Raw genomic sequence first — 52,648 nt, 5'->3', positions numbered from 1 at the left:
CTTAGTTATGCTGCTATAGGCCTAGACTGCCGGGGGATTTCCCATGATGCACTGAGCTCCTCTCTCCTCTACTTTCTCTCCCTCTGTATGCAACCTCATCCTATTATTGCATGTTACTAACACAACTTCTCCCCTTTCTGGTAGTCTTGTGCTTTCTCGTCCCTCTCCTCTCTCCTCCTATCACTTCCTGCAGGTTTTCTGGCTCTGGAGCTGTGGAGTCTGGATCTGTGGTTGCGGGTCACCTGCTGCCCTTGTGTTCCTGCTCGGCACCCTCTGCTGCAACGACTATTGTTGCTAGTCCTATTGTTATTATTGTTATTATAATCATTAACATTACGATTGTTACCATTAACGCTACTATAAATATCTGTACCATTTTTCATTTAGTCTATAGAAACCTCACCTTAACTGTCTTTTCCTTGCCTCTGTCGCCTAGTGCTTGCTCTTGGTGGGAATTGTTGGGCTATGAAAAGCGCTCAGAGATAACTGTTGTTGTGATTTGGCGCTATATAAATAAAACTGAATTGAAAATTGAACTCATTACATTTACTCATTTAGCTGACAAGCAACTTACAATTGCTGTACATGTCAGGGTCACAGTAGGGGATTGACCCAGGTCTCCCACACCAAAGGCATGCGTCTTAGCCATTGCGCCGCCACCATCTCTCAGTAATCATTACAGTTCAACAGACCACACTGTTAATGCTGTGTCTCCATCACTTCCCAGAACACACTACTGTAAGTGTAGTCAACTTAATCATCAGTAATCATTATGCGTTAATATTTACAGAAAATTGCAGCACATATTACATAATACTTAATCGCTGCTGTAAATGTGTACTACGTTTCGGGAACGGCCCCTTTTCCCTCCAAATTTAAACAAAAAACTGATTAAAGAAAAAATGTTAGATGTATATGCGTGTCAACTCTTTAATCAATGTCCTATTGCATTAATATTTACCGATAATTGCTGCAAATATAGCTGCTGCTGTCTGTCCCGCCTAAAACCATTCAAACTGGTTAAAAGCTCTGATTTGTTTGGAACTATGGAGAGCTACATGAACCACGTGACCGCGTGGCTACTAGATCCAGGAGTGTCGTAACTCTCTTTAAGGGCTCTGGGATGCACACATTGTAAATGGTAAACAATAACCTAAAAGGCACAATAAAGCATGTAAATTGATGAAGAAAAATGTTGCTAGGTAGCAGGTTACACTGAAGAATCTCTATGTCATCTTCTCTGCACAAAATGTAAAAAATGCCAAAACATTAGGAAGTATAATATTCAACATCTTCTGTCTTTTGAGGATGACTCATTCAGTCACTTGTTGTCATTAAAATGCTTACAACAACAGCGCAGTGATGAAAGGCGGGGTACACCCTGGACAGGTCGCCGGTCCATTGCAGAGACCCTGTCATTAAAACATTCAAACACAGCCACGTAGCAACGTTAGCGTTAGCCCTGTAAACAGCTAACAGCTGATCCGGTCCGCCAGAGAACGCAACGTAACTTTTCCTTTCTATTTACCAACAGAGCCGTGCTGTGGTTTCACAGCTCCTGACTGGTGAACAAGCTGCCGTGTTTGTGCTCATGTGTGTTTCTCTGTCTGCAGACTTGAGGTGGCCCATTTATGTGTTTATTTCTCTGTTCCTCTCTCTGTGCTGGAGTTCTTTAAGAACTTGGTGGCTTGATCCAGATTATTATTAAATTGGTTGAATTTTAATAAGAGTGTGTTTATTCATATAGTGTATCAAGCTTATTACTTCAATTTACTGCAAATCTGATAGTAATATTTTACTCATGGATAGGGACGTTAGGCTACTGTATGAATGAGCACTTTAGAGATAATGATAGTAATTATATACATAAGCCTTTATATGGCTGGTCTGATTGTAAACTCGGAAAGATTGTGAAAATGGAAGGATTTAGCCGGAGTAGTGGTGATTACATATTGACAACATATTTCTGTGGTTTTTACATGGTTTGAATTTGGTTGTGGGCCCAGGGGGGTTTATATAATAATGATATACAGTAATCAAGAGGTGAATTTGTGCATTATACTTTGTCAAATAAAGCAAGCCAGGCAGCCTTCTGTGTTTGAGAACAGCGCGGTTTTTTAATCGCCCACTAGAGGGCGGCAGCGCCACAATAACCAGCCTAGTTCAAATGAACCAAATGACTAAAAAAAAGATTAGTTCATTTTAATGAACGAGATTTGAATGAGCGAGTCTGTCAAAAGATTCGAACTTGCCATCACTAGATTACCCCTCTGAGAATGGTGATGCCATAAATGATACTGAGACTGAACTGTGAGAGGCAGCGATATACCGGCCGCGAGGCATCTAGTGTGCCGGAAAGCCAGAAGAAGAAGTCAACTTCCGTCACGTTTGTCTGTAGGCTGCAGTTGGACCCTTAGCAGTCGTTCCGCGTCTTACTCATCCGGATTGGTATCAAATGAAAACACGGTAGCACTGAGGCGTGAAAACCCTTTTAACCGTTACAAAGCCTACAATGGGTAAGTTAACGTTGCGTTGCATCTGATTTGTTAGCTTGTTACGTTAGATTGAGCACCGCGTAGCTTGCTGTGAGCTAACGTTAGCTGCACCGGCTAACGTAACGTTATGCCAGCCCAGATGTTTCAGCAGATGTTTCAAACTGCGACCAGTCTCTTGGACACTGGCTTGTGATGGTCTCTCGCTAACGTCAACGTCATCCTTCTTTCCAGAAAGATCTTAGTTTGAAATATTGCCTTATCTAAATGAAGTAGCTACGTTACCCACCGGAGAGCTGATTGAAGGACCGAGAGACCGACGCTTCCCGGTGTTGGAGCCCTGCTGGCTTTCAAACTAACTGGTCCCCGTGCGCGTAACTGTGTTGTGGGCAGAATATTTCCACTTCTGCTCCTCATGTGGCTCGGTGTTTTAATAAATTCATGTTTTCACAGTATTGTCGGAGTAAGAAAGTCACTGTTTAAAAGCATTCCCGTGTCATAGCGTGTAGGGGGTCAATATTGCCACGAGAAAAACACCTTGATAAACATGTTGTGGTATTTTTAAGATCGCTCAAAGTAACCAGCTGTTGTAGAGCAGCCCAAACAAAGTGTTACCTGGATGATGACGTGCTTAATCAATACGTGACTGGAAGACAGTCATCTGTGATTGCTGGATCAGCTCGCAGGTAACGTGAAGATCTGGGACCAGATGTTACTTTTTGCTCAGGTGACTTCGAATCCAGCTTGACGCGATTTTGTAAAAAGTCTATTTTCTTCCATTTTTTTTTTCGTGTGTGGCTAGATAATGTAGTGCTCACTTATTCAATCATGATCGCCGCAGTAGATTTAAGATGCGACTTGAAACTCGCCGGGAACATGTTTGTAAATGTGTGACGAATCTGGGGATGGATTCAGTCCGCAGCTGCTGCGCACAACACGCGCACGCGTACGGCGACCAGTTAGTTTGCTGTACCGGAGACAGTTGTGTGACATAATGCTGATTCTGACAGGTCAACAATAAACCCACCTCCTGAAACACAGAATGCATGGAAGCGATGGAGGATAGGAGCTTGAAAATATCAGTCAGTAACAGTTGGCTACAAATGAGTTACCAGAAAGTATTTTGATCCGCATAGCTTAACTTACCCGCTAACGTTAACGTTCAGTTAGTAACTTAATTGTTCAGCTCAGCTTCCTCATGGAAATGCCTTATGTTAGGTCATGTGGAACTTGGAGCAACTTAGAGTTTTTATGGTTCAAACCTGTAACAAAGTGATTGTGCTGTCAGAATGTTTACCAGCTGTTACTCTTGCAGCTGTGGCCATGAGCTCAACCTGTCCAGGCCTGTACTGTGGCAGAATGATGGTCAATGGATCAGTGGAGGGGGACTGTGGGGTGAGTACTTAAAACCAGATTTGTCTCTGTGGGAAGGCGGTGCAGCGCCTGTTTAGAGTGACAGGATGGAATGTTATTACATTTGCACACAATTTACGGCCTACATGTGCTAAATGAATATTAGAAATCACTGACCACTTCTTTAGGTACACCTGTTTGATCCAAATACAACCACATTTTCAATCTTTCAAAAAAAACATGATTCTACTTTATATTTATTAGGTACACCGTGCTCGTACTGCGTTGGACCCCCTTTTGCCTTCAGATCTGCCTTAATTCTTAGTGGAATACTTTCAACAAGGTGTTGGAAACATTCCTCAGAGACTTTGGTCCATATTGACGTGATAGCATCACACAGTTGCTGCAGATTTGTTGGCTCCACATCCATGATGCCAATCTCCTGTTCCACCACATCCCAAAGGTGCTCTGTTGGATTGAGATCTGGATTGGAGTACAGTGAACTCATTGTCATGTTCAAGAAGCCAGTTTGAGATGGTTTGAGCTTTGTGACATGGTGCATTATCCTGCTGGAAGTAGCCATCAGAAGATGGGTACATGGTGGTCATAAAGGGATGGATGTGGTCAGGAACAATACTCAGGGAGGCTGTCACGTTTAAACAATGCTCAGTTGGTACTAAGGGGCTCAAAGTGTGCCAAGAAAACATCCCCCGCACCATTACACCACCACCACCAGCCTGAACCGTTGATACAAGGCAGGATGGATCCGTGCTTTCATGTTGTTAATACCAAATTCTGACCCTACCATCTGACAGCTGAAATCGAGACTCATCAGACAGGGCTGGAGACTAACGGCGTCCTGTCGTCCTGGGGACGATAGAAAATGTGTTTGGGACGAAGAGAAATATTCTGTAGGACGCCTCTAGGACGAAAGGGATTGTGTAGACCTATGTGTTTATTTATTACGCTTAGGAAATGACAAACTGAACTGACCGAGCGCTGACTACAACGGAGGCCGTCTTCTCACACTGTTACTAGTCACGCCGGACTCACACAGGAAGCCGGCCGCTCACCTGTTCCCGCGGTACAGGTCCATCTGTCCTCTCAGTCACAAACGGCTTGCTGAGCTCTCAATCGCGCTGTGTAGGCTAGCGTTAAGCGCCACACATCAATCTTGTCACGCAGTGAAAAACAAATCAATATTCTCATAACGTCGACTAGCGGCGACAATCATCTCCACCCGGTTGATGAAACTCGGCATACGGCGTGATCGTAAAGTAACCCGCGCGCCCTGAGACGCTGCCAGCAGACTCGCTGGTAGAGTTCTGCATTATAAACATCTAAAACCTGAAGCACAATCCGGCCCTGTTTGGGACTGTGAGCTGCAGAAGTTAACATGAGGATTTGCGCTGAGATGTCTGCCTGATTGGCAGTGATGGTTTCAGTTTCTACCTGTGATGAAGTGCAGCGCACTGGTCTCATTCAGTACAGTCTGAAGATAGCGGCAGAGTATAGGTCAGGTAGACTTTTAATAAAGATTATGAATTCTCATTATATAATGATGTTAGTCTCATAATATTACGATTTTCTTCTGGACATGTCAGAGAACACGGATATGTGACATTCTGAATGTGCAACATGAGCAGAAAAGCTGCTGAAACTAAGTCCAGGAGTTTATAACAGAATTGAAATTAAATAATTTATCATCGAGGTAAAAAGGTGCCCCAACAGATAACTTTTCAGTTTTGTTTCTAGATCTTTTTGTTTGAATTAAGCAAAATAAATATAGTTTATTTTATCAATTTAAAATCATTTATTATGTCACTAACAACTATAGAGGATAATAAAGTAAAGAAACAACATTTTGATTTTGGGATGCTGTACGTTAACTTCAGGACGGTTCAAATAGTTTTTCAGGACGGTTCTGGGACGGAGGTCAAAAAAGTTAGTCTGGAGCCCTGTCATCAGACCAGGCAACGTTTTTCCAATTTTCTATTGTCCAGTTTTGGTGAGCCTGTGTGAATTGTAGCCTCAGCTTCCTGTTCTTAGCTGACAGGAGTGGCCCCTGGTGTGTTCTTCTGCTGCTGTAACCCATCTGCTTCAAGTTTCGACATGTTGTGCGCTCAGAGATGGAATTCTGCATACCTTGGCTTAGGGATGCATAGAATGTTCGGCCACCGAAATGAATCGGCTTTCAGTTTTCGGTCTAATACGTTAAAAGACCGCTTAAATTTTACCAAACAATTACATTGACATGTCGGCAGTGTGGAAACATTTTAAAGAGTCAGAGAAAGATGCAAAAATCGCTGTTTGTAGACACTGTTCTGCTGAATTGTCCCCAAGCGCATCCACTCCATCTGTGGCTGACTTCTTAGAAAAGGCAACAAATGGTCTGACCCGCTTTGAGTGTTTCTGTCACTCGTTTCTGAGAAGATGATTAAGCTAGACGCACCTACATTTGGAGTGCACACGTATTGAAGCATTTATGGTACCTGAAGCGGCCCAGAGCGAGCTGACAGGCAGGTTAGAGACTTTATCCTGTCAGTTTGTCTCTTTACAAAGACAAGTGTTGCAGTATGAGAGTCCTACCTGAAGAGAGGCTCCCTCATGTTACGCGATACGAGAACCACATACAACATTTATTATATTGGGTCGGACTTGATGAATTTAACGTGAGGATACACACGTGACAACGTCTGGTTTTCAAAATAAGGTGTCTATAAAGTATGGAAATAGGATTAATTGGATATGTTCACAGAAAGTATGAAACATGTTACATGTGTCCATTAAAAGTAAATGGACACATGTAATTTACTTTACCAGACCCTCTCGGGCCCATTTTGACTGTTTAATTTAACGGTAAAAAAAGGCAAAAATGTGAATGTACTTGTTCGGTATTCAGCAAATTTTTTCATTATATGCGATTTCGACTTCGGCCAAGAATTTTCATTTCGGTGCATCTCTACCTTGGTTGTAACGAATGATGATTAGAGTCTTGAACCATTCTGTCCATTCCCCTCTGACCTCTGATATCAACAAGGCATTTTCGTCCACACAACTGCTGCTCACTGGATATTTCCTCTTTTGGACCATTCTCTGTAAACCTTCGAGATGGCTGTGTGTGAAAATCCCAGTAGATCAGCAGTTTCTGAAATACCAACAACAACCATGCCACGTTCAAAGTCACTTAAATCCCCTTTCTTCCCCATTCTGATGCTCATTTTGAACTTCGGCAAGTTGTCTTGACCATGTCTACATGCCTAAATGCATTGAGTTTCTGCCATGTGATTGACCTATTAGCTATTTGTGTTAACAAGCAACTGAACAGGTGTACCTAATAAAGTGGCTGGTGAGTGTATACTGAAAGGTGTTCATGTATGTAAGAGCAGTTGACAAAATATAAGAAACACCTTTCAGCATAATGCAGTTCAGTACAACACCACCTCCCTCTACGACGTCAGTAATAAAACAGCAATGCCTTTTTTGGTTAAATTTGGAAAAGAGCAGTGCGCTGCGTTTTCTCATGTTGCTAGGCAACTACCGAATCAGCAGTCCTGTCAGTCTAATCAAAGATTATAGCGCCAGCGATCTGTAATCTTTGGTTTGCCGCTAAGTAATAACGGTCATATTAGCAGAAACTTGATTACAACTCACAGGTCTGAGTCTTTTGTTGCTAAAAACATCTGCTTTAATAAAATAGACAAACAGTGGAGACGGGGAAAGGGAGATCCGTGTGGGTACATGAGACCCTCAGAAAGGAGAGATTCCTCTGGTAGTACCGCCAGCTGGTCCAGTAGCTTCATTTTCCTGATGGTTGGTTCAAGACTTATTTTAGGATGACTCTGGGACAGTTTGTTGCAGTCTCCGGACAATCCAAGTAGCTTTAAACTCCCATCACAACTGTGGGCCAGTTTCCCCATTCATTTGATTGGACAATGGAAAGAAGATGCAAATGACGTTGGGCGCTTTTCTGCTCAGATTTGATTTTTTTTCAACTCCACTCAGAGCGCTCCTTCTGGAGCTCTGCCGGTAAATGTAAATGCTCCGTACTTGTATAGCACCTTTCTAGTCTTTTCGACCACTCAAAGCGCTTTTACACTACATCTGCATTCACCAGTCCCACACATTCATACACTGGCGGAATAGCCGCCAGGGACAAATCGGGGTTCAGTATCTTGCCCAAGGACACTTCGACACGCAACCAGGGGGAGCCAGGGATTGAACTGCCGACCTTCCGATTAACGGCCAACCCGCTCTACCTCCTGAGCCACAGCCGGTGTGGCTGTGAATTTGCCACACGCTTCGGACGCTGCACAAAGGTGTTAATCACCATTTCCTGTGTCTCCTTTGTGGCGCTACATAGCACTTCGCACTACAACTATAACTGAACATGTAGATATGTTATGTATGTAGAGCATGTACACTGAAGTTGCAACATTTTCCTCTTTCATGGCAAATAATCGATTTTGGATGCCACGACACGAGCATGCCGTTCACGAAAACTTGCCATTTGTAAAACTTTTAATCGTCAATGGCTTGTAGACAGGGAAAATCTGAAATCGGTCGGACATAATCCCTAGGAGGAGTTCAAGTGTGTAAATCATCCAGAAATGAACATAAAATTCTAAATTTCTGACTTCCTGTTGAGTTAAGGGCATCGCTCCATCAGGATTTTTGCTACATCTGGACATGATACATGTGCCACAGAAATTTCATACATGTAGGTGAAAAATAATCCCTTCAGTTTCAATAGGGACCTCGCACGGTTCATTCTTGGGCCCTAAATATAATTCCTACAGTTTCAATAGGGACCTCGCACGGTTCATGCTCGGGCCCTAAAAAGGCACCTCTCACTGCAAAAAATGCGTTGTGTCTGATCCGAACCTAACTACTTCCTGAAAGCAGGTGAGATTTTCTCAGAAACTGATGTGGATACCCACTGGTCCCCAAAAATACATACTGCACATGCACTGTGCCGTTGCAAAAAATGACACCTGTGAATGCAAATTTAAAGAAGGTATAGAAAATTAAATTCTTCTGCATTTCTAATCGAAGTTCTTGCAGTGACATGTACTGTAATGGTATAGGGTAAATTCTGGTTTAGGTTACGGAGGGATATGAAGGGAATGAGGGCAAAGTGGAAAAATTTAAGTGTGGTCTTGCAGTAGGTTTTGTGGGCTACCTCTGGCATTTTGTGGGCTACCTCTAGCATTGTGGCCTCACAGCAAGAAGGTCATGGGTTCAAACCCCGGTCCCCCACCATCAAAAACCTGTTCTCCAGTCAGTGCTATTGACCAGTGACACTGGCTCAGATCTGGAGTTGGCCCCTCGGCGCTGCACAGTGGCTGCCCATTGCTCCCTTGAGGGATGGGTTAAATGCAGAGAATGAATTTCGCTGTGTGTATGTGACAAAAAGTATATCTTACCTTCTAATCACAGCCATCTTTGTCTGCTAGGTTTGTCCTCGTGGAGAGCGGGCCAACATGCAGAAGGTGTGTGAACGCTGCACTGAGTTTCCTGAGCTCTATGACTGGCTCTATCTGGGTTTCATGGCCATGTTGCCACTAGTGCTCCACTGGTTCTTCATCGAGTGGTACTCTGGAAAAAAGAGGTTAGGCTACACACACACTCTCTCTCACTCTCTCTTTCTGCATTCACAGGATTTTTTGTGGAGCAGGACATCCCAAGGCTTTGTTCCTTCAGAAGCAAGAGCAGTGTCGTTATTAATCAGTTTACTTCACAGTAATACCTACGCTGGAGTTATTTAATATTATCTGAGCACATCAGAGTTCTTCATACCAGAGGTGGGACCAAGTCATCGTTTTACAAGTCCGAGTCAAGTCTTAAGTCTTAGCACTCAAGTCCCAAGTCGAGTCCCAAGTCCAGACCGATCATGAGTGGCAAGTCCGAGTCTGGCAAGTCTCAAGTCAAGGACCAACAAGTCCAAGTCTTAAACTTTGAGTTTCAAGTCCTAAACAAGTCATAATGCGCTCTTCACCAAATTTAAAAACCATTTCAAAGTTTTTTTCAAGTTAAAAAACGCAGGTGACAGGTGAACTACTCCAGTTGACAAAGTTACGTTACAGAACGCTGAAATAAAACCGTGGTGTTTTGTCGGGAGATGCAATGACAGAAACCAGCGGTGAGAAAACTATAAATCACTATGATGTTAGAAGATGCAGACAGTGGATATTTTACAAGAACCGATCAGGTAAAGCAACACTGAACACATCTCTTAGGGAGGGACGAGAGCCTCAGCTGTGAAGGAAAGGGGTGCGCTGGATTTATAAAACAAAACGAGTGTCGTAGTGAAACAGCACCCGGCGCTATTATCGTTTTATCTTAATTAACTTGTTTTATAATTGGTGGAAGCAGCTGCATGCAACAGCTGCAGCAGTCTCTCTACACTGTTTCGACCTGACCTTTCTTTTCTCCGTGAGGTGGAGGAATTTAGAAAATTGCGTGGCGTCAGGGCCCCAGCTGTTGTGCATGCCCATGTGTTAAATTCCTCCAGCCAGAGCGAGCGATCATGAACGGTTCACAGCGTGCTGGTAGTAGGCTACTGCACAACCTATTGTAGGTACCAGAGAGGGAGTGGGTCGCTGGGGCGTACAGGGCCAGGAACAGGAGATCGTGGAACGGCCAGGCGCGCTTCGGACTGTCTGTGATTGTTCCCTCTTGCTGGAGGAAGCCACACGCTCCAGTCTAATTGAGCACAGCGCAATGTCGATGTGCTGCGCAGTTTTTCATATCATCATTTATATTCGGGCATGGGGAGTGTCAAGTCAGCTCGAGTCAAAAGGCTCAAGTCCAGGTGAAGCCACGAGTCATTGCTGTTCAAGTCAAAGTTGAGTCGCAAGTCTTCTTTTTTGTGACTCGAGTCCACACCTCTGTTTCATTTATCAAGAATACCAGTTAGTTAGTTAAATAAGTAATACAATCTTTTTATTTTAATTGTGCAATAAAGTGGTAATATTACAGATGGAAAAGATAGGGATAGAAGAGGGGAAAAAAGATAATTACCAAAACGAGAGGGAGAGTGACATATTTATAGCTATTATTATTGACATTACCTCCACACCTCTTGATAAACGATTAATAGTGCCACTGAGAGGCCGATTGACACCAAATTTCACACAGCCCCTCTGGAGGGCGCGCCAGATAAGATCCCCAAGTTTGGAGTAGATCGGCCATTGCAAACCTAAGATATAACATCACATCCTGTTTTAGCGTTTTTCACAAACATTTGTTAGCTTATAATTGGGACATTTTGTGGCGTATGAAAATGTTCTCTTCAAACTTTTATCAGCTTGGTCCAGAGATGACGTTGACACACCCTTGACTGGTGTCAAGCACAACAGCATCACTTCATTTACTTTTGACTTAAAGTATTTTCCTATCTACTGAAACTCTGCTGTCTGAGATTCCTCAGGTCTGACAGTTCTGAGGGGGATTAGCTTAGTTTAGAGAATGACAAATGTCTCTTAGGCAAACAACAGAACAACTGTCTTATTAACAGTTTAATGGGCCATCTTGTTTAATACTTTAGTGATGCTGAAAGAGGAGATCTCTCCAACCTCTCCAGGTTCTCTATAGAGCCTGGAGTGTCCGTCATGCAGGTGCTTTTTTCAGCTGTTTTTTTTTACCACCTTTTGTTAGAACTGCTCTGTACTATTGCTTGCGTAGGGGCTTGCTTGTATCCTCTGCCAGCAATCACAAGTGATGAGTACTTGCCATCCGCAGCACAGTAGGGCGAATGGGCGGAGCGAATGAGATGAGAAGACGGCACTGAGTGAGAGGAGGTGGGGCTATGTGGGCACTGCAGTGTGTCCACTCACTGTTGGGAGAAGAGATTGTGAGGGAGTGCATTTTCAGTACAGATACTGCGGAAAATGAGTTTTAACCCTCTGAGGTCTAAGGGCATTTTTTATTTTTGATTTTACTATCTTCTGAAATTCACCTATTAATGGCAGTTGCATAACATGGTACCATGTGTTTTATATCAAAATGTGCAGAAGAAACCCAGATCTCTTTATAATGAGCCCACCACTTGTCCTAGAGCATTGTGTAAAAAGAGGGAGAGAGATAATGTGGCTCTAAAGTTGATTAGTGTAAGTCCGATTTTTGAAATTCTTCAAATCTCTTATGGAAACATACCATTACTCATGTGGATGAATTCTTTTGGTGCTTGAAATGGGTTCACCAAAGTCTTGGGGACACCAAAGTAGTGACAAATAAAATATAATAATATATATTATAGATAATATATAATAATTGTCTAAAGTGACATTTTGAACAATCGTTTTGTCTGTGACTCTACTTTCACCTAATGTTAGAGGGACTGAGATAAAACAAGACTTTATAATCACATCAAGCTTTATGGGGATGCGTGCAAATAAAAAATTTGCACTACAACAGGTTTTGTTGTTTCGAGCAAAATGTTTACTATGTGTATAAAACGCACTACTGACAATATAAAGTCTTTCTTTCTTTCTTTCTTGAGCAAAGTAACCTCAACTTTGGGGGCCTGCACATACTCGAAAACTCACCAACAGGAAGTCTGCCATTTTGAATTGAGAGTGCAATTTTAACCCATTTTATCACATTTACAAGATGCATACTTTAACAAACTCCTAGAGAATTAATTCGATCAACTTCTCTAAACCCATTTTTGGTGCCATATAGCAGAGTAAGAGTGTCTGTATCTGTAACCTCACTGCACAGTGAGCCGCTAACAGCAGCTTTATGGTCTGAGCAAGCTAGCTGCTGAGTGCTAGTCAACAACATTGCCAAGCAAACTCCTTTTTGTAGTTTGACCGTGTCTTTTTCAGAGGTAACTATATAGGGCACGTCTATCAATTCAATTTACATACTGCAGCAACGCACATGCACGCACGCCGGTGTCCACAACTTTACACAGAAAGCAACATGAAAAACACCTGCAGGCTTCCGACACACTACGTTCCTTAAGGCCCATTTACATACTCCGCCGTAGGCTCCGCACGTTGCCATGCATTTATACTTGTGCATAGGTGTGTCCGTCATTCTGCAATTACACCCCCAAATGCTAGTTGGCAGTAGCGCTACAGCGTCCACTGTGTTGACTTTTGTCGGCCGAGCAGGCTAACTTGCGGTTTAGCGCTCTGCTAACGTAAATGGGGGTAAAATTGTACACGTGCAGCCTTTTCAAATGTTACCGACCGAATGGATCACATTCTGATAGTGAAATGAGTCATTTCACTCGGGTTGCGACGGTCAAATATATTGATTCACTGTGTTAGAGCCGCCGTTTTGGCCGCTAGTAAATGTTACTTCAAAGCGCGGGGTGCTTCCGGTCGGCTCGAGGCTACCCAGCCTACCAGTCACAGAGCTTATGGTCGACTCGACGTGTAGTTACATTATGGAGGAGGTGCACGTCAGGCGACGGTGTAGGCTACGGGGCTACGCAGAGGCTACGCCGTCGCCTGACGTGCACCTTGATTCGATGCATAAGTATAAATTGCACTTAAGTTGGTGAGATTCAAATGAGGCTCACTGTCCACAGTTTCTCTGGACTGTCCCTCAGGATCACGTTAGTCCAACATCGCCGAGTGTGCTAGCTACATTAGTAACCTTTAAAATAAACAGTAAAATGACACAAAACAGAGCAACACTTGCAGCTTCAGAGTTTGAAGTCGGGTCACTTACAGCCCATGGTGATCCATCCTTGAACCGTTACAGAGCTCGCTACGGTTGTGGATCTTTTGAAGCACTCATTTATTAATTTAACACTCCCTGAAGTTTACAGTATGAACATTGCCGTTGTTGCGGTGCTTGCCATCCTCCATGGTAGGCTTGACCCACATGTAAGTAAGAGGAAGATAGCACTACTTCTGGAAACTCAGGAACAAGGCTATCTGATACACAACATCTGAAACTCAAAAGGGACTGGGTAGGCAAAGTTTACTTCTCCTATTCACAGAACAAGAAAGGGAGGTTCTTATTTAATAAGAACCTCCACCTCACGTTTTTCCATTACCAGTACCAGCTCGACTCGACTCTTGGCCGTGCTCTGGTTTCCATTGGAGATAGTACCCAGAGATAACTGCTGCAACGAAATGTTCAATGTGACACACGCCAGCGACCAACAAACAGCTGTCTCTTTATTTAAGTTAAAACGTTTCAACCTTCCTCAGAATGTAAAGACAGATAAGCGGTATGAAAACCTTCCAGCTGTGTTTTCCTCTGCTGCTGTTGCTGCAGCGGTCTGTGTGAGCGGGCGGCTGGCCGGCCTCACATGCTCCTCCCGCGGGTTGGCGCAGGCTTCCCCCGCCGCCACTTGCGGAGCTCCTCAACTTTCAAGCAGATTTTTGTTCCGCCAGTAAAACTGTCATTATTTAAAATCTACACAGCTGATTTCTCACCTCAAAACTTCTCAGAAGTGGATTTAGTGATGAAATGACGTATGAAAATTGTAAAATATAAAACTTCCTGTTGCTGGCCTCTGTCAGGCGCACGCAATGATGATGCAGTGAATAGTGAATATTCTCTCTGACCAATCAGCAGTCTGCTGTGTTTTCACATCACATTTTATTACCGCCTCAGCTCGCTTGATATGAAAAAAAGTATGTGGTAGCAGGTACAGGTACAACTTTTCCATAGCGGAAAACCAAAAAAAGACAAGTAGAGTTGAGGCGAGGCGAGCTGGTACCGTGCAGTGGAAAAGGGGCTTAAGTAGTCCTATAATGAAAAAGTCCAAAAAGCAGTACTATAGCCAAAAAAACCCATTGTTTACCATGTTCACTCAGAGAGCCAACCTCACAAAAATAAATACATCTATCTGTCAATAATTTCTACTAGATACATTTTAATGTTTTCTATAACCTGTGGTGAAAATACATTTGTACCATCAGAGATTCAGTAGCACACAGAACCCGTTGCCATGGTTACTAGTCACAGAGAGCTTGTCTGCCTGTTTGTTCACATGAGGAGCGCAGTGAGACCATATTCGTAGACTGTACTGCGGATCCAAAAAGTAGGCAGGCGGAGGGTTGCTCCCCGTCTGAAAAGGCCTGTAATAATATTACTTTTCCCAGTAACTAGTAGTGTAACTAATTACTAATTTCTAAAATAGTAACGTAACGAGTAACGTAACTAGTTACTTTTATCTCCCAGTAATAAGTAATAATATTATATTAAATATAATATAGTAAATATATTAATATTATAATAAGTAATAATATTACTTTTTTAAGGAGTAATAAGTAACTAGTAATATATTACAGTTTCTGAGTAACTTGGCCAACACTGAACCATTTTTAGAGACTATGGTGGGTGGGCTTCAGACCTTCTTGGGGGGTCAGGGGGCAGGCCCCCCCCAGAAGAATATTTTGTATATTTTAGTTAAAGTTAAAGGCATTAATTTGGTGCAAAATTAAGAGGCTACCTATGAAGAACTTTGCTCTCTTTTAAACAATGTTGTGCTGTAGTAAACTATTTGATCATAAAGCCATTGTAGAGCTATAAATGGTGATGAAACAGCAACAAGTTTGTTTTTCCAGCAACCCTAAATCAAAGAATAGAAAATGGAATAAGTCATTTAGAATAGAATAAATTTAGAAAAAGCAATTTCCATAACATTTTATAGTTATTGTTGTTTTTTTTTTACTTTTAATGGACACATGTAACATGTTTTATACTTTCTGTGAATATAATTCAATTAATCTTATTTCCATACTCTATAGACACCTTATTTTGAAAGTCATGTGTATGTGTCATGTGACATGTGTATCCTCACGCTAAATTCATCCAGTCCAACCTAGTTTGATAAATAATGTTGTATGTGGTTCTCGTATCGCGTAACATGAAGACTTCCCAGCCTCTCTTCAGGTAGGACTCTCATACTGCAACACTTGTCTTTTTAAAGAGAGAAACTGACAGGATGAAGTCTCTAACCTGCCTGTCAGCTCGCTCTGGGCCGTTTCAGTGGATTTACCATAAAGGCTTTAATACGTGTGCACTCCAAATTTAGGTGCGGCTAGCTTAATCGCCTTCTCACAAACGAGTGACAGAAACAGTCGAAGTGGAATCAGAATCGAGTCGGATGCAAAAGTGTGTAAGCGTGCAAGCTTACAGCAGCATGGAGCAGCTCCCACAAAACACAACGTTAGAGGTCTGAAATGTTATTATGAGATGTGTAAAAATATTTTCGGTTCATTTTGAAACTATGACGGAACAAATTAGACATTAATTAACGAGACTGCTGCAGGCCGCCGCAATCTCGTTAATTAATGTCGCCATAATAGTGAAAACCAATATCATAATGCTGGAAGATGTTGCACAGAGGGAGGAGGTAAATAATAGACAGAAGTGGCCTCAACAAGTGACTGGGACACTGGGACTGTGATGCAGTGTGTTTCTGTTGTGTGATCTTGTGTTGTTCTGTCTGTGGTTGTGTGTTCAGTTCCAGTGCTCTGCTGCAGCACATCACAGCCATGGTGGAGTGCAGTGTGTCAGCTGTTATCACCTTGCTGGTCACAGAGCCGGTGGGAATGCTCAGCATCCGATCCTGTCGAGTCCAGATGCTGTCAGACTGGTACACCATGCTGTACAACCCCAGTCCAGACTACATCAACACATTACATTGCACCCAGGAGGCCGTCTACCCACTGTAAGTACTGACAACCTGGCCAGAGTTTGTTTCTTTCTTTGTTTTTAGGCCAAGAACCTGAGCCCATCAGTGGCTTTTTGGTATATTTCTTTTACTTAAAGTCACTACAATAACAACTGTGCTTAGGTTTGATTTCTGAATTATAATTAAAATCTGTTCATTTACTGTAAACTGTCAAGGAGTGCTTAACATTGCCTACAACATCCATAATGAATTCAGACTTAATTAGCAGACAGTTGCATAAGAGCACAGATAAAACTGACATCTGCTACAAAGTGCAGGGCTCAGCTCACACAAACACACACACACAGCAGATAGTGAAGACGGTGCACCTGAAGTGAGACAGTAGAGAAGAGATATTTCGACCCGTCTGTCTGTAGTTAGTAACTGTTGAGCTCAATGTGCCACATACATACCTTAAAATGTGGGAGCTGCTGGCTGAGATAAAGCTGCCTCCTCTCTACCACGGAAAGTTACCTGCAGGCAGTGAATCACAGCAGCAGAGGGAAGAGGAGGAGGAAGACTGATTTACTGCAGTGTTTCCTCTAGGATTTTTTTTCAGCAGCGGGGGCAGGTTTTGTCTGAATATAAAACCCCAACACAACATGTCTCAGCAACATTGCTCTTGTCTCTGTGAACATGTGATGCACCTTAGAGTAGCTTAAAACTGCAGTGTTATCCCAGTTTACTGTGGGCTTTAGATGAATGTTTTGGTGTTGGTAGGGGGTTAGGGGTCCTCCCCCAAGAAAGTTTTATGTTTTCCAATGAAAAATATGTAATTTCACATCATATTGGGCCATTATTTTCATCATATCTCTGAGCAAATAGTTGGAAAAGCCAGAGCAGATAATAAACAAACAACAGCCAAAGATCAGCCTACTGGAGGAACTACAACCTTTAGATCTGGAGAGTAATTTGGTTGGTTCTGTTGATCCACAGTGATTTTACAGTGATGGCACAGCATGTTTTGGGCATCACCCCCTAAAGCCCTGTTAATATGACCTCCAGAATCATTATCGATACGACTGTTCATGTTTGCCTTTTGTGTCTTCATTTTACAGCTTCTGACATTTATCTGTAGACATTAATATAAAAAACAGGCAACATGAGAAACCACCTCCCTTCTGAGGTGCATTTTATTTGCACATTAAAATCCAAAAAGAAACGTCTCCTCATCAGCTTAAAAGGACTAGTTTGCATCAATTATTAGCTTTGCTAACCTCGGCTCCTCCGGTCACCTCCGTCCTTTCTTTTCCAAAACCCCTTTTTCAGACTGAAAACTGAAAAATAATTTAGTCAGTCTGTACAGGACAGAGTCAGTTTAGTCTCAGTTTGTACCTGATGTTCTGAACATTGGACAAGTAGGCAGTAATAAAATACAGCTACCAGTTACTTTCTATAAATTGAGCTAATGTTAAGTTACATAGCAGCTCTGTAGCTGCTGTAGAAGTTTTCCTGCTCAGCTGCGCAGTCTGAAGGGGAGATGTTAGCTAACTTAGCGCTAACCGGCTTCACTTTTCCAGCAGGTGGGAAACAACAGACTTTTCTTGGTCTTGAGAAGCTGGCACTGTAACAGACACCGTATATTTACTGCCAGAATATTTTCCTCCGCTCGCGTTCACCGTCACTTTCTGCTGCTCGGACAATCAAACACTGATTCAGAGTTACGCTGCTCTTATAACACCATCTGTCATGTATGTTCTGCATAGAACGAGGAGAGGAAGCGAGCCGAGCATTGAGTGCTGCCGTGCTCGCACAGCGTGTAAGTGAAAACATTTGGAGCAGATAGTTTAATCCGTACTGTTGTCTGAGCTCCTCATTTTTTTCTAAAAGTCACTCAGCATTTGGATGTCAGAAATATGATTTATTTAATTGACACCATCACAGTTTATATCACTTCACTATAGGCCTATTTAACTAGTGTTATTTTGTTTGTGGACATTGCGCCTTGGCCTGCTTCATCACTGAACATCAGTTTCCCATTTCTGTCTTGCTAATGTCTGAGTGTAAGGTGGAAAATTCCAGTCTGTGTTTTTTATAAATATACATGTTTAGAGTTTCAGCATTTCCCCTACCATTGTTTAAGCACCTACCTGCACCCCCCTGGAAGCTGCAGAAATCACCGTATGGAATCGCGAAAATAAAATGCTATTAACAGTAAAACACAGAATATTATGGAATCTGCCAAAATATTGAGGCAGTTTACAAAACTCAGGAGTTTCCCTAGTGTTCCCTAGCCAAACAAACAGAAAAACTATGCTGCTGTGTTTAGGTGTTTCCAGGCTGCCTCTGTCCTCTCTTGTGTGTTCACTCACATAGACTTCACTCACATATAATGTTACAAGGCGCGTACACGGTGGATATTTTACAAGCACGGACCCGGTAAAGCAACAGTAGAAACTAGAACGCAGATGTTGGTTTCGGTTGTTTGATTGATTGTCGATTTATGCTACCTATCGAGATGTGCTACTTAGCGGTACAGTACACATGGAGTGAGTAGTGGTGCAATATAAAATGATTCTGTAGTGGGAGCATTATTTGATAGGGGATATTAGTCTATCAGAATACGCTACCCCTGAAATGATGTTATAATATAATCAAAAAACAGAAGACGTCACAATACTGTAAGAGTTGTACCTTTATGGGATTGGAAATGGGAACACATCGACAAGGCAGCATAGATCGTCAGAACACCGGCATGTGGCTCACCTGCTGCCGTGATAACCGATCGCAGGAAAACTCCGGGAAAAAGACGAGTTCTGTGTCTTTTGGGTGAGTTTATAAAACATACTGCTGATGGAGAAAGTCAGGGCAGCAGAGAGGAAGAGCAGAGTGAGCGACCAGAGGCGAGTGTGCCTGAGTGTGGGGGGAAGAGAAGTCTGAAGCAGGTGCAAAGCAGGTAGGTTTAAAAAAAATTAAAAATAATAATAATGTTAGTGGGGAATAAAACCTGCTTTCACAGGGCACACACCTGGTTGCAGTCTTATGTGACATTTTGGTCTGTTTTGATGAAATGGTCTATCAGCCCAACCCTACTGTCAAGTAATAACCTATTTGATAGAGGACAATTCACAATACATGTATTGCAACTATGCATTCATTGTGAATTGTCCCTATTAAATAGTATTAAAGTATTTGAATAACTAACTGTTATGATACATTTATTGTGAATTGTCCCCATAAATAATTGCACATATTTAAATATTTCTCTATTGCATGATGCATCAAATTCATTTTATATTGATTCATATGTAATTTTTGAATCTTTGAAATTTTATTCATCCACCACATGAATACGCACTCTTCTGATGACTAAATGTGTTTAAATTGTAAAACACAGAGAGAATAAATTGACATAAACATTTAATGAGCAGTTGCTAACATTATCTGGTGCAGTAAATAATATTAACTTCACCAGTTAACGCGATCCCCATTACCAGTGACCCAGTGTTCCACCAGTATTATGTCTTAAGGGTATATTAAGCCTGCAAGAAAGGATGTAATGCTAGACAGCAAATGTGGAGCAATTTTATTTATACTAGTCTTGATGCAAGGCGGGAGCAGCCAGCTATTTTAGCATGGATCTACCACTGTTTGCTTCGTAATGTTCAATTTCGATTCATTGATGTTTTACCGATACTCCAGTACAGAGCTTCTCCACCGTCTCAGTCGCTATAACTTATGTGACCCTCATAAAATAATAATGCAAAATAACTGTGCAGGACAACAACACAATGAAAGACCCATTCACAACAGTAAAGTTGCTGACTGCGGTCTAACTGTTATAAAGTGTGACACAATCTTGTTACAACATTCAGTCCAGCTCACTTACAGTCTCATTATCATCCAATACTTTTAGCTGTGCTGACATTGCTGAGCCTCCGGTGACAGATTCACAGATGGTAAAGATAGTTACTGAAAAGCAGCAGGCGAGCCAAGGCTGATTTATCACTTTGGCTAAATGCTGCAAATGTAACGTGATCATGTAACGAGCATGGATTAGTTCAAGCTCAAGCTGATAAAACTATTATACAGTATACTATACAGTGGGAGTTTAGCTGAGTTTGCAGCATGTTGTGTGAAGCTGTCTCCCTGTCTGTCTATAGCCGCTATCACACTGCCTTTGTTTCCGGTAGTATTGTGCAGATATGCGGCTCGCTGCGCTGGGTGAACGGTACGGAGCCGGTGTCGATCTGCCTCTGAGACGGGAACGTTGGAGTAACAGAGCCTGAACACTTCTGGAGAAAAGCCACAGCCTGCATGCCCGTGTTTCCGCGTTGATTGTGAGATCTCTGTATGAAAGCTGTTGTGTTTCGGATTATGCTCACTCATGAGCGATCACGCGTACGAGCACACACCTGGTTGTAATCTTAAAACCGCACGATTAGTGGCCGCTGAACTGAAAACTCCATAACACCCCTTTAAGACATGAAATGTATGGTAACGTGAAAAATGTGGAGTAAAAAAAATGAGTTTGAATATCTTTAGCCCAGATGCAAATAAATAAATGGCCTTAACTGTATGCCCCTATTTTCTGATATTTTATCCTTCACCCCCCACCTATTTTGATGTGCTGTTTTTTTGTGTCTTCCTCAGCTACACCATTGTGTTAATTTACTACGCCTTCTGCTTGGTGCTGATGATGCTACTGCGTCCTCTGTTGGTGAAGAAGATAGCATGTGGTCTGGGCAAGTCCGATCGCTTCAAGAGCATCTATGCTGCTCTGTACTTCTTCCCCATCCTCACCGTGCTGCAGGCTGTGGGGGGAGGACTCCTCTGTGGGTATTAATGACGGGCAGCAGAATGGGATTTGCTATCTAATTGACCCTTTGCTAAGCCACGCCCCGAATACAGCGCATTATAGGACTCGTAACATTATATAACCCTACTGTTTTTGCTTTTCAAGGATTGTAATAGTGAATAGACCCACCCAGCTGTACAGGAATACAGTTGATCCTTAATATTGTTGTCCTCTTTCTCATTAGTCAACAATTCACTTTTACTCTTTGTTCGGTAGGGTTCAGCTTCTGTCATTATTTTTTACACGTCAGTTTGACAGCCTGAATACAACCTTCAGATGTATAATGCAACTGCACAACTGTCTGCTTCTTTCTGAGATCACCTTTTCCAGCACAATATTTCTCCAGGGAGTGCAGTAAAAGACAGCGGCAGCGCCGTGAAAGTCCGACAGGTCCAACAGTTTGTCGGACTTAGCGACTGTAACTAAGGAGGCGTGGCTTAGGAAAGGGTCAATTCCAGGGGGATAATGCTTCTTAATTGTGTAGGTTGACCTGTGCGGCTGTGTATGTTTCAGACTATGCCTTTCCCTACATCGTACTGGTCCTCTCTCTGGTCACACTGGCGGTCTACATGTCTGCCTCGGAGATACAGGTACAGCACTTAATTCAAAAGATATTCTTGTCATCTGTCATTTTCAGTAAGTAAAAGTCGGAAGACAAGTAGTTTAATCACAACTAATTAATATATTCATTAATGTAAAAACAATCTGTTTTAAATCATTTTGTTTATTTAATTGTAGAGTACTTAAAAAAACTGAAATATGACCAAAATTTAATTAGGCTTATCATTTCTATTTCTTGTTTTTCAGTTTACTACTATTTGAGTGCATTAAATTCTTGCCCTCAAATCATAAAACCTTTTCACTTTAAATTTCACAATCACTTTCATTTAGAGATGTGGAATCATGTGCTCCCCCAGAATGAAATGCCAGTCCAGCCCACAGGGCAGCAAGGAGCTGTGACCCATCCTTTAAATGCATATTGAATCAATCAATTTATAATATTGTTGTGGTTGCACATTCCAGGTTTTCAGGAATTCAGAAAGAAAGGTTTTTCCCAGCTGAATTGAGGCACAGGTGTTTTAGGACTGAACCAGCGTTCTCCAAAATGGTGCATTCCTTGGTGCTATTTGTCTTGATTGACTGATTTTGCATCACTGCCATTGGATGTATAGACTATGGATATATTTAAAAATAATAAAAAAACAAAGCACGTCTCTCCCAACTTTTAAACTAATAGCATATTCATGAAACACAAACAAAAAGATCCAACTCTGAAATGGCAGTTTATTATTAAGTCAACAAGAATTTACAAACGATCTACCTTGATTGAGAATGGTTGACTACAGTCTTCTGATTGGCTACCCCTTCTCTCTCTCTCTCTCTCCCCCCCCCTCTCTCCCCCCCACCCACCCACCACCAGTCTTTTAAGAACCTGATTGCTAAGAAGAAGCGCCTGGTAGTCCTGTTCAGCCACTGGCTGCTCCATGCATACGGCATCATCTCTATCTCCCGACTAGACAAGCTGGAGCAGGACCTGCCGCTGTTGGCCCTTGTGCCCGGCCCCGCCTTGTTCTACATAGCCACAGCCAAGTTCACCGAGCCCAGCCGAATCCTGTCTGAGGGTGGCAACGGACACTGAGCTGACCAGTCCAACATCCACAACATTTTACAAACTGCTCTTGTCAAATGTTTCAGCTTCTGGTACTGAGCCGTCAGGCGGCTGGCAGCAGTGTTACTGAGGAGTCCAGCGGGGTTGAATGTGATGAAACCAGTTAATGGTCATATAGTGACGACTTTATGGTGTGCAAGTACATTAAGAGTTAAAGTTGGACAGTAAGGGGTAACTACTCTAGGATTTGTTTAAATAACTGTAATGATGCACACGATGCTTTCCCATCAGTTTTACTTGGACTGCTTTATGAAAACTACACTTTCACTCTTTGCACAGTCCAAGTTTAGAACTGCTCACTAATCATTTTCTGCTGGCATGGTTGCGAATAATGTTTCTATTCCAAGCAGATTGATCTTTCAGCTGTCTCCTATAGTCCATAAAAATAATGACAAATACCAATAAGCAGTTACCACGAGAGTCCAAAAGTGATGTCTTTAAATGACTTCTTTAGTTTGATCGACTATCCAAAACCCAAATGTACACTGAAAAGCTGCAGCCAGACACTGTTTTAGTCTGATAAATGAGCTCATCAGTTCTTTTTGTACTACATTTTAGCTAGTTTAAATCCTGTTTTTGGAGAATCAAATCCTAAATGCACTATTCCCATTTTACCTGCCTGTGTTATATGTATTTGAGATCATCTCAAAGTGAGGTGAGAGACTTTTTTGTTGCATTTACGTGCTTCCTGTACATTTTCTTGTAAATACAATAAATGTTGCTCAGACCACGTCAGGTAGTGTTGAAGAGATTCACTGTACATAATAAAAGTACACCTCAGCCTCACCCAGCCAGCTGAGGCCACAGACTGAGGTTGGGTAAGGGGAAATGTGTCAGTAGTGTCACTGCTGTGTATGTATTATACACTGAAATACATGGAAGCACCTGTCTGTTATTTTGGTGCTTATGTGATGGCCTTTGTTGCTTTGGTGTAGCTACCTGTTTTTTCACTGTGAGTGTTGTTGAATCCGAGTAGTGAGCCCTGTCGATATAAACTCAAACCTCCTGAATGAGATTTTGCTGTGTCACTGGACAGAAGACATTTTACTGCCCCATGCAAATCTAATCCAGCCCCACGGACACCATGCTGAGACACAATCCAACCACACCAGAGTCTGTTTCCGGGAAGCCGCTAGTTTTCAGCACTTTCTGTAGTAGAGAAATTGTATGAGCCAAATGTTGAACACACAGGTTTGCTGGTGGTGTAATGATAAATAAATAACTTGCCATATGATAATTCAAAGTGTGTGAATATGTTTGGAGTGTGTATATGTCCTACAGGAAGTGGAGACAACACAAGCAACACTGCTGCAGCTGTTGTGGTGGCACACTGAGCTCTGTCTTTCTGGCTTTTGCCTGTAGAGAAAGCAGTTAATTATTAGTTATTAATTAATAGGTAGATTGAAGTGATATGAGGGGATTGAATTTGGCAGCAAAACAGGTCTAAACCCGATGACATTTGATCTCTGAAGCTGATGTTCATGGGCACTGGTTGGTCAGTATGTTTGAGACTTTGTGAGCACGGCATGAGGGACTGATTTCAGTTGATCGCTCAGAACTGAGACTGTGTCCCCATCCCTGCTATTTTACAGTTTTTACGATCACTATGACAATCCTTTTAACAATTTAAACAAATTTCCATAACTCTCAACACAGTTAGCACAACATCCTTCTGTGTAGGCTATAAAATTAACACATTTCTTGTTACTGTGACAGAAAATGCACAAATTTAAAATACTTGACCTTCTTTTACTGAACCTTTAGAAAAATAAGATATCATCATATGCCATTTAGCATTACATAACAGACTGATATGAATCAATGGTCCTGTCGTACATATTTGATCGACTGACACATGAAATTCGTTATTCGCTTTTGTAAAACAATGCTTTGGTGATCATCTAGCACCATCAACAGGTCGAAATTTGCTTCATCCAATACTTTGGTGTAAGAATTAATACCTGGAAAATATTCCAATCAGCATCAGCTGTACTTTGTGTTGTGCTAATTAGCATATTCAAAACTCCAACTAATCTACAACATTTGACAGCTGTAGACAGATACTAGATTCTGCAGTTCAAGAATTTACAAAACGTATGATCAGTTTATGATGCCTTGTTATAGGTTACCTGATATTATATACAGTAGTTGTAATGAGCTCCACCTAAAAAAGCTACAATACTAAATGCTGCTTACATGCCAGACTTTCACTTGTAACACAAAAGTATTCTTACATTGTGGGGTAAGATTCCTACTTTTACTTACAAAGTGCAAGTCTTCAAAACTGGTTTAAAATGTACCTGGAGCTGTCACAGGGACAAGTTCCCAAACCTGTAAAACTGCATCTGATTCAGTTAGCCGAGTCATCACCAACACTTTTTGGGGTGAATCCAATAGTATATTAAATCTTTTCCCATACCACATAAAGTATGATATTTACCTATCAAAATAATGATGGCAGTTTGTCATCTGAACATTAAAATATACAAAAGCACTTGATTCCTTACTGACTTTATACATTATGAAACACTGTTGGAAATTAACCAGTCAATTAAATATATGCTTTAATGATTTCATAGATAGAACATTTGTGAGGTAAGTGCTGCTGTAGATCCTTGCCAGCAAATTAGAATTACAATCATGTGGTCAGCACTCCAATCATAGTAATCATTACTAATCGTTGTTTCAGCTCTTGATTCATGTTCAAGCTCACTTTCAATCATAGACATTTTTATTCAATATTTCTGTTGTTGTTATGCATAAAACTCTCCATAAAAGCAATAACTGATATTCAAAATAACAGATTACAGTGTCTAAAACAAGGGACAAATGCAGCATGGCTACTGTAAGTCAGTGGTGAACAACATACTGTACAATTCCATCAGTGATGTTTCCCCTGGAAAACCTTTATACTCACCTGGCACCTGCCATCTGAATAATCCGTCATCAAAATAACAACAGAAGAATAAAAATATGTTCCACTATAAAAAAAAGGACCAGACTCAGAATGCCAGAACAGGTCAAATCAAATAAAAATTCACCTTCAGATCCTCCCATACAGCAGCCTTGGTTCAAAAAGTCAAAGTTGTTACACACGCTTATGTCCCTTTACCAAAATGGTATGATCATCCATCCACCCCACTCCATCTAGTGTCACACTAATTCCTGCAGTGGAGGTGAATGGAAATGGCTAACACAAAGAGGATGTGGGTGATTCAGAAGAGACAGGGTTACCTCATCTGTGAACATTCAGCTTTGGATTCACAGTAGGTCTTTATGATTACGGACGTATTTCTTATTTAAAGATTAACATTTCATTATGAGTATGACAACAATCAGATATGATGATTAAAGAGGCCATCTGTTTCATTGCACACAACTAAAACTCTGACAGGCAAAGACTTGTTATGCAGACTAAGGAAATAGAAAATGAAGGTATTTTACACTGTAGCCAAAACCCCACAACAATATCTAGTCTGGTATGATGATGTTGATATTCTCTCGGTATTCTGAACAGAGGCCTGTACTAGGAAGCAGAATGTGTACTTAGTGAGGTACCTTCAGGGTTAACCCTGGGGTTTCAGAACTACTGTACATCGCCCGGGGTAACTGATGCCTGAACGGCTAACTGCTCCGGAGAAGCTCTAAAGCCTTGTACTGGTTGTACTTTAAAATATGACAGTAAGTCTACTCAGCCCTTTGAATTATTATTTTACTTTTAGTTTTTATTTGCTCCCAAGTCTGTTTCTCACAGCCGGTTGCAACCAGTAAAAGACATGCTTTCATTGTTTTTATGTGACGCTAAATATGAACAGATACTTTGGTTCTCAAGGTCAGTTTAATATGAATTAGTTTTTTTTATAACTTTATGTTTGCATTTGATTCTTATATTATATTATAGAGACTGGTCATGAAGCGCCACCTTTTGCTTTGGGGGCAGCTAATGTGGTGGAGGTTTCAGTAACTGTTGAGATCCAGTCTTTCACTGTTTGAGCACTTGTTATGGCATGAGTGGATTTTACATTTTCTCAATTTATAAAGTTAATTTAGAACGATGTTTGGAACACTTGTGAGTGTGAATCTGATAAAATGATCTGACTTTTTTTAGGGTGATTAGGTCATAAAATATGATGACAGACATACAAAGTTTCATTTGAAAACGTTCGTTTGCACAGCTACGGTAAAAAGTCAACATTACCAGCTGAACCACCATTATTTGACCAATAACAAGAACTCCATTCTCTCTTTTATCAGCCATCAATATATTGTGCATCCATAGTATCTATGACAAAAGACACATTACAGCCCTCTGTACAGTAGGTCAGCTTTACATTCAGACACTGTTTCTTATGATTGATTATAAGAGTCATATTAATGCTACATTTGCACACCACATTAGTATGTTAGCAAAGGTCTCAATTAAAACACTCCAGATATGCACAGATATGTGCAGTTCTGGTTCCTCACTGCTGGGACTGTAGCTTCTGATCCAAACAATAACAGAGGCAGCATGACTGCACCAATCCTGTCACTGAGGCAGGCAAAGCTCCAGACAAGCCTGAAGATTGGACCCAGCTTTGGACCTTTGCTGGCTGAACAAACCATTTCTAGAAAAGTGCTAAGCCAAGAGTCCTGCATGTAAGCATTAATTACAGAAAACAGCAGGCTCCACTCTGATTATGAGCTCTCATTACTTCTGGATGTAGATGATGATGATGCACAGAGTTCCCACCAGTCCCAGAGCCTGGATACCCAGGAACCAGAGCAGCAGCCAGAAGAAGGCAATCACTACTGGTTCCACTATCTTCTCCCCAAAGTACATCTGGCTGAAGCCCATCCCCCGCAGACACTTGTTGAGCATCCCAAAGAGAGTCCCCATCCGCTCACAGTCGTCCAGCTGAGGCTCTCTAGTGGTGGGGTCGTCTACGTGGGGCCATCTGGTGCTGGGATCACCTGGAGGTCGAGGTAGGGTCCCGTCGGCATCACCCTGTGGAGACAATGTTCAGGACCTGTTACACATACACATTAACTCATAGTGACAGTGAAGACCATCCTGCACAAGAAAATGCTCATCAGCTGTGAACAGAGCTGCCCCTGCACTGTTCACAGTCTTTCATTAACCATGTTTCAAGCCCAAGGTGCTCCATCGACCAACAGTCCATATCCCCAAGATGTTCTATTTACTATCATGCATGGCAAAGAAAAGTATCACGTTTCCGAAGCTGGAACCAACTAATATTTGGCATTTTTGCTTGAAAAATGACTAAAACCATCATGGTGTGTTCACATACAAAGTCAAGCAAGCTTGATTACATACTAAATCAATGCCTTTGCAAAGATGCAAATTCACTCTGAGCGGTGTAGAAGATGTGTTTGTTGCGAGTTTGCTTGTTCACTTGACTTCAAATTTTTCAACTTGAGCGAGTTGTAAAATGCTTGATTTATACTCCTGCGTAGCTACGCACGTAGCCATGCATTTATACTTGTGCGTAGGTGTGTCCGTCATTCTGCAATTACACCCCCAAACGCTAGTCGGCAGTAGCGCTACAGCGTCCACTGTGTTGACTTTTGTCGACAGAGCAGGCTAACTTCCAGTTTAGCGCTCCACTAATGTGAATGGCGGTAACATTGTATATGTGCAGCTGGTGTAGCCTTTTCAAATGTTATTGACCAAATGGATCACATTCTGATCAGTCATTTCGCTCAGGTTGTGACGCTCAAATATATTGATACACTGTGTTACAGCCGCCGTTTTGGCAGCTAGTAAAAGTTACTTCAAAGCACGGACACTTCCTGACGGCTCGGAGGCATTGCGAGGCTACCTAGCCGACCAATCACACAGCTAATGGTCCGCGTCGCCTCGATGTGTAGTTACATTTTTGAGGACATGCACGTCAGGCTACAGCGTCGGCCCCTACCCTGCGCCGTCAATTCGACAAAGAAGTATAAATTACACTAAAGCCTATCAGCGGTGAGATTGTCCAGACGTCACCAACGGACGAAGTGAGGTACGCGGACATACATGTATCAGAAGAAATCAAAATAGAGGGAGGCCGATTGTAACACGGAGTTCTATGAAAAATCATACATGTACAGAGACTTGAATGAAAAGGGGATCACTTAGAAGGAGGTCGGTAAGAAAGCTGGGCTATCTGGTAAGTAAAAATATCCTAATACAAATCTCTATTGTCACCAGTACGAAACAGATTCGATAAAACATCCCTCAGTTGTATGTTGGTGATAAAACACTTTTACCACCGGGCGTCACAGACAATACTGCAAAACTAGAAGAACATAAAAACACCAGAACTCACTGAATAGGTTCAATTTATGAGTGACAATACAAAAGGGAAATTTAATCAAGTCTAGGGCTGTCGCAATAACCACAAAATTTAAATACCACGCTATTGGTCAAGCCAACCGCGGAGTTCGCAACAACCGCAATGTTCATACTGTAAACTGTTTACTTAAAAGGTTAGCTAACTTGGCGTTAGCATATTGCACGGCTAATGTGGCTAGCACACTCAGCGATGTTGGACTAACGTGATCCTGAGGGACAGTCCAGAGAAACTGGAGAGTAAGCCTCTTTTGAATCTCACTAACTAAGGAGCGTAGTGTGTCGGAAGCCTGCAGCTGTTTTTCATGTTGCTTTCTGTGGAAATTTAGTTAACGTTCCTACAGCGTAGTGGTTAGTTGTGGACAGCCATTCTGCTCCATACCGGCGCTCGTGTGTTTTTGTGTTGTAAATTGACTTAATAGACGTGCCCTAAAGGTAATGATATAGCTATGTTTGAAAAAGACACGGTCAAACTACAAAAAGGAGTTTGCTTGGCAATGTTGTTGACTAGCACGCAGCAGCTAGCTTGCTCAGACCATAAAGCTGCTGTTAGCGGCTCACTGTGCAGTGAGGTGACAGATACAGACACTCTTACTTTGCTATATGGCACCAAATTACTTCATTGATGAAAAATGCGATAATACAGCATACCGCACTGTTGAGCCCCAAAATATTGCCACGGTGGAAATTACTTCACCTGCCTGCATGCTGGTGTTCCTGCGTTTATTGCAGGATTTCTGTATGAAAGCAGTTGTGTTTCGGACACGCGTACGAGCACACGCCTGGTAGCAATCTTAAAACCGCACCGCTAGTGGCTGCTGGAAACTACATAATGCCCCTTTAAAACAAAACATTCTCAACAGACTCAAACATGATGTGCTCTCTCTCCTGCTGACAGCCATTTAATAAAAAAAAAATGTACACAGAGCAGTGGAGTCGCCTCTATACTGATTGACAGATCGCCATGGTAGCTACCTGTCAATCACAAGGTAGTCACGCCCAAAAGCATATGCTGCATTATCATCTATTTCCCCCTAAATAGGACCATAATTTATTCAATGAACATCATGCTGTGTTGAAGAAGACTTGAAACTAGCGACTGAGACCATAAACTTATTATGAAAGTGTTTACTGAGGTAATAAATCAGCTGAGAAGTAGCAACATTTTACAATTATTTCTAACGGAACTGGACTTCTTTTTGCAACAAGTGGACTCGCCCCCTGCTGGCAGTTAGATAGAATGCCGTTTTTAAGTTCCGTCTGCATGGTTTCACTTTCAGACCCAGAGGTTGCTGTTTGATTGAGATTAGGGAAATAACCTTTGACAACCACTCGTCACGTAACTACAAATCTGGATTGTTAAGTTTCTAATGTATTTATTTTAAATACTAATGTTTTTTCCTGATCAGGTCTGTGAGTTCAACTGTCTAGACGTTAATTTTTACTGGTCCATCGAGCCACAGTTTTTGTTGAGCCCTGTTGGACAAAACACGAGTTGTTGTGGGTTGTTTTCAGTCATTAAATTATGGTGCAAAAAATATGCTCTACATGGTGGTTAGTCTCTCATTTGTTTATACAAAGTACTAACTTGTCAACAATAAAAACCCTGCATACAGAACAACGAGTTAAACATTTCTAAAGTTTGCTGTAGCACATCAACCTTTTTAATGTCCCGCCTACTCCAGGCTGTGATCGGTCAGTTCACAAAAAGGGACTTTGGCGATAAACTAGGACTGAGTAGTCTGGATGGCGACTCGAAACCTTGTGATTGTTAGTGTTAAAAGGAGTAGTAGCTAGTGCCTTCAGTTACAATGTGAAGGTCTCCACAGTTTGAACTAAACATAATGTTGAATCCTAATATAACTAGGAAAATGGTTAAATTATGCAATAATTCCACCAAAACAGGGAATTGTCTTGTAAAATAATAGATGAATACGCACAAATACTTGATGTTTGCGGTCTTAACTCCCAGTGTGATTACACTGCCAGCATAATGGTCTCCAAACAGTAGTTCCTCCAAACTCAAAATAACCTGTTATATTGTGACAAAATAAATCTACCTACCTAGTTCAAGCCCAACTACTGTAGGTGGAACGAGGACTGTCAAGTCTCCAATTTCACTCATCAAACTCAATTTCATAATTCATTGTAATTAGATAGACTACCTTCCCACTTTGTAAAACTGAAAAATCATTACTGACCTCAAGAAAAGGCCTAGCCCAGTCACATGATGTTATCTCTTATGAAGAGAACATGGAACTAAACTACAGTGAAAAAGAGTCCCATTTAAAGTTGGTGCGCTGCATACACACCTAATACCACATGGCTTGAGAAGCTGAAAAGCCAAACTTCACTTTTGTGTATAAGCTACTGTATTATGTTATATGCATTGCACCAGACAGCAGTTAACTGTTGTTATTAACCATGGAGAGAATTACGAGCTCATATGTTAACCTTCTATCCCGACTTGAACTCAGGTTAATTTGTAATATTCCAGTCATCTTCGACTTTGGGTCATGAATTTATGAGGGTTAAAAAAAAGCTGTTAAGTTAAACATTAGTAAAGTGATACTGACAAGCTCTTTCACTACCACAGGACCTCACAGAGCTTCCCGAATCTGCTTGCTTCTCCTTCTCCCTACCTACTTCCACTCTTTTTATATACAGTCTATGCTTCCACTCCGTTTGCGCGTTGTGGCGGAGGGTCCGTCCCACTGAGTGCCATCCATAACCAGTGAGGGCGGAGTGGTAGTGGGTTGGTAAACCCTCAGATGCCGAGTCAGCACCGATGCCGGCTTGTTGAAGGATGTGTAACACCCTTTGCTGCACGATGGGGGACCTTTCTTTCAATTTGCGTTCCGTGTGACTTCGCCGTTTAACATGTGTTAACTACACTGACACGTCACCAATCACAGGTTAACAACGTAGCACACGATTTATATTGAAATGTTGTATTTGTGAATGTAACATTTGTAATATAGGCTAAGTTAAAGAGGTTCAAATATAAAGGCTTTTCTTTACAATGAATATCAATCTTTTCATGAAATATAATTATTTTTCGTAAATACATAAAAAGTGTTCTTAAAGAAATATTTGACTCGAACACAAACACAAAATGAATGACAAATGCTTTCAGTTTCATTATTGCAAAACACACACACATCAATCCTGAATCTTAATACCACTGTAGTTCATTTGATACACATATAGCAGTGAGAGCAGCGGTAACGTCAGATCCTATTTACGCTGGGGGGAGAGGGGAGTTCGTCAGAAAGTTGTCGCTGTATTTAAACCCTACACGGGCTCGATTTGGCTGTGAGGGTGACTCCGACCAGAGTTTACTCCGTGTCGGAGAGGCAGCGGCGAGGGTCTAGTTTCGGAACGGCCCTTGGTGAGCAAGAAGTCTGACAACGGCTAACGTTACAGCTAGCTTGTTAATGTAGATGGGCTTTACCCGGTGACGCTGGTGCTGTAGTGCGGTCTGCCTCGCACCGTGGACAGCTTGAGGAGTATGCCATCCTCTCTGGTTGTCTGACGGCAGCTCTTCAAATTCACGGCGACGAAAAATATATCGGTCATTTACAGGTGGGTTTACAGCGGACATTTTACAGCTAGTCCACTGACAGTAACTTAGGGACTCAAAACATGCCAGTGAAATGATTGATAGTACAGTCCCTATATCCGCCCTGACGCGCCGCGCGCTTCCGATAAAGTCTTCTTCCTCATTCTTTCCGGCAGCTTCGGTACTGGTTAGTGACTTGCTGCCTCCCACTGGTGTAGTATCGCCGTTTTATGGCGGGTGGCACCCAGCGTTAAGGTGCATTACCGCCACCTACTATGTTGGAGCGTGGACCAGAGTTTCTATCCCTTGATAAATACATAAATTAAATAAATAAACAAACAAAAAAACAAAACACAGCACAAAAAACAAACAAAAAAGATGAATGAATGAATTATTTCCCTGTTCACTAAACTCTATTGATCAATCCAGTTTCTTTCAAATAATGGAAGAGTTTCCCTACCTCAATGTCAAATACATTTTTTAGACTTAATTCTTCCTGTCCAGGCTTTCTGATTTCCCTCCTTAATGTTTCTCGTTCGAGAGAATTTTTGACAGTGAAGAATTACATGTTCTACTGATTCCTCTATTTGACAGTGTTCACATAATCCTGAAGGGTACTTGTTTATTAAGTGCAGTGTTTTCTTAAGTCTAGTATGCCCTACCCTCAGCCTTGTCAAGATATTCTCCTCTTTATTGTTTCTTCTAGCTGTCCTTCCTGTGCCCACATCCTGCTGTAGAGATGTTGCCCTGTATTTCCTCTATCCCAGCTGTTCTCTCCTTAATGGTGTTCCTCCTCATGTTTCAGAGCCTGTTTTGCTAATGCATCCACACCTTCATTTCCCTTAATCCCTCTGTGAGCTGGGGTCCACATAAATGTTATCAGCATGTTCATATTTTTAATTCTGAACAACGTTTCATAAATCTCATTAACCATGTCTTGCCTGCTGTGAGATGTAAATGACTGCAGTGACATTAATGCAGAGCATGAGTCTGTACAAAGAATAACTTTCTTAATTTGTAATTCTTCTATCCGCTGTAATGCTGTTACAATTGCCAACATCTCAACTGTATATACGGATAAATGATCTGATGTCCTTTTAAACAGAAACATGTAAGACAGGAATACTGAAAACAAAACTGGTTCTGCCTGTATTAGGAACCTTGGATCCATCTGTATATACCTGGACAAATGTTTGATATAGTGTTTGTAACCTATCTTCAACCAATACTGCAATATTTCCACAACCTTTTTGACCCTGCATTTTTCCCAGAAAATATAAGTCAACTGACACTGAAGGAAACATCCAGGGTGGTGTTACAGATAATGGCACAGTAGGGATATATCTTCCTTGACTTAATGTCATGTCTCCAGCAATTTCCTCACATTTCCATGCAAAGCAACCCCGTTTGGCCCTTTCACTCTCCCAACATGGGAGAAGTATCTTTGTTGTAGGATGTTGATCCTCAGGCTGCCCTTGCAGATTTACCCAGTAGTGCATCATTAACTGTTCACATCTAATATTCAGCGGCATTTCCCCACCTCAACCTGAAGAGCAGACACAGGAGTTGTTTTTACAGCCCCACAACAGAGTCTCAAGGCTTGAGCTCTCACCACCTCCAACTTCTTTAATGAAGTTTTTGCTGCCAATCCATTAGCAATACACCCATAGTCTAATACTGATCTAATCAGCGCTATATACACATTTTTAATAGCAGCCCTACTTGCTCCCCATTCTGACCCTGTTAAGCATCTCATCACATTCAGTATCTTTTTACACTTGGTATTTATCTTACTGATATGTTCATTCCATGTTAACTTATCATCAAACCACATACCCAAAAATCTAAAGACTTTTACTTGCTCTATCTTTTGCCCATACATCTTTGACTGAGTATCGACACCTCTCTTTTTAGTGAAGACTACTGTCTTAGTTTTTCCAATTGCAAACTTGAATCCCCATGCAAATGACCAGCTTTCCACCACATTAACTGCCTCTTGTATTTTACCCTAAATATGATTAATGTTCTTTCCCCTTTTCCACAAGGCTCCGTCATCAGCAAACAGTGACTGTCCAATATCACCCTGAACTTGAGAAAAAACATCATTAATCATAATGGAAAAGAGTACAGGGCTAATGACACTGCCCTGAGGAGTACCATTCTCTACCATATATCTTCCTGATACAGCTGTCCCAATTCTGACTTGTGTAATTCTCTCAAACAAGAATTCCTTGATCCAATTATATGTCCTAGCTGCTATTCCGATCATTTTTTATTTTATCATAAATCCCTCCTTCCAAACAATATCATATGCCTTCTCTACGTCAAAGAACACTGCCATTACAGATTCTTTATTAACTTGCGCTTTCCTTATTTTTGTTTCTAAACACATAACAGGATCCATAGTTCCTCTACCCCTCCTAAATCCACTCTGATGAGGTGATAAAATTCCTCTGCTTTCCATGTAAAATGATAATCTTTCTGTAATCATTCTTTCCATTATCTTTCCTATATGTGATGTAAGTGCTATTGGCCTATAGTTCACTGGACTTGACGAATCCTTCCCTGGTTTCCTGATGGAATAATTACTGCTTCTTTCCACCCAGCTGGCAATTTCCCTAATACCCATACTTTATTATAAAAACCTAGCAACTTAGTAGATGCTAAAAGACCTAAATGTTCTAACATTATATAGCAAATATCATCCTTCCCCGGAGATGTTTGTCCAGATCTTGCTATTGCCCTCCTCATTTCCTCCATAGTAATTGGAGCATCCATTGTACTGTTAGTATCAAGCCTTCTTTCAAGTAATCCACCATGTGCTGATCTTATTATTGACCTTCCTCTCTTACCCTCCTCCGTCAAGTTATCGGAACTTCGCTATCATCACCGCTGCTTCCTCCCCCATCTTCAGTACTGGATACTGCCATTCCCTTCTGATTCCTCGCATATTCTTAATCATGTTCCACACATCTCCGACAGGTGTTGCTCTACCAATTTTACCACAAAAAGCCTGCCAGCTTTGCTTTTTTGCTTTTTGTATGATTTTCCTAACCTTTGCTTGTGTTTCTTTATATTTAATTAAATTCTGAAAATTCTGAAAAATATGTGTATGTAACTGATGAGGAGTGTATCCCGTCCCGCCCCAACCGTAAATATCCAACGAAGGTTAAAATCAAGGGCAACTGGACTTGGTTGAAGATACTGGAAGACGTTTCGTCCCTCATCCAAAGGACTTCTTCAGTTCTGACTGACTGGCAGGGAAACTCAGCTATTTAACCTCAGTGGGGTCGTTATCCCGGGTCATCGATACCGCTGGTTCGTTAGTGTTCCTTGTTGCTGTGACGACAGTCGTTACAGTCGTTAAGACTACCTGTGGCCAAGAACGACCATCGTTGGTATCTTCACCTGAGGCCAATAGGTTACGTTTGTTGAGTTTCCTGGGAAGTGATGAAAGGACAGCATTGTAAGTGGGGGATAAGTGGTGGCGTAGACCCCCTCCTCTGTTCAATGACGGCTTCTCAACCCTGGTGTAGATGCTTCCTTGACACCTCTTTCAAACCATCCATCTTCTCTGTCTAAAATGTGCACCTGGTGGTCCTCAAACGAGTGTCCTCTGTCCTTCAGATGTAAGTAGACTGCAGAGTCTTGACCTGAGGAGTTGGCCCTTCTGTGTTGAGCCATGCGTTTGTGTAGTGGTTGTTTAGTCTCCCCAATATACAGGTCTGTGCATTCCTCACTGCATTGGACCGCATACACTAGATTGCTTTTCTTGTGTTTGGGTGTGCGGTCTTTGGGGTGGACCACCATCTGTCTTAGTGTGTTCGTGGGTTTAAAAAACATTGTCACGCGTTTCATCGACTTCCCAACAACAACCCCCGTAATCCGACAGAAGCAGACACAGTTCATGCAAATAGCCGGCAATACAGGAGTAGTAGGTGCAGTTGATGGCACTCATATAAAGATCAACTTTTTTATCTTTTGTAGGCCTATATCAGAATGTATTCTCTTGAAAAGAGAAAAAAGTTATTGTTAAATGTGTGTTAAACATATATATAAACTCCTCTTAGGAATTTCACCATTCAATGTGATTTTATCTCATTGTTATTCTTTTATTATTATTATTATTCTTAAAGAAGGAAATCTCTTCAGTGATTGGTCCTCGGTGACATCGTCATCCAAAATCCTGTTTGCGGCACAGCAAAGTGTTGTGAATCAGCACTAAGACTGACACTTAAGATTTAGTCCTACACTTCACTCAAATTAGTTGCAGTGTTCTTATGAGTATCTGAGAAGCTTGATAAATACGGGCCCAGGACTCCACAGTTTTCACAACTGCCATCTCTTTCGCTCCCCTTTAGTATGAACGGGGAGGTACAGAGACAGCAATCCAGCCGTGTCATAACGTTATCCTCCTGACATGATCAGTCTATTGCCTATTGCAAGCCTAACTGCAGGTTGAAGGTTGTGCAGCTTTCTCCCTCTTGTCTGCATCCTACTCTTGCTGCCATATATGAGTCAGTCTCTCACTGATGATGCTGAGGCACTCCATTCTACCAAATAGCACCTGCACCTCTACACTGTCCCCGCTCAAACAAGACCCATAGCTTGGGTCCGGTGCCACGAGGGGGCAGGAGGGGGCTTTGTTGCATTTTCTGCGCCCCCGCCTCAGTCTAGAACCACCAACGGGCAAAAAAACCCCAGCATTTATGAATAAGCACCAAAAGGGTAAAAATTGATCTCTATAGAGAATGCAGTCATTTTTGTACTATTCATTTCTAACATCCACTTGCACAGAGTAGGCTGAACATGCACAAACCCTGTATTCATTTTCATTTGCCAACAGCAACGCTAGGCTGAATAGAGTGAAAACTTTTAGGAATCGTGATCATCAAAATGAATGCTGCAGCAGATCGACTTTTGTTTCAAACCGCCTTTAGCCCCAAAGTATGGCTTGCAATTATTGTGAGATATAGAACATATGCCAATAGGCCTAACATGAAGGGTTATATATAAACACAGCCTATGAAATAGACTTAGTGCAAAGTCGTCTATTTCATAGGCTGTGTTTATATATAACCCTTCATGTTAGGCCTATTGTTTTATGGTCCCTTGAAGAGAGCGTGTGTCTCCCTCGGGTTTTTTATTTTTTATTTGTGAAGAGTAGTTTTACACCGCCATGTAGGCTATGGTTTTGCAAAAAAACATTTTCCGTTTGGAATTGATTAGAATTGTTTCTCCCCAATAAATACTTGTTGTTGTTGTTTGGACTTTTAAACTTTTGCTGGTCTGCATGCCTGATGAGTCTGTAAAAACCAAACAAGCAGGAGTTATCACAGTTTGACGTGTGTGCTGGCAGGAACAGGTTTTAGGACCCAAACGCCGGACACAGAGGCAGAGCAGGTACAGTTTCTGGGTACTAAACTTACAGCAGAGTCCAAACTAAGGTTGTCCGCAGAGCAGCAAAAACAGTCCATAACAAATGATCCAGGGGAGACAAAACAAAAGGATAATCCAACAAACTTGGTAGCAGAGGCAGGCAAGCAAGACACACAGCAGTGGATGAACATACAACAAAGCAGCAACAGCTGAACAGAAGTCACACACATTTAAACACTGGCTAACGAGGAGGGCGGGAGCACAAACAGGTGATACTAATAAGCAGCAGACAGACACAGACAGGCAGGGTGATGAACTGACAGGAACACAGACAGATACCAAACAGGCCCAAACTAACAGAACTACCAACAAGCCCACAGACAAATGCCAACAGAAAGATGAATAAATATAAACAGACATACAGGGTACAAAAGACCAAGGACATAAGACAAGAATCCAACAGGAACTCAAAACACAGAACCGACTAGCAGGCAGAGGAATACAGCAGGGAAAACAGAGAGACTAGCAGGCAGAGGAATACTGGAGGGAAAACAGAGAGACTAGCAGGCAGAGGAATACAGCAGGGAAAACAGAGAGACTAGCAGGCAGAGGAATACTGGAGGGAACAGACGGAACACCTGACAGGCAGGCACGGGGCAAAACAACCAACACAGACAGAACATATGTAACAAAATACCAGACAAGAAACTAACTTAGACAATAACTGAAACCCATGTAATCAGACAAACCCTAAACGAGAACACAGAACTAGAACACAGAGCACCGAGCAGACTAAACCAAAATGATGCAGAGAAAGGACTAGAAGCAAATACTACGACATGAACTAAGGCACAGGACTGGGAGCTAAGACGTGGAACCAAAACCGACTAAATAACAGATACTGAACTGACAAAACAATAACTCAGAGAAACTCAAAACACAACAGACTACATAACTGATACTGGACATAGGACAGGACCCAAAACAATAAGACAGATACTAAACAGACTATTAATAACATGACTGACTGAAAACAACCAACTGACAAAACAGAACAGACACGCCCACAGTGTGACAGGAGTGTGTTTCCCATACAACCACGGAAGGTAGCACTGAACTATATTGGTATCATGCACTGACCTTCACAGCACGAAACTCACAAAATGTTGTCATATTCTGCCTAAATATGTCAGTTGTGACTGATATTAAGTGACATTATCATGCTAATTTATTATTTAGGCTTTTCATATTATTGTCACACCTGCAATAATAAGAAAATGAACAATATAAATAAAATAAAAACTAATCATTTTATTTAGCCTAAATGAAGGCTATAACCTGTTGTTTAAATAGCAAATGCACTTGCGCCCATCTGTGCCCCCATGGGAGTGTTGGTCTTAAAATGAAGTGTGGTCATGTGGCCATTGACCAAAAAAACAGGTCTAAAGTCAATGGCACAGTATTTCACTGTTTTTGTTATTTTAGGGGCGCATTACTGTAACACTGCGCGCATTTACGCACGAGGCACAGCAGCGTAACTTGTAATGTTGTAATTTTCTGTGTTCTTCTACACATCCAAAGGTCTCATACACAGTCATGTTCATACAGTGAAACTGTTTAAGGGTAAAGCAGCTGTCCTCCTGATCAATCCTGAGCTCCAGAGTGTCTAAATTATGTTTTGCTGCGCAAATACCTCACAATATTTGTTGTGATTTGAGGATCCAGATGTTTCATAGAGCAGACAATGTCTTTCTGTCTGTTAACAGACTGGAGTTCTGAATCTGCACTGATAAACTACAGAGCAGCAGAGTAACACAGGCTTCATGATCAGAGATGTTTTTTATATCACGTCCACACTTCTCTCCATATCCCCTCTCTGCTGTGAGTCTGCAGTTCAATCAGTCAATTGGTGTTTTTCATAATGCGCCATTCATACGCTATCTTAATTGCAATGCGCCAAAGTACAAGTGGACTTGGCTTTAAAAGAGAATATGAAATGACACGGACTGGTGTATTGCATGTTATGCCCTACACACCCGTGACTAATTCAGACTTAGTAGGACCCTTTTGAACCTTTCACCTGGTGGACAGACCATTTTTTCTGCCGTCAAACTAACAAAATTGAGTTGGACATGCCCCAAATGCAAATGCGCCATGCGCTTCACGCCGTGAAGGGCACTGGTGGATTGATATATATAAAAACATTTGGCCCCTCGCCATTTTTAACTTCCCCTTCAGTCACTTCACCCGAGCCTCCTATAGCTACCCTATCTGCCACCTCATTCCCCTCAACCCCGACATGTGCTGTCACCCAAAGAAAAGTTTTTCAGTCCAGTTGAAAAATCATCATTAAAATCTCCCCAGCTATGTCTGCCACCCTCACCCCTACCCAATGCCATCAATACTGCCCACAATTAAGCAGCTGGACTGTAGCATTCAAATTCAAGGCAATTGGTCTACAGCAGCGATTGCCTAAGTGTGGTGCGCGCACCCCCTGGATCCTCTTTTTGTCTAAGAAGACAGATGCATGCTGTGTTTAAGCGCAGTAAGTAGGTCGGGGGAGAGCGACTGATTTAAAAGCTGTCACTTTAAAGTTTCGAGTGAAACCCTGTAGCTGTGACTTTGGGTTTGTTCACTGGTCATCACAGAATCAGAATCAGCTTTCATGTCAAATAGGTATACACATAGAAGGAATTGATTTGGTCTTTTGGTACTTAACAATGAACATAGTAGGTTAAAAAAATATACTGCAGGTCAAGAATAATAAATATAAAATCTGAAATTGACATAAGATTTCAAAACATAAAAGAATAATAAGGATATGTAAAATATGGCTATTAAATTACAGTTAGTTTAGGAACGTGCAAATAAGTTACATTGGATTTACAGTACATGTGCAAACATGCACAGTATGCAGCCCTACCTACTTTACATTATTAGACAAGTAAAATTCTCCTGTAGCTATTTTTTAATTCTGGTGCGTCTCATTCAGCCAACAGTATTTGCTCTCCAGTTGATGTTAATTACTTTTTCTGTCTTGGCTCCAGCTAGCACTGACCACTCTAGCAGTAGACTCTCGTGAATGCGCATAAATCGGGGGTGCGGATGTCGTGGGTGTGGGGGTGGTTGCGCATTACTGATCAAGGCCCTTATGAATTTTATGACACTACCTACGTTTATTAGCCTCCTGTATACCGTTCAATTAAGGTAGGTATAGTGTACTATATTCTGTCTGCATCATCATGAGGCTGGGAGGAATATCAAGATTTTAAAAAGCAAATATTGTAGAGAATTCCTCATGGTGATGTGGTGTGTGTGTGTGTGAGTCTCTGACTCTGACATGCAGTAAACACCTAGATGTGAAGAGTGGAGAGCATGGTCCCTACCAGGATGTGGGTAGGTACTGTACTTTCTTGTCTTGTAAATAATAATGACGATTAAACTTTCTCAGTGACGAAATGTTTCAAATGTGTGAGTGATTTTCTTATATACTCTTTTCTTACATTGTGATCTTGTTTGACTCTTAAGGACAGCGATTGAAGTAACCAACAGCATTGCCAGAAAGGCAGGGTTAGTTGGATGGGTTTATGTGTGAAAACAACTGTGTTAATAGCATAGCCTACCTCAAAACAGTGTGCTTGCGTGAAACATTAAAACCCTGTGTCATCCTTGTAGTGCACACAATGTCTATAAACAATGAAGTAGGCCTATTAAAAGACAAAACCGTTTGATTGATACTATCAACTATAGGAATTTTTGTGTGTCTCCCCTTAAATGCCAGGAGAGCGTATGTGAGACCTACAGGCTACCATAGTGGGTGAGGAGGGGAGGAGGTGGAGAACATGGGGACTGACAGACACCCCAACAACATCTTTGGTTAAAAGTTACAAACAAAAACATATGAAGAGAGCACATTAGTAAATTACGATGTAGACAGGACATATGATCTAAGCTATAGACTAGGACTAATAAATAATGTAGGATAGCCTATGTTATATGATATCTTCTGTATTTTCAATCTTTCATTGTGGTGTGTGTCACTCATAATGGTTAATGTTTTGTATTCTAACATTGTTATATCCGGTGGTTCCTCTCCTCTGTTTACCTTTTGTTCTCTACTGTTTTTCCCTGCCCTTTTGTGCCTGTCTGTCTGTCTCTACCTGAGTTTGTTTGGTTGCAGGTGGGCGTGGCTCTCCTCCCTGGGCTCCTGCACCCTGTTCTCCACACAGCTGCATCATCTACCCCGGTCCAGCACGGCAGTATTCGCTAGATCGTCTCCGTATATAGCTTTAGATTTTTCCCGTAATATCCTGAACTAATGTTTCCCTTATGCAAAACATGCGCAGAGAATCAAAATCAGACCAGTGACTGCTGCCATTCTAAAACGAGTAAAAAAGTCCCGGGCCAGATGGACTTCCTTATGAATTCTATGTAACCTTTTAGTAGGATATTAATCTCATGTTAATTGAAGTCTTACAAGAATGTGCCAAACTTGCTCAGCCTGTTGCACTGTATGCTAAAAGGTTAAAATTGTGTTTAGAAGAGATTATTTCTCCAACACAGTCAGGCTTTATGAAGAGCTGGCACATTTCCAATACTATTCGTCTGGTTCTAGATATTTTAGATTTAGATATTTAGATATATTAGATATTTTTAGATAATCTTGTTTTTGGACTTTTACAAAGCTTTTGATAAGGTTGAGCATCCCTTTATTTATGAGGCTTTAAAACATTTTGGGTTTAAACACAACTTTAGAAATATAATAGTTGTGTGTCCTTAGTACATGGCACTTCCCCCCATTTTGAGGTTAACTGTGGGATCAGACAAGGGTGTTCTATTTCACCTTTTTATTTTTAATGGCTGCTGAGCTTCTTAATTTGTATATTGTTCAGTGTGTGAATGTACAGGGTATAAAGATAGGTGACACTACTAAATACATTAATCAGCTGGCTTATGATACCTGTTTGTTCCTCCAAAATGGACTTCAAGTACCAATTATTATAAATGCTTTAAAATTAAATCTAAAAGTGTGAAATAATGACTGTACATGATTCCAATATCCTCTCAATAGATGAGATAAAGGGAAAAAAAAGTTCAATATTTGGGTATCACTATAAGTAAATCTAAAGAGGATAGGATTTCACTCAGTTTTCTGCCATACAAATTGGACAATCTAAATCTATTTTTAATTGTAGGCTTCAAAGGGACCTTTCAGGTTGTGTTTTGCTTTCTAAAGCAGAAGGTTTGTCCAGATTGATGTATCCAGCTTTATCATTATATGTTGATAAGAAAATGTGTGCATTTATATTTGTTGTCACGGGTTTGGGTTGGTTGGGTGTGTTTTGTATTTGTTTCTGAGTTCATTCCCTGCCCTTGTGTTTGCTCTTCTCTGTAGTATGTGTTACTTTGGTCATTTGTTTATTAGTCAGGTTTACTTATGAGTTCATTAGTGTTTTCTAGTCTTGTTTTACTGTCTCTATGTTCTGAAGTTTTTTTGTCAGCTGGTTACTTTTGATGTCTGTGTTATGTTTCATGTTGTGACATTGTTCCTTGTGTGTTTCAGTGAGCTTTACTTCCTGTTTTAATTTGTAGTTAGTCTGCCCTTGTGTCTCTTATTTTGTTTTACTTCCTGCTTGTTCTTGATTGTCTTGGGCTGCTTTCCAATCCACAGTGTACATAAACAGTACTCCCTACTCCTTGCTCAGGGAATGTCGGTTGAGGGAACTTCCCTCGACAATATTCTTCCGTTCGGAACACCCTGCAACATCATCAAAGCACACGTCAGTTCCACCATGTGTTACCCTGGTAACGTAAACATCTCGGATAGGCCTACCCGCTGCTACTGTGGACATTTACTGAAATTAAATATTGAATATATATAAAAACAAATAAATAAATTTCAATAACTTCTTCTATTTAGATTCTATTAAAATGTATGTAACTTGTGAATGAATGTGATTGGATTTATTTACAAGATATGCAGCGGCATTCTTAAAAAGATTCATATGTGCATTGTTGTTTTTAGGTAAGCTAACCTCCGAAATAATCATATAAATGATGATGACATTAGATACAATGACAATAATTACAGATATACAAACTCTGTGGTCTGCTCTATTGTTAGGTACTATGAGGCGCAAAGGCTTATGAGTGATCTTTCTTGAAAACTTCCAGCGAAGTGATGAACCGTTGTTCCCTTCTTCCCTAAACAGTTCACAGTGCCCTTTGAACTGAACATGTTGTGCTCCCTGCGGTTTGGAATCTCACTTAAAATGGCCGAATACCCTGCGCAGTCCACTTAACAGGGAACTATAGGGCGATCCTAACGCACCCTTAGTGGTCTCACCTATGTGTAATTAGTTTCTCCCTCACCTGTGTATTTAAGTGGTTCCCCTTCGAGGGAACTCGAACTGCATCGGTTACGACACTATGGGAACGCCTCTAGGCGTAGCAGGTCTGAACGTGAATGAAATCACTCCAATCCTATTGGCTTGTTGCTAGAACGGTAAGGTGTGACGGAATAGCCGGAGGAGTATAAAGCACACCTGTACACACTCATCATTAGCTTTTTTCTATTCAGCAGGCGCTCTGTATGTTGTTTGAAGAAGCTCCAGTCCTACAAGCAGTGTGTCTTACCTGAAGAAGAAGTCTACCAGCATGTCCGGCAACCAGATGAACAGAAGGTGTGTTTTTTCTTGCCCTCGGTACATCACGGATGGAGAGTCTCATGAGATGTGTGTCTCATGTTTGGGGATGGAGCACGCCTGGGCAGCTCTTGAGGGGGCTGCCTGTGCCCGTTGCGAAGCCTTTTCCGTGCGGGTACTGAGGTACAGCATGGCTCTCTTTTCCGAGGATGGCCGGATGTGTTCTCCCCGTGGTGTGGGCCCTGCGGCCGCTGAGGCGGCCCGGCGGCTTCACTCATGGGATTCACAGTGTGATCTGTCGGAGGATTTCGGGACGAATGAGACTTTTTCCGGAACCTTGATCCGCTGGCTCCGACGCTTCCTTTCCTCGATCGGAAGCCCGTTCTCGGCTTCTCCCGCTCGCGGTTTGGATCCGGAGACGCTGTAGCAACGTGCTCAGCGTAGTGGACGATGACTTCCGAGTGTCGGGGCGGCGTCATCTGGCGGCGCCCGACTATGACGTGCTGCTGGAGGTGGTGACTAGAGCCGTGGCTAAGCTCAACATCAACTGGCCATAAGAGGAGCAGACACCACATGCTAGTGGTAAGCTTGATGAAAGGTTTCTTAAGCACCACGGCCCACCTCCACGGCCATTCTTTCCTGATTTACATGATGAACTAAGTAATCATGGGGCAGACCCTTCTCTACACGGCTTTCCACACCCATATCATTGAACTACAGTAATGTGATGGGGGTTAGGGACCGTGGTTATGGGAGGATGCCTCGGGTGGAGGATGCGCTTGCGAGCTATCTCTCCCCTCGACTTGCGTCCTCCCTGGAGAAGCTGGCGTTACCCTCCAAGCCATGTCGCACCACATCTACGCTCGTGGGGAAGGCGTACATGGAAGCGGGCCAGGCAGGTGTGAGCTTGCACACCATGGCGGTGCTTCAAGCCTACCAAGCCGACCTGCTACAGGAGATGGTTCAGAGGGGGGGTCCCTCTGAGGAAGATCTGGCAGAGCTTCACAGAACCACGGAGCGTTAGACGCAGGGCGAACTCAGCCTTCTGAGAGACGCGATCTGAGGACCGTCATCCAGTCCCGACGGAGCTCATGGAAGACCGGGGTAGGGGAGTCTTTTAGGGCTGAGGCTCAACGCAAAGAAGAGTGTGCTGGCGCCCACCCAACGGACTACGTTCCTAGGGGTAGTATGGGATTTGACAACGATGCGGGCACAATTGTCTCCGGCACGTGTCGACACCATATTGGCTGCCGTGAAAGGGGTGAAGTTAGGCCACGCCATCACTATAAAACACTTTCAACGAGTGTTGGGTCTCCTGGCGGCTGCGTCCAGCGTAATACCATCTGGACTGCTGCACATGAGACCCCTGCAGTGGTGGCTAAGGACCAAGGGATTTTTCCCGAGGGGAAATCCTCTCCGTCTGATTTGGGTTACGCGCAAGTGTCTTCGTTCCCTATCAGTTTGGAAGGAAACTTGGTTCCTGTCCCAGGGGCCCATGCTGGGAGGGTCTTGTCGCCGGCTGGTCATTTCGACAGACGCCTCCCTCATGGGCTGGGGCACGGTCATGGACGGCCGCTTTGCAAGGGGATCCTGGCAGGTGCATCAATCTGAGTGGCATATCAACTGTCTCAAGATGTTGGCGGTGTTCCAGGCTCTAAGGAGTTTCCTGCCCGATCTCCAAGGCCACCACGTCCTGGTTCGTTCCGACAACACAGCGGTGGTGGCCTATCTGAATCACCAGGGCGGTCTACGCTCGCGCCCTCTGTACAGACTGGCGCGTCAGATCCTCCTGTGGTCCCAGCAGAGCTTACTATCGCTCAGGGCGATGTATCTCCCGGGGACGCAGAATCAGGGAGCAGACCTGCTGTCGAGGCAGGGGCTGAGGCCCGGGGAATGGAGACTTCACCCCGAAGTGGTGTAGCTCTTGTGCGAAGAGTTCGGCCCCATAGACGTGGATCTGTTTGCATCTCAAGAGACTACGCACTGCCCGCTATGGTTTTCTCTCGTTCCTCCAGCACTGCTCTGGTCTGGACGCCATGGTACATTCGTGGCCGAGGCTACGTCTGTACGCTTTTCCCCCAGTCGCTCTGCTCCCGGGGGTTCTGGAGCGGGTCCGCCAGGACAATGTCGGCCTACTGCTCGTAGCCCCGTTCTGGCCAACCCGGGTGTGGTTCTTCATCATGATCGCTCCTGGACGGCCCGCCGTGGCGGGTCCCTCTGAGGAGAGACCTGCTGTCTCAGGTGCAGGGCCGGGTTCTTCACCCTTGCCCCGCCATATGGCGACTGTGGGTCTGGCCCCTGAGGGGGCACTGGACCTAGAGGCGGGTCTAACAGCCGGAGCAGTCGAGACCCTCCTCAGCTCCAGGGCCCCATCCACACGGACCCTCCGTAGTGCCCGGAGGATGAGACCTGCGACTCGGTCCAAGGTTCCCACTTGGGATCTGGCGGTGGTTCTTGGGACGTTGGCTGAGGCCCCCTTCAAACCCCTGGAGTCAGCTGAGGCTAAGCACTTGACCCTCAAGATGGCCTTTCTCCTTGCTATCACCTATCTGAGGAGGGTGGGGGATCTCCAAGCGCTTTCGGTTTCCCCGCAAGCCTGGAGTTTGCCCCGGGGAATATTAGGGCTATCCTGCACCCTCGTCCAGGATACATCCCTAAAGTGCTTTCTTGTGCGGCAGGGTCCACAGTGCTGCAGGCATTTCATCCTCCACCTCATGTGACAGCGGAGGACGGGAGACGTCATCTGCTCTGCCCTGTCAGAGCACTGAGTGTTACACTCTGAGGTCCTCCCGTTGGAGGAAGGCTGACCAGCTGCTAGTGTGGGCTGGGCTCCTTGCATCCAAACATACTATTAGCAACTGGATTGTTCAGACTATTTCCCTTTCAGGTGCGCGGTTTGCCTTCACCTGTGGCTGTGAGGGCTCATTCTACCAGAGGCATGGCAGCCTCTCGAGCCCTCCTTTCCGGGGCCTCTTTGCAGAATGTTTGTTTAGCGGCTGGCTTGGCCACTCCGCACACATTCATTCGGTTTTACAGTCTTGACCTTCCTTCGTCACCTGGCACTCGTGCGCTCTCCTCTTAGTCGTGCCACTTTATTGCACACTGGGGCAGGCGGGGTTTTCGGCACGGTTTAGTGGGTATCTCGTTCCCATAGTGTCGTAACCGACGCAGTTAAGGAATGATATTGTGGCACTACTGTAAGAAACCAAGCTTTTGTAAGAGACACAGCATTGCATATTCATGTTTGATGTATTTGTCACAAGATCTCTGACGTAATTGCTGACGTAATCTGCACTCTGCGCATGCGTTGGCGTCTGTAGCCACCTGTCGGAAGCTCCGTCTTGAACCGGACTCTTATCCAGTTTTAATCCACTTTTTTCGTTACATTTTTTATATCCTTTTATTTAACTTAACTTTATTTAAGTTTTACGTGGGTTAAGGATTTTAGTCATCCGACATGGATTTTAAGATAGATGACCGTAAAAACGCGATCAACGCTACTGATCGCAACAAAGCTCCGGTGACTATGCTAGCCGAGATAACTCTGCCCCCTGAGGACTGCTCACTCCTTAAGAAAGCGAACAAGAAGATTGCTGACCTTATGGAAGACATCCGACGACTTTCAGAGGAACTCAAAGAGAAAGATTCCCTGCTGACTGGCTTTATGGATGTAGCTTCAGTACAAGCCAAACAGATTGTTTCTCTTAGCGCAACCGCTAACATCCAGGACACCGTGTTTTGGGACCCCTCTAGTCTTCCCAGGCTTTCATCCTGCTCGACTCCGAAGCATCAGTCAACCTGGGCTGAAGTGGTGGTCCGTGGCTGCAAGAGAGGCTCGGATGGGGCTGCTTCTCCTCCGGACATCGGCCTCTCCAACCGCTATGCAGCCTTGTCTAACGACACTCCGGTCCATCCAGCGGATTCACCTGCGGCTTCGAGTCTCCCTGATACGGATCTCTTTCGGCGCACAGTGCCTGCCGACACTGTTGCATCTCCGCCACCGGCTACATCTCCTGCACTGGGCCGCCGGTCTGCCGCCGGACTTGATCGGCGGCCGTCATCCCGGTCAAAAACCTCCGCTTCCCGACGTAGGATCCTGAAGGAGGCTGTGCTCAGACGCTCCGGAGGCCGTCTCTACCCTGCACCGTCGCGTAGCCCTTCTCTCAGGTCTGTTACTGCCACTCCAACACAACACTCAACAGCTCACACACTCCATCCTCAGTCCGCACGCAGTGTTGAAGCAGATTCTGCTCAGTCCTGCTCTGGATCCCAACAACCAGCATCTCCTCGTCCTCTTTTCTCCCCAACCACACTAATAATTGGTGACTCCATAACCAGAAACCTCCGTTTCTTTAACGCTACCACTCGCTGCTTCCCCGGTGCCACCACGGCTGACATTTTAAAAAAACTCCAGGACCTGATGCCGTCGCTCCCGTCCTCCATCACAAGAGTGATAGTCCATGTCGGAACAAATGACACAGCTCTTCGGCAGTCTGAGCTGACAAAATTAGATTTTAACCGTCTTCTTAACTTTTTAAAGCAGTGCGGAAAGTCCGTTTTTATCTCTGGTCCCATTCCCACAGTCGGTCGCGGTGCTGGCCGCTTCAGTAGACTCCTTGGCCTCCACGACTGGCTCCAGTCCGCCTGCAGGGCTCACCGTGTGTTTTATGTGGATAATTTTAATATTTTCTGGCAAAGAATGTCTCTTTTTAAGACAGACGGACTTCACCCAAACAAACGGGGCTCAGAAATGTTAGCTGCGCACATACAGCATGTGGTGCGGTCCACACATGACTTACGTGAATGACTCATCATTCATGCAGCACACCTGGACACACCACCGCTCACTGAACAGATCTCTGCCTCACTGCCACAAACAACTGTCTCCACCTGCTGGCATGTAAAGCCGTCTGCTCCCAGCGCTGTTCCACAGACTTCTATTCCTGTCATCATCACGCATAGACCAGTAAACCGAAATGTGCACATCCCACACAGAAATATTAGTAATCTCTTAAGGATTAGGACAACTGCACCAAATCCAGCACCCAGAACAAACTCATTTAAAATGGCTCTCTTCAATGTGAGATCACTTTCAAGTAAGACTTTTATCTTAAATGATTTTATCTTGTCTGCAAATCTAGATTTTATGTTTTTAACTGAATCCTGGTTGCAAATGAATGACTATAGCCAGCTAGCTGAACTGTGTCCGCCTCAATATGATTGCTTTAGTCAACCGAGGGTCAGTGGTCGTGGTGGTGGGCTAGTGAGCGTGTATAGGAAAAATTTTAAATGTCATCAAGTACGCTGTGATGAATTTAGCTCCTTTGAAGTTCTCACTCTTAAAGTTGGAGGGCTGCAACCTATCATATTTGTTATAATTTATCGCCCCCCAAAACCGCCTGGAGGATTTTTATCAGAACTTCCTGAATTTTTATCTACTCTGGTTTTAAATTATGACAGAATTGTTCTTTGTGGCGATTTTAATATTCATGTTGATGACCCCAACAATGTTAATGCAACTGACTTTTTAAATATGGCCACTTCTTTTAACTTCAAACAACATGTCAAAGGGCAAACACATAACCGTGGTCATACACTGGACTTGGTTTTTACCCTGGGTATCAGCATTTCCTCTGTGGAATTAGTGGACATGACCATATCTGACCACAGATGTATTGTTTTTAGCTGCGATTCGCCTGTTACTCACGCCGCCTCACCAAGCTCCGTGTGTTGTCGCATCTTTAATGAACAAAGTGTTTCAAAGTTTTGCGCAGTCTTTCAGAGCCAAAGCCAACACCTGTCTGATTCCAACACCAACAATCTGGTTGATCACTTCAATCATATCTGCTTGTCGTCACTAAATATTACTGCTCCTCTAAAGGTTAGGCCTACGTCTAAAGCTAGTAAACAACCCTGGATAAATGACAGCATTCGCAGCCTAAAAAGGGAATGCAGGAAAGCAGAGCGCAGATGGAAAAAATCCAGTCTCCAAGTCCATTACCTCAGTCTGAAGGATTTATTAATTAACTACAATAAAATGGTTAACGATGCGAGAACACACTATTTTTCTGAACTCATTACTACACATAAACACAATCCCAGGTTTCTGTTTAAGACTGTGGATCAGCTGGTAAACCCAACCCCTCCTTGTGCCTCAGCTGGAAGTAATGATGACTGTGAATTGTTTTTATCTTATTTTACCAATAAGGTGGTGTCAATCAGAGCCTCTATTACCCCCGTGGCCTCTTACTCAGAGGTTCCTCACCAGCAACAACAGAGTTTTAACCAGTTTTATCCCATCGACTTGTCTGAGCTTTTAAAAACAATATCACAAATGAGAGTGTCCTCCAGCCCACTTGATATAATACCTACAAAATTTTTACTAAAAGTAATAGATTCTGTTGGGCCCCATTTGATCTCTGTTTTCAACAGCTCCCTATCTACTGGTTGTGTCCCTGATTATTTTAAAACGGCTTGCGTGAACCCACTTTTAAAGAAACCTGGTTTAGATCCCTCCCTCCCACAAAATTTTAGACCAATTTCAAAACTGCCTTTTACTGCAAAGATTCTAGAAAGAATTGTGTCCAAACAGCTGCTCACTGTGCTGGAAAATAACAAAATATTTGAAAAGTTTCAGTCTGGTTTTAGGAAGTACCACAGCACTGAGACTGCCCTGCTTAAAGTCACCAATGACCTTTTAATGTCTGCTGATGAAGGTATGTGCTCAGTCCTTGTACTCCTGGACCTTAGCGCTGCTTTTGACACCATTGATCACAACATCATGTTAGACAGACTGAGGCACTGGGTGGGGATCTCTGGTACTGCTCTAGAATGGTTTTCATCCTACCTGTCAAATAGGAAGTTTTGCGTGTCTGTAAACAACTATGTCTCTTCATTCTGTCCAGTTAAATATGGTGTGCCTCAGGGGTCGGTCTTAGGACCCATTTTGTTTTCCTTGTATCTGCTTCCCCTTGGACATATTATCCATAAACATGGCATTTCTTTTCATATTTATGCTGATGACACACAAATATACTTGCCCGTCAGATCCACAGACCCTGGAATGCTGAGTTCACTTAACAACTGCCTTTGTGAAGTTAAAAAATGGATGTCAAATAATTTCCTCCAGCTGAACTCAGACAAAACAGAAATCCTGGTCATCGGGTCCCAGCAGATGGCAAATCAAATACTGCCATCTGCTGGTTCCCTAGTAAATCACATTAAGCCTGTGGCAAAGAACCTTGGTGTTTGGTTTGATAGTAATTTAAATTTCGAGCAGCACACCACAAAGCTTGTTCAATCATGTTTTTATCAACTTAGAAATATAGCTAAAATTCGATCTATGTTAACTTTTAAGGACACCGAGACCATTTTACACGCTTCATCTCATCACGCCTGGATTATTGCAACAGCCTTTTCACCTGTTTAACCCAAAAATCTATTGATCGACTCCAGACTGTCCAGAACTCAGCTGCCAGGCTTTTAACCAGAACAAAGAAATATGACCACATTACTCCTATTTTAGCTTCATTACACTGGCTCCCAGTATGTTTTAGAATTGACTTTAAAATTCTATTGATCACTTTTAAAGCTCTTCATGGCCTCTCGCCTTGTTATATTTCTGACCTTTTAGTCCCATACGCACCAGCACGTACCTTGAGATCCTCGGGCAGAGGTCTGTTGTCTGTTCCAGAGTCTCGACTGAAAACTAAAGGGGACAGAGCGTTTGCTGTCAGGGCCCCGAGGCTCTGGAACAGCCTGC

General features: G+C 42.7%; 2 protein-coding genes and 1 long non-coding RNA gene across 3 annotated transcripts; 1 reads left to right on the top strand and 2 right to left on the bottom strand.

The window, feature by feature from the left end:
- Positions 1–2,359: 2,359 nt before the first annotated feature.
- LOC119910471 (jnk1/mapk8 associated membrane protein) lies at positions 2,360–24,201 on the top strand. Its single transcript, XM_038729101.1, has 7 exons — positions 2,360–2,516; positions 3,808–3,887; positions 9,302–9,456; positions 16,288–16,494; positions 21,091–21,272; positions 21,809–21,885; positions 22,716–24,201. Exons 1-7 carry the CDS (start codon positions 2,513–2,515, stop codon positions 22,932–22,934), a joined length of 924 nt encoding a protein of 307 aa, XP_038585029.1. The 5' UTR covers positions 2,360–2,512; the 3' UTR covers positions 22,935–24,201.
- Positions 24,202–25,511: 1,310 nt separating this feature from the next.
- On the bottom strand, positions 25,512–33,020 carry fam241a (family with sequence similarity 241 member A). Its single transcript, XM_038729103.1, has 2 exons — positions 32,756–33,020; positions 25,512–27,951 (listed from the first exon to the last, which is right to left on the bottom strand). Exons 1-2 carry the CDS (start codon positions 32,903–32,905, stop codon positions 27,655–27,657), a joined length of 447 nt encoding a protein of 148 aa, XP_038585031.1. The 5' UTR covers positions 32,906–33,020; the 3' UTR covers positions 25,512–27,654.
- Positions 33,021–37,963: 4,943 nt separating this feature from the next.
- LOC119910751 lies at positions 37,964–38,426 on the bottom strand. Its single transcript, XR_005445701.1, has 2 exons — positions 38,293–38,426; positions 37,964–38,169 (listed from the first exon to the last, which is right to left on the bottom strand). It is a non-coding gene; the product is annotated as an uncharacterized LOC119910751 (long non-coding RNA).
- Between the last annotated feature and the right edge of the window lie 14,222 nt (positions 38,427–52,648).

Source organism: Micropterus salmoides, unplaced genomic scaffold, assembly GCF_014851395.1.
Source record: "Micropterus salmoides isolate LMB-PRFRI ecotype aquatic unplaced genomic scaffold, ASM1485139v1 Ms_hic_scaffold_19, whole genome shotgun sequence".
NCBI lineage: Eukaryota > Metazoa > Chordata > Actinopteri > Centrarchiformes > Centrarchidae > Micropterus > Micropterus salmoides.
This window is presented reverse-complemented; position numbering and strand designations above follow the sequence as displayed.

Excerpts from the sequence above, each read along its gene's own strand:
- fam241a (XM_038729103.1), bottom strand. The coding sequence starts at position 32,905 with ATGTCCGCTGTAAACCCACCTGTAAATGACCGATATATTTTTCGTCGC. Across the intron at positions 27,952-32,755 it reads TACAGCACCAGCGTCACCGG|GGTGATGCCGACGGGACCCT; the intron begins GTAAAGCCCATC and ends TTGTCTCCACAG.
- LOC119910471 (XM_038729101.1), top strand. Across the intron at positions 9,457-16,287 it reads TGGTACTCTGGAAAAAAGAG|TTCCAGTGCTCTGCTGCAGC; the intron begins GTTAGGCTACAC and ends TTGTGTGTTCAG. Across the intron at positions 16,495-21,090 it reads CAGGAGGCCGTCTACCCACT|CTACACCATTGTGTTAATTT; the intron begins GTAAGTACTGAC and ends TGTCTTCCTCAG.